This window comes from Perca fluviatilis, chromosome 13 (assembly GCF_010015445.1).
Source record: "Perca fluviatilis chromosome 13, GENO_Pfluv_1.0, whole genome shotgun sequence".
NCBI lineage: Eukaryota > Metazoa > Chordata > Actinopteri > Perciformes > Percidae > Perca > Perca fluviatilis.
In genome coordinates, this window is record NC_053124.1 from 2207862 (window position 1) to 2279950 (window position 72089).

The window sequence follows — 72089 nt, forward strand, 5'->3', positions numbered from 1 at the left end:
TAAGCTATGTACACGTCCCACAACTTCAATATTTACCAACATATCATGAATGGTACTTCAGATAGGTGTTATTTCAGATAGATTGCTGCAGGGCTACACGTCTTGGTGAATGTCTGTTAACAACTCATTGCCGCCACTTTTCCATGTCTCACATGCATAAAATATAGTAACAACATAGATATTTGTGCAATTACTTAGAATACATGGGGTTTACTGCCTGGTCGGGACGAATGAAACAGCTGTTTCATTCATCCCAACAGCAACAATTGACATTTAAACCTATTTTGCTCCTAAACTAAAAAACTCTGACACTCCACACTGTAGGACATTTTAAAACACTAATTCATCTGTTGTATGACCATGACAACGGTACATGAAACAATAAATACAACCTATCATTAAAAATAAATTACCGCATTAAACATTTTATTTACCGCACTCAAATTGGGTTTGTGGGTCTAACTTTGTAGCAGCATGACGTCATGACGCCAACTTTCCTGGGTCTGGTAGATCTTGTGTGCTGTACGTGCTGACAAAATTTGACATTTGCAATGTGTATGGTTTTCGGGATGACTGCAATGTTTCATTCGTCCCCCGTTTCAATCGTCCCGGTTGTACCCTATAGGCTATATTCATAAATAATAATTAAAACATTTTAAAAAATAACATCCAGAAAAAAGGGCACTTTCTCTCGTGGAGGAAAAAGGGCAGGTGCACGAGCCCCTTTTGCTGTGTATGTGTGTGTGTGTGTGTGTGGGTGTGTGTAATGCTATATAAATAAAATTGCCATTGCCATCATGTCATTCCTGAAGTTTTATAATTAACACCCCTAAATTTAGTCCCAGCACCCCTAAAATACTGATCCTAAGAGAGTATAAAAGTAGAACACCATTTCATTTGGAATGGACCTTTTTCACAGCAGACATGTTGACTTGTCATAGTAGGAAAAGCACAGCTGAAATTGATAACCTTAACGATGGCTCAGTTCCATCAAGTGTCCCAGTAAGATATTTCAGTGAGTCAGCATGCACAATACCAGGACCTCTCCTAAGTGGAATGCAGCCATCAGTAATGGTTTAATACCAGGACCTCCTAAGTGGAATGCAGCCATCAGTAATGGTTTGATACCGGACTCCCTAAGTGGAATACGCCACAGTAATGGTTTAATACCAGGACCTCTCTAAGTGGAATGCAGCCATCAGTAATGGTTTAATACCAGGACCTCTCCTAAGTGGAATGCAGCCATCAGTAATGGTTTAATACCAGGACCTCTCCTAAGTGGAATGCAGCCATCAGTAATGGTTTAATACCAGGACCTCTCCTAAGTGGAATGCAGCCATCAGTAATGGTTTAATACCAGGACCTCTCCTAGAATGCAGCCATCAGTAATGGTTTAATACCAGGACCTCTCCTAAGTGGAATGCAGCCATCAGTAATGGTTTAATACCAGGACCTCTCCTAAAGTGGAATGCAGCCATCAGTAATGGTTTAATACCAGGACCTCTCCTAAGTGAATGCAGCCATCAGTAATGGTTTAATACCAGGACCCTCTCCTAAGTGGAATGCAGCCATCAGTAATGGTTTGATACCAGGACCTCTCCTAAAGTGGAATGCAGCCATCAGTAATGGTTTAATACCAGGACCTCTCCTAAGGGGCAGCCATCAGTAATGGTTTAATACCAGGACCTCTCCTAAGTGGAATGCAGCCATCAGTAATGGTTTAATACCAGGGCCTCTCCTAAGTGGAATGCAGCCATCAGTAATGGTTTAATACCAGGGCCTCTCCTAAGTGGAATGCAGCCATCAGTAATGGTTTTGAATACAGCTGTGCTTTTCCTACTATGACATGTCAGCATGTCTGCTGTGAAAAAGGTCCATAGCCTACCACCTCCTTGGTAGGTGGTACTGTGGCTCAGCTTGCTGTTTCCTCACATTTCTTGGTGTCTTTGTCTATGTCTAGTTACATAATACCATAACGGTCCAAAATAATGTTAAAATGCAAAGTTAGCGCAGTAGAATGATGTTTGAGAAAAATGACGTTAAGAGGTCGGATCCTAGAATCGCACAGGGTGTCACAATGCATTTCTGAACAAGAACGATAAAAAATCAGATCACCTGTAGACTCGGTTTCCGGCGGGGAATGTCCGGTGACGCACGCCATCTGCGGGTCTGGATATCAAAGGGCTGAGAGTAACTAAAGTGAAGTATGAGTACAGGAGAGTAATCCTATTACTACCGGGCTGGCTGCTATAAAAGAGCGCGTGCCGGGCTCTCTGGACAGGAGAACGCACGAGACCGCAGAAGGAGGAGAAGTTGTTGCAGAGGCTGAGCGCGCGCAGAGCTTTGAAGACAGTTGGCTGGATCCCGCCACAGCGTTTTGACGCACGCACGCACGCACGCACGCACGCACTATGGACTACTGTTGAGCTCTGAGAAGAAGCAGTGCGCGCACAGAACAGCTGCTGCTCCTGGCTCCAACCTTCGGCTACTCGTTTTGTTTTTTGTTTTGTTTTCCGAAGTCGGTTGTCAGCGGTTATTTGAACAGAACAGTGAGTCTAACTTATTCGAACTGCGTCGAAGAACAGCGTCGGCATGATGAAGTTCCTGCTGTTAGCAGTTTTAGTGGCTCTTCTCGCCGTCGCCCAAGTTTTTGGTGAGGAAAACGACATAAAAGAAGATGCTGACTACTGGACGAGCAGTAATCAAATTCAGGTACTTAGATCCTCGACAGAATCATTCACACATGACACCTTCTGCGTATTCTTATTGTCCGGAGGCAAAAAAAAAAGTAGGAATTAATAATTGGTTCTGTAATTAAATGTTAGCCATAACAACTTTATAACGTGGAAATATGTCACTGGAAAAAAGGTGCATAAACGTGTAACGTTACTCGTGTAAGTTTGTACACAGATATGAAAAAGGGAAGACAGCTGATAGAACTGGATGTTTAGTTTTTATTTTAGTTAAGGATATCAATTTACCTCTGAGGTAAGGTTAATCCCAGCATCAACGTATGTAATATATCTAGTCTATTTGCTACACCTACTGACTGCTGTGTGTTTCTGTAGATAGAGTTAAGCAATAATGATGGAATAATATGGGGTAAAGTATTACACGTGCAGGTTATCAGCACCTCTTTTTAAGTTTTTTTTCTTTTTTTTAAATGTGGTCTGGTGTATTTTTGTCCTTTTTTACTCATTCTGTGCTCTCTCCATTTGCCATCATTTTGAATAAAATATATGATGCATTAGTACGGACTAATTGGACTAGACTACTAACATAGCACAGTGTGATGAACTGAAGACAGTTCTGTGTGTGTGTGTGTGTGTGTGTGTGTGTGTGTGTGTGTGTGTGTGTGTGTGTGTGTGTGTGTGTGTGTGTGTGTCTGTGTGTGTGTCTGTGTGTGTGTGTGTGTGTGTGTGTGTGTGTGTGTGTGTGCTTCAAGGCTGCTTTTCTACCTCCAAGTGTGTAATAGGGCTGCACAATATATTGTTTGTTATCGTGATATCAACTGGCGCAACAAACACGTCATGAAAGGCTGCGACATATCGGATAGACAGTCCAACAAATTCTGTATTAGTTGAAAGAAAATACCAATAGAAAACTGCACTTTAGAATGTAACTGGTGGTGCCTTTTATATTGAATTAATTGTTCAATTGGTTTGATAAAAGAATGTTGGAAATGATTTCCTTTTGTTTGTTTTAAACTCAACAAGCAATTAGTTGTATTTGAGCAGAAGACTGAAAGCATCAGAACTAAGTACACTGAAATATCTGTTTATCGCAAGTAATAGTTATCCCGATATTCAACAGTGTTATCGAATATTTTCCTCATAAGGTGCAGCCCTAGTGTGTAATCACTCCATCTGTTCTCCGTGCACATCCGTGCATTTGCCCAAACAAGTGTCCATCTAGACCCGTAGTAAACACAGGAAAAACAGCAAATGCAAATTCATCAGTCAGCTATCAATGAAATATCTTTTGATTCTAGAAAATTGTAGGAACAAGTTGTTTAATTGTTGACATGGAGCCCCATCAGTTGCTACTGTACCAGGGTAGGGCAACACATGGCAGATGATTGGTATCAGGTGAGACAATGCTAAAGAGCAGAAGATTCTAGGACTGGGTAACGGCCGTCGTGCAGATGGAGACAGACTGCGGCCGAGCTCAAAGCAGCCGGCCAACAGGAAATCAAATCAACCCTTAAGTGCACAGCGTAGAGGGAGCTGAAGCCCAAACTACCTCCGTTCATATGGAGCACACGCCCTGAGTTTGACATTGCGAGTTGGAAACGAGCCAAGCTGCTCCATCAGTTGCTGAAACTGAAGGCGGGGCCGTTCTGCAGATGAATGAGCCTACAATAAATCATTACAACTTCATGTGCGAGACATTATTAGTCTCACTAATGCATACTGTGGATATATGTATCATGTGATGGAGACAGAAACACTGAATCAAAGTTCAAAATTCTAACCTTTTATGGATTATTACTAGGGTTGGGTACTGAAACCCGGTTCCAGAAACATTACATTACATGACATTAAGATGCATTCAGGAACAGTTTGGTGACTTCCATTTCATGATTTCTAACTGACCAGTAGAGCTGGGCTATATGGAGAAAATCAGATATCACGATATTATTATAACCAAATACCTGAATATCGATATTGCGACGATATTGTAAGGTTGATAATTGGTGGATTTCTAAAAATATTTTTTTACAGTGAGACTTTAGATAAACAATCATCAATAATGTGGTAAACAGTTCCAAGTGAAATTATAGAGAAAAAATAACGTATCGTATCTTATAATAATAATATCGTTTGTTCCGAGCTATATACTGACTATGATTACATGCATGCACAAAAACAAACAGACTTTCTGAGAAAATGTAGTTAGTATGTGCATGCTATTATCAATTCAGACAGCGTAATTGTATATCACTATATCTCCATATATGATTTAATCACGATATGATTCCGTAGAAAGACGATAAATTATCATATTGAATTTTCACCTACATCAAAAATATCTTTTCACTCAGCAGTTATTGCTTCAGCATACACACATTGCGGCTTGGTGTCTCTGTGAACATTCATTGATATCCCCACCCTTAGGATGGCTGGCTTGCCAACGACCCTTTCAGAGAAGCCCTGCTGAGGATGACGAGAAAGCCGCGGCCGCGTCAGTTCATCGGTCTGATGGGGAAACGCTCCATGGGTAAGGGCTCCGTCTCCACACCGCCACACGCTTTTAGTTTCTCACCTGCGGATCGGTTGACTTGATTCTCTCTCTCTCTCTCATCCCACAGCAAATCCACAGATCACCCGCAAAAGTAAGTCAAATATCCCATTCGCTTGTTATTCCATTGTTCTTAAAAGTCAGTAAGTAGTTGATTGTCCTTAGCCTCTTTCATCAGTGTCCAGTAAAAACCTCCTGTCTCCATATTTGGTCATTAGTAGGTCCCTGTGCAGGACCATTGCCAGCGTTTTTAGAAGAAGTGAGGTCACACCAACCCCACCCCCCAGACCCCAAAAATATCATCTCTAAAGTCTATTATTTGGACTTTTCATATTTTATAAAATTATGTTTTCTGTAAATTGTATTCATCCAAATGAAATTCTTAGTTCCTATAGGCTTATTTTATTTACCTTTATTTTTACAGACAAGTCATTAAGAACAGGTTCTTATTTAAGATGGCATAGCCACTTCTACACCAGAAGAGCCATGTTTGAACTGTTGGGTTTTCTGTAGTTCACTGACATTAACAGGAGTAACGCAGAGGAAGCATGGAGCCAGCAGGTGTAAGTGAAATATGGGAATTTGTCCCCCAGACTAGCGCTGCAAAGATTATTCCATTAGTGGTCAACTTAATGAATCGCCAACTATTTTCATAATCAAATCATCTGTTTGAGTCATTTTTTTTTTATAATAAAAAATCAGCTTGTTAAATGTTAGAGTTTCTTCGGACTCTTTTTGACTTGTGGACAAAACAAGACATTTGAAGACCAAAATCATGACCAGATTAATCGATTATGAAGATATTTGTCAGTTGCAGCCCTATCCCAGACATAAATCCCAGTAAAAGTGGAATGGCATTTGGTTTTCAGATGCACTGTTCCAAAAAGTCTGAATAGTGGAAGCACGTTAGAAAAAATCAAAGCCTTTCATATTTCGCCCCACAATATTACAAATTGACTTGAATATGTATGTTTATGTCAGCGGTTAAGAACGAGTGGGCAAACAAGATTTCACAGGGTTTAATTAGTCGACAACGAGCACAGATTATCGTTTTCCTTTTCTTTTTGAATGCTGGAGCGCATTCATTTGTCAGTAAGGAAGGAGGTCTGTGTGTGACAAATTAAAAAAAACAGAGCGCACAGGAAAAAGGAATGAGGAGGAGGGGATTGTCTCTTTCTCTCTGTCAGTTTTTTTTTTTTTGCCTTAATGAGTCACCCACTCAGTGCAGCAACACAGTGCAACATAAGTAAATCTGCATGTAATTTATTCCTCTTATGCAGGCATGAGTACAAGTCACTCATCATTAGGGAGAGGGAGAGTGCTGCGATCAATGCCCCAAGGACATCTGGGAGTTAAATTGGATTGTTTACGCTTGTGATGGATAGAGGAGACTACGCATTTTACCTCTATCTAGGCCTCCAACAATTATTGCATAATTCTCTAATTGTCAATTATTTTACATAATCGAGGTTTCTTTGTTGAGCCGCAATTAACTGCTAACATTAGCTGAGGTCTTAAGGCGTATATGGCTGGTAATTGTTGATTTTTTTTTAGATATGCCAAACTGTCGTCATCATATAATTCATCATGATTATTGGTCAGACTATATATTTTTATGTAGCTTTATATTAGTTGTTGACCCTATACACGTTCATAACAACAAAAATGCGCATATTGTTTATATTGAACGTTAACGCTCATCAGTCTAATGCAAAAATTTATGCATGATGATTTGATGTATGCTATTCCCTCACGGCTCTTTATAGTTTTATAACACCCCAATCCAATACAACACCCCCCCCACACACACACACACACACCCCTCCCCCCTCCTCGTGATCATATTACAGTCCATTACTGTGATTGACAGTGGCCGCAGTCAGCCTGCGCTGCGACTGTCCGTCACATTTACACCCCTGCTAACCTGACAGGCCCCGGCGTCTACCAGGTCATCTGCAACAAGTTCAAGTTCAAAGTCGATTTCAAATGCTCCGAGTGCCCGTGGGTCGTAAACAGCTTCCACTGAACACAACACTGGTTCGACATGAGATAAGACGAGATGAAACTTTATTGTCTGTTCACACAGAACATGTTCTTGCATCGTCAACTCCAACGCTCAACACATAACATTAAAAACACCAACATAAAAAACTAAAATCTGTATGGTCACCCAACAAACATCTGACACACACTTCTGTCATGCATGTGCACACACACACACACACACACACACATGCACACAACATAATGAGTCACAAGCCATAAAGCTGACTTTAATATTTAAAAAAAATCTGGTTACGGCCCTGATTACAGTTCACAGTAAAAAGTGTATGCCGTTGTTACAAGACAAAATGGTTTAAGAGGACTGTATTGAATCCAAATCTCTTATTTTGAAGGGCATAAAGTCAACTCTTTTGTTGGACTGATGGGAAAAAGAAGCCAAGAGGAGCCAGGTAAGTTCAAGTAAATTCTGCTCGTGTCTCGAGACACATCTCATAGTTCTTACTTTATTTGTAAAAGTAATAAAAGGACTACAGATAGAGCAACATGTGTGCTAACGCTAACATGCTCTCTCCCTCTGCAGAGTCCTATGACTGGAGCACAATACAGACGTACGACAAGCGCCGCTAAACAGTCAGCCCCCCCCCACACCCGCCTGCACCTCTTCTAGCCATTCCTGATCCATGGGAGGGGCTCCCGACGCTGGTTTTGTTTTCTCCAAACTGTGTATAGCTGTTAGTCAAATAAAAATGATTTTGTTTCCACATTGTAGTGATGTAGCAGTGCTGTAACTGTGCCAGTTTTCTTTTTTTTCTTCTTTTTAGCAGAAGGTAGATGTGGCGGGAGGAGGGGGAAACAGTTTTATTATCAATGTTAGTGGTTTCTGTGAGCCTTTTTAAACCATCTGCCATGCTACAAAGACTACATGTTACTGTGGACCATCAAAGCAAGGCTGTACCTCCAGGGTACGCCGAAAACTGCACTGCCAAGGTCACTGCATAGTGCCTCATAACTGTTTAATCGCAACTGATTGTTCTATAAATACTACACACTGAGACAGTTTCTCATTTTGGCTTTCGAATGACTTTAGAAGAGCTGTCATGTTCTCCACCTGGACATGTGGTGGATTAACAATTGTAATAGTGATTTAACAAATATTAAAATTATTTTCTTTACTGGTTCAACTTCAGCTTGCAAGTTGTGAATTCATTGTGCTACTGTGATAAAATCAACCGGTGAGCATCTTTTTTTATTAAGATTAGTTTTGGGGCATTTTAGGCCTTTATTTGTATCAACAAAGGGCCGCAGGGCGAAGCCGAACATGCGGCCGCTGCGTCGAGGAGTGACCCTCTCTATATTGGCGCACGCTCTACCAGGTGAGCTACCCAGGTGCCCACTGGGGAGCATCTTCAAAGGTGAGGGAAGGGCGCACTCTGGTGGTAGACAGAGGCACTACATCAAGCACACTTTTAAGACGACATTTCTGTGCCAAGAGGTGCATTTATTTTAGCAGCAATTCATATGAAACAATAAGTACAGAAGAAAGCAAGTCAGACACAAAATGCTAACAGTAGGAAGTGGGCAAAATTACAAAAAACTAAAAATACAGTGAATGCAATCGGACACAACAACGCAATAAAACCCCTTTGAGAATAATGAAGCTTCAAATGTTCAATGTTTCCTCAGAGTGTCTGACTTTTATACTAAAGGGTCATGCTGTAATGCTAACTGAATTGCAGTATATTATCAGGCATTACTTTGTCCATTTCCTGTAGTCCTCTCTCACATCTCAACACTCCCAACTAGGGGCGGGCGATATGGATACAATCTTCTGATAAAATGGAACTTTATCATAAAGTACAGGAAATTCTCTGGAAATTTAATTTAACGTTTTGATAAATCAATGTACTTTTACTTCACATTGATGCTAAAGTCCAAATATATGCATCATATTGCCCTCGGTTTTATGTACAACACACACTTGCAACAAATACAGAGTTTGCATAGCCAGTCCTAACCCAAGAGCTTTCCTGCGGCTGCTCCGTTTAATCTGCTTCTATAATATATTGTATGGTACCCAAAGGATGACTGGGTTAGAGTACTTCAGTGAACAGAAACCATTGGCAGCGTCGGAGGTAGGAAACCATGAGAAATTGTTTGCTTTGGAAAATAGTTGACAATAAAACACAGACTTAATTTGCAGTGAATGGCCTAAAAACATAAAAAAAAAAAAACACAAGTATGGCCCCTTGATATAACTTGACACAAGCCCTATTCACACTGGACTAGTGTTAGTCACCCCACGGCACATTCGCACGGGATTAGCAAAGTGTATTTTATTTGATTATCTTGAATTTACTGACATTATCCCCCGCTTATGATGTTAAGGCTCTGTCAAAACTTATAATTGCCAACACAGCCAATTCATTATATTACAATATTATCACACGACCTCTGTTGGACAAGATATGGTCGGTAATTTGAGCTGGAATTTTTACTTGAAAAATGTCTTACTTACAACTTCCTAAAGGTCCCCAGGTCATACTAGTCCTGTGGGAATAGGGCTACAGTGAGTATTTACTGGTCTTGTCAGTGCATTGCACATACATAGTGCAGTCAGCTGCACAAAATAAACAGCATCTTGACAGTGTTTGGTACGCGCATGACTAGAAGGCCCAACGTACCTGCACAGAGTGCAGTTGGAATCTCAATAGGGTTAAGAGCAATATCAGTGGGGTGTTCGGAAATTGATTTTTTGGGCCACTACACAGACCTTCATCATCGTGAGCGTGTCAGCTGCGTGGCGTGTCAGTTTTTATTTCGGCTTCCATGTTAACAGGTTAGAGCGTGTACACTGCCTGCGTGCTAGAAATAGAACCGACGCCTATTTTCATGCGACACGCAAGCGTGTTGGAAGTGTTTTCAGGCAAAATAGAATAGGGAGAGATGTTTATATGTCATTTTGACACAAATACATATTCATAAATGACATTTTCATGTTTGAAAGTCTAGGTTTTGACATAAATGCAGATATAAATGTAAAAAAAAATAAAAATAAAATAATTATCGATTTTCTAATATTACACCTGTCAATACAGAACGAAATATTCTGTAGCCTATTTTGCCGTCAATACTGTCGATGTTGTCTTTGCTGTAATTAAATCAGTATATATTTATGTTTAACATGGCATTTCATTTTATCAATGGGAAAGATACATGTGTCCAGACAAGGCTAGCAGCAGCAGCACCGCGTCAGACACCTTTCTGGTGTGCAAAGACATAGAAAACGCCACGCAGCAGAAATGCCACGCTCATGCCACGCAGCCAGTGTGCAGCCGGCCTCATGCATGCAACTGGAGCTGCCTACATCACAGTGTGGGGTAGGACAAGCTCAGTGTAACTACTTCCAAATAGGTTCAATTGAATCTGAGTTTAACAAATAAAGCTAAGGCTACATTTACATTGCTACGTTTTGGGAATTTTGAGCCCAAAGTGATCGCTGTGCACCCCAGTGTTTTTATCTCCAGTAGAAGAACTAATCTCCATTTAAACTAACACGCCCAAACATCTCATCAACATTCGTATACTGGGCACGCATGTGCCGGGGTAAAAGGCCCGTTGCTGTTAACGTTAGTAGCTTAGTCTCAGAGAACGAGACGATCACAACCAGGCGGTGAAACGTTGGCGTCAGTGTCGCTGTTGCCAAAGGTCTCCGTTTGCGGCCGTTGAGACTGCAACACAACCCCGCAGATTCCAAACCAAAATGGGGTCAGTTTTTCCGGTTTAGGGGCTCGGTAACACCAGAGCAGGGGGAATGAGAGGGGGGAACACCAGAGCAGGGGGAATGAGATAAATGGTAAATGTAACCTATGTACAGTATGACACATGCAGAATGTTGTAAGAAGGCGGACATATTGCTGACTGACAGACACCGGCACACAGCGGATCACTGCTCCTTATCAGGTTGGTAGATGGCCAGGGTGCGGGCCGATGGGTCGGTGGCGTTGGTCCAGCGGGGCATCCAGTAATGGGAGAGCCACTCCGCTCGGCCAGGGTAGTGCTTCTCAAACACCTGTCTGAAGTAGTAAGCCTCTTTGGTGCGTGGGGGGTTGTGAGGGAACATCTTGTGAGCCTTCTCCATCTGGTCATCGTTCACCTGAGAGAAGACAGAGAGGTCAGACACTGGAATTTTTGGCGCCCCCCCTCCAAAGAGATTTTTAGCCAGCTCCAAAGGAAAATTACCAGCACCAAAATGTTAAGTACTGAGAAAAAAAATTAGCAATTCAAATGCTCTCTAAATGTGTTTAAGAGCAATTTATTAAACAACCGTTGAACAAGCAGAAGATCAACTTGAATAGGAGAATCAGGCGGTTTTATTAACTCAAGCATAATATACATTTATTCAATTGTCAGAAATAACAGGAAAATGCATAGATTTCTGTCAGATGAGGTAACCCAGACTCATTGCCTTTACTGTACGCGGACCAGTATTGCTGCAGCGTATTCAGAACGCTGCTGCCCGAGTCCTCACTAAAACCAAGACCATCCCCCCTGTTCTCAGAGCTTTGCACTGGCTTCCTATGTACCAAATAATTAATTTCAAAATATTGTCATTGACTTACAAAGCCCTGAATGGTTTGGGACCAAAATACATGTATGACATGCTGCTCTGTTACGAGCCATCCAGAACTCTAAGATCATCTGGGACAGGCCTGCTCAGCATCCCCAAGGTCAGAACCAAACAAGCAGAAGCAGCTTTTAGAATCTATGCACCGCAGATCTGGAATAAACTTCTGGAACAATAATGATCTTCCCCAACCCTGTGTTCTTTTAAATCAAGGCTTTAAACATTTCTGTTTGACTTTGCTTTCCCTGAGGTCATTTAGAGATGGTCATTTCTACACTTCTATGCCTCTAAAGTCTTTTAACTCCACTCTACTGTTCTTCCGTTTTTGTTTTATGATTGTTGAATTTGATGTTTTATTTGCCTTGTAGGTTTATGCGTATGTAAAGCAGGGATTCTCAACCTTTTTGATCTGAGGTCTACTCACAGCCATCACATATGAACTCACGTTCCCAATCTAACTTCCAAATTCTTTATATAGAAATGGATATTGTTTTACCCTGTTTAAAGGGGTGATAGAATGATTATATAGGGTATTTCACACTGTTCCTTATGGTCTCCTAATGGGGTATGTAACATTGGTTGGGCTGAAAATGGCCTGGTTGATATTTTATTGGCCCTTATGCATCCCTGTGTTTTGGCCCTGTTTGTAACAAGAGCTTTTCTTCCAAATATGGTATGCTCATGAATATTTAGATGAGCTGCGCGCTGATAAGTTGAGCGAATCCCCATACACACACATTAGAGATGCGCGCTGATTGGTTGAGCGAATCCGCATACACACACATTAGAGACGCATGCTGATTGGTTGAGCGAATCCCCATACACACACATTAAAGAAGCGACAGAATCTCATATTCCAAACACTGCAATGTTTCATTACCAAATTCACTTCTGAGAATTTTTTATGCGAGAAATCAAACTATATAATGCTCAAATATGGGCCGTTTTACGAAAATTGATGGCTAATTGCAAATTTGGTAAGACGTGTCGGACTTTAGGAGCTCCACACAGTCTGACGAGAAAGCGGCAGCCTGCTGGGCTCCATACCCAGGGCAAAGTTACCCTTTGTGGATTACTGCACTCCCGGGGCTCCGCGGCCGGCATAACTATAATATATTTAGGGCCCGAGCGCCGACGGCCCTATTGAAACTGAAGGAATTATTCTTTCTTTCTTTCTTTCTTTCTTTCTTTCTTTCTTTCTTTCTTTCTTTCTCTCTTTCTTTCTCCCGTCAAATTAATTGCCTTTTTGAGGGGCTTAACATATTCGAAAACTCACCAAATATGGCGGTCGCATCAAGTCTGGTGAAAATTTGAAAAAACTTGAGCCTCTGCAGTGTGTTTAAGGTAGACTCACGAAACTTGGTACACATATGTACCATGTCAAGATGTACAAAAAACTTCATTAGAGCCATACCCTAAACCCAACAGAAAGTCCGCCATTTTGAATTGAAAGTTTGAAATTAGTGCGATTTTGGCCATTTCCACATGTCGTACTTTAACGAACTCCTCCTAGAGATTTCATCCGATCAACTTCAAACTCGGTCTGTGCCATATTAAGACGTTAAAGATGAAAAGTTGTTAAAAGAAAAACTTTTCGTCATAGGGCGTGGCCGTGGCGGGGCGGCCATTTTGTGCGTTTCGCCACCGAAACAGGAAGTGGGTGTAACTCGAGTGTACATTTTCCAACTGGCTAGAAACTTTTCAGGATTCATAAGAGTCCAACCCTGAGGACAATAAAGGCCGATATTTACTTAAAGTCATAGCGCCCCCTAGTGGCAACAGGAAGTAGGCCTAAAAGTCAAGGTGCTATACTTTAACGAACTCCTCCTAGAGATTTCATCCAATGGACTTCAAACTTGGTCTGTACCCTCCCAACACCTTAACGATGAAAAGTTATTGAAAGACAAAAAAAATAAAAACTTTTCGTCAGACGGTGTGGGCGTGGCGGCCATTTGGAGTGTTTAGCGATGAACAAAGAAGTTGTTGTAATTTGAGTGTACGTTGTCGAATCTGCCCGGAATTTCTCACGATTGACAAGGGTCCAGGCCTGAGGACACCTACAGGCTAAAATTGACTTTTGGTAATAGCGCCCCCCGCTGGCAACAGGAAATGCGCCTTATATGACAAACATCATCCGATTTACATGAAACTCAGAATGTGTGCTCTACATGAGCCGCCCCCTATAATATGACCACGCCCACTTACTCAGGCCACGCCCCCTTTGATAACATTTGAACCGTTTAAGGTAGTCTTGTGTGAGGTGTCATTCAACTCAGCAGAGAGTTCCTTCTTCATTGGTGATGGTTTGGCCCGCCCCCTATGCTTAAGCCACGCCCCCTTTTATAACATTTTAACCGTTTAAGGTATACCCTTGTGTGAGGTATCATTGAACATAGCAGAGACTTCATTCTTCATTGGTGATGGTTTGGCCCGCCCCCTAAGCTTTAGCCACGCCCCTTTTTATAACTACTGACCCTTGTGATGTAGACCCTTGTGTGAGGTATTATTGAACTAAGCAGAGACTTCCTTCTTCATTGGTGATATTTTGGCCCGCCCCTATGTTTAAGCCACGCCCCCTTTCATAAATGCTGACCCATCTAAGGTAGAGGCTTGTGTGAGGTATCATTGAACTGAGCATAGACTTCCTTTTTATTTCCTGATGGTTTGACCCACCCCGTATGCTTTAGCCACGCCCATTTTCACAGCTAATGAACTGTATGACGTAGAGTCTTGTGTGAGGTATCGTTGAACTCGGCAGGGAGTTCCCTTTTCATTGTTGACGACTTGCGGTGTCTGAGTGCCGCACTAATGCGCGGTCGCAAGGAGCGGCGTCCGCCGGTAACCCGAACGCGCGCAGAGGCGTGAGGGCCCGTCCATCGCTGCTCGCAGCTTTAATTACAGTTTGAATTTCGTCACAGCACTTATATCACAGCTACCCCAAGGTTTTACAAAGCTAACAAAAGCTAACAGTCCGATTTGAATTTAAAGCATTTTTATAAGGGTAAGGGGTCTTGACATATAGCTAGCTAGCTAGCTAAATGTCCCATTCAATACAATGGGAAAATATCGCGGCTAACTAGCTACACTTTCGGCATAACTATAGTATATTTACAGTTCGAATTTTGTCACGCCACTTATATAACATCTACCCCATTGTCTTATAAAGCTAACTGTTGTATCCGATTTCAAATTAAGGCATTTTTGTGAACACCGGGGGTCTTGTTAGGAGGAGCAGCTAGCTATGTGTCCCATTGAATACAATGGGAAACGATTGCGGCTAGCTAGCTACACTTTCGGCATAACTATAGTATATTTACAGTTTGAATTTCGTCATGGCATGTATATTACAGGTTCCCCAAGGTCTTACAAAGCTTAGCTAACAATTGTCCGATTTCAATATAATGCATTTTTGCAGGTCTCGTTAGGAGGAGGCTAGCTAGCTCTCATTGATGGACTCCAGCTCACCGCGGGCTCTATCAATGAGACTCGCAGACAAGAGGCGTTTATTTCCCCAATCGTTTGTTTAAATAACTCAACACACATATCCATTATAAGATTAACTGGAGATTGCAGCGCTCTCAGTCAGGCCATTTAGCAGGAAGAGGGGAGGGAGAACAGCGAGCTGCAGGCCCTGGAGCTCTGTCAGGGCAGCGGTGTTTGGTAGTCCAGTCACCCAGAAAAGGGTGAGTTTGCGCGGGTATGGAGAACTGCGGGCTGCCGGCCGTGACGGAGCTCAATCAAGCTCACAGCAGGCCAAGGTCTGTGAAGGAGGACAGGCAGAGCGGCGATGCAGCAACCCAGGCAGCACCGGCCGCTGAACTCAATGTGTAGCCTATTTAAATGTTGGGGTGTGACTGTTCTCTTAATACACCCATGGGCGTGACAAAGGTACAGGTCTTGGGATGCTTACGTAAGCTTCTAGCTTTGTTGAGATTCGCCCGTTTTCAGCGGCAGTTTCAAAATATGAGATCTTCATAGTAAAGGGGTGTCAGTGGGATTTTGAGCTTCTATGTATGTCCTATTTACCCACCAAACTGTTGTTATTCAACTATGACAGGGTAAAATCGGTTTTGCATTCTATCACCCCTTTAAACTTCTGTGCTCGCTTGCTAACTTGTCTTCATGCACTCTTGATTGACTGTAACATGTACTGTTTAGGTGTTACAGCTGATGTTCTTTTGATCAAATCATAGTTTCAGTTCCTTCAAATTAGTTGAGCTGCTCCACAATCTTTCCACGTATCCCCTGGCAATCCTACATTTTCCTAAAATTTTCTACTATGAACAAATGCAATTTCAAAGAGGACGTATCATTGAAATGTATATTTTATAAATGTATATGGGATGAACCGCTACAGTGACATACCATAGACTCGAGGTGCTCCTGCAGGCTGATGTACCAGGACTTCTTCACAGACGTCATACCGTCACTGAAGGCCTCTTTGCGCCGCCACAGGATCTCATCGGGGATCAGGTTGAGGTCTTTGAAGGAGTCGCGCAAGAGATGCTTCTCCACTCCATGCTGCTTAGACAGGGCAACGCTGTTATTACAAAGCAACGCTGGAACACTACGCGTGCATTCACACTAGTGATCGACCCATACTGGTGTTTCAGGGCTGATGCCGGTACAGATTATTAGTGGTTAATGAAACCGATAACAGATATTTGGAACAGATATGCATACACAGTGACAATTTATATTTTTACGTCAAAATAAGGATTTTGGAATGTTACAAAATCAAACACAAAACTTTGTTTTAATGCTTTAATCAATTAATTAATTAATTAATGAGAAACTTTGAACATGATACCCAGTAACAGAGAGTCAGATAGTGTTGTGGGGGGGTGGGGGGGGAGACATTAAGTCAGACTCAGTGGGGCGTGAAACTGAAGCAGAGGGACAGACACAGAGTTGTAGCCGAGCCAAAGTAGAACACTTTTAATTCATTAACTTTATTAGTTACCAGGCTAATAAAACGCAGATACAACAAAAATACTGCCAAAAAACAGATAATCAGCCAGGGCTGATAATCGGGCTATCCCTAATTCACACCATCAAATGAGGCGGCAAAAATGCAGGTCTTTATTCATTTTAACTGGTGGTAGTGCATTTAGGCTGCGGCGGTGGGGGCAGCATGTGGGGAGGCGAGAAAAACTTTTTCACATCTCTGAAAAAAATGTTTTTTTCCCCCTGTTCTGAACCAAAGATGGCTTCATGTTTTGGGCGGTGAAATCAACACTGGTCTGTGTGCTCAGACAGCACAACAGCTGGAAGATGAACTGACCTTAGGGGTCCTCATGTCCTCAGGCAGAGACAGGTAGTAAGCTGTGAATCTGTGGTCCAGGAAAGGCACTCGGAGTTCCAGACTGAAAAATAAAAAGGAACATCAGATGAGTTGAGACAAAAAAATGACAGTCCAAGTTTAACAACTGTTGGGCATCCTGGGTTGAATCGATATCCACACTTAGATCATATTTTTCTTCATTTATGATGATCTAATTTATACATCTCCTCCCTCTAGTTTTTTGTTTCTGTGTTCCCAGAAAAAAAATTTAAATTTTGGGGTGGCAGTAGCTCAGTCTGTAGGGAGTTGGGTTGGGAACTGGAAGGTTGCTGGTTCAAGTCCCAATACGGACCAAAGTAAGGCGGTAGACTGGTAGCTGGAGAGGTGCCAGTTCACCACCTGGACACTGCCAAGGTGCTCTTGAGCAAAGCACCGAACCCCCAATTGCACTGGGGCACTCTGACATCTCTCCATTAGTGCATGTAGAGGTACTGAGCGTGTGTGTGTAATCCAGGCCTGTGTGTAATGTGTATAATAACAACAGAGTGAAAACATTTTAATTTCCCTAGTGGGATTAATAAAGTATTAATTATTTATTATTATTAATTTCAAGTCAAGTTTATTTCAACCATAAAAATGGAAATTACAGTGCTCATACCACCTTAATGTCCATAAAAAGATAGAGCATAAATACAATACAATAAATACAAATACATACAGTACAGAAATTATAAAAATCTACATTTAAAGTGCTTGTTGTGCTGTCTGATAGTCTGAGGTATAAAAGAGTTAGTTGGTGTCACAGGAGGCCTTAGCCTATCACTACGTTCCATAACCCTACCAGTCAAATGACCATGAAGCGGGTGACCAGGGTCCCTCGTTATTTTCTGTGTAATTTTTGCCAGATGGTCATCATATACTTGATCCACTGTATTTAAGTCTACCACCATTTTTCCAGCCCTTTTAGTCACTATCAATCCTGGCCCTCTCAGTTATCCCAGCATTCCCACCCCAACCCACCACACAGTAACTCCAAACACTACCTATCACTGACATAAAAAAACATTCTCACCACATCCGTATTCACCTCAAAAAGGACTGCAACTTCCTCATACAGTATACCCGTGGACTTAATTTTTTCATCAATAAGTCAACATGATCAGACCATGTTGGCCTATCAATAAAAACAATGCCCAAATACTTGTATGTGTTCACCCTTTCTACTACTGTTGTCAGTCGTCATCTCCTGTAATCATTTACTAATTCTTTAGTTTTCTTAACGTTGAGGTCTAGGAAATGAGTGTCGCAATAATCAACAAAAGCTTTTATCTCATTTTGATAGTGACTATAGTCATCATTTTCAATTAACCCAATGAGCGCTGTGTCGTCATTTAACAACCTGACAGCTTGCCTGCTGTGGACGGTAGTCTGCAGTGTAAATGGTAAAAATAAAAGGGTGATAAAACCGTTCCCTGAGGTGAACCTGTGTTTGTCATGATCTTATCGGACTTAACTTTTTAGTTCAGCTTAACAAATTGAGACCTGTTCTCTAAGTAAAATTAAATTAGAATGAAAGAGATAAATACAATTAGAACCTTCATCATGAAAAGCTTATTTACTATGATGTGTGGTCATACCGTATTGAACGCTGAGCTAAAATCATAGTACAGAATTCTCACACACCGTCCCACTGCAGGGATCAAGATAATGCTCTACATGAGGCTTCAGACTATTTAACACAATTTTCTCACATACCTTCATAGCTATGGAGGATAAAATCATCTCTCAATGCAAATCAAACTAGCTATTAGGCTAACTGACATAAAACCATGCCAATCTCTAGGTATGGTGAAGGGTATGTGATGATGTGGGGGGCTATTTTAATTCCAAAGGCCAATGGAACTTTATCAGGATGCATAGTATCCTGGATCCATGAAATAACTGGCCTTTAAAAATAAAAATCTGCCTGCCTCTATGGGAATTTAACATATAGAGGTGTACTGACTTTTGTTGCCAGCGGTTTAGACATTAATGGCTGTATGTTGAGTTATTTTGAGGGGACAGCACATTTACACTGTTATACAAGCTGTACACTTAATACTTTACATTGGAGCAAAGTGTCATTTCTTCAGTGTTGTCCCATTAAAATATATAATTAAATATTTACTAAAATGTAAGGGGTGTACTCACTTTTGTGAGATACTGTACCTTAACCCTCTTTTCCTGTACAACCACATCATTGCAAAATGTATATCACAGATAAAAAGTCTAAAAATATAAAAAGTCTAAAAATAGACAGGGGTAGCGTGGTCTGCCACAGGAGCAGCGACCGGAAGACTTTAATTATTAAGCTTTTAATTATGGACTGTACATAAAAAAAAAAAATGTACAGTCCATAATTAATCAAATGAAGAGGCGGAATGATTGTAGGACATGTTGGTACCAAACTGTATTGTGGTACTGCATTAAATGGTCAATATCACCATTACTACCACTATCACTGTTCATCATTGGGGTACTTTCCTTTTTCATTCAGTATCACCTTACTGGCGTTGATGGCTTTCATTAATGCAGACATGTAGGGCCATTATTAAGGTTTAATTAATCACATTATGCTCTTAATTATAATGCATTATTCATTTTGCCGTTGCCGTTGCTTTTAAAAACTTGTGACGTTTCCCTCTCATGAAGGATTTACCTTTACGTGGGTACATTAAAAATGAGATCTTAAAACTGTTCAGGCGTTTCATCAAGGCTACTGAAAATTAACACTCTTATAAGCTGTTGCACGATATTAATTAGCAGTGTTGTAGTACTCGAGGTACTCTCTAGTACTTTTTGAAGGACTCTGTCTCCTCTCGGTCTCGGATGAAGGGAATCAGGATTTTTTTTAAAGACCGGCCAAGTCCCAGCAATGTTGTTTTTTTGCATGTCCACCAAAATGTACTGTATATCTATGCTATTGTGCCATGCTTGTTATCTGGTCTGTCAGTTCAGCTGTGTGTGTATTTCTGTTGATCTTACCCAACTGTTCTTGTTTTTATGTTGTTGTTTTTTAGCATTAGTATAATCAACTTGTATTGTTTAGGGCCAAATCTGTATGTATTATTGATAGTTTAATTGTTTTATCTCTTTTTAGGGTGACATCTCCCCGCCAATGCAGGGACAGCGGATTTAAAATAGCCTCCAGGCTAATTCTGGCACATTTTACTTTTATGAATTATTAGTGTGCATTGTCCCTGATAAATAAACCTGAAATAAAATAAATGAAAAATAGACCACAACTTTAGGATTATTGCCTGTGTGTTGTCTGATTTATGTGTTAACATCATTACTGTGATTGGATGTAAAACATCCGGCTTCAAATGCAACCAATAACCAGTAACTGTTAACCCCCTCTCTCTGCCCCGCCCCCCCCCTTAGCGAAAGTGAAAGTGAATGTGAGAGACAGGAGAAGAAGTTCTGACTGTCAGGTAGATGACAGCCAAATCCTCAGTTATAAAATGTGGCTATCTTAACCATAAGGTGTTTATTTCCAAAACAACATCTAAAAAGAAAACAAATATAAGCTATTCATATTAGTGAGTTGTGTATATTCTGTATGTTATGGCAATAAAAGAGGTGAATGAAGAACAATCCTAATTTGTTTACTGTGGGTGTTTTTTGTATGGGAACGTTGCTCTTTCAGAGTGCCTATGGTTAGCATTTTCCACATTGTATCGTGTCATGCAGTGTGGGACCCGCACTGGTCCGGTCTTGGTCTCGACTCGGTCTCAGCCCCTCAGTCTTAGGGCTCTATTTTGCACCAGGCACGGCGCAGCGCAAAGCCTGACACAAGTGTCTTTGCTAGTTTAAGACCGATGCAGTTGTCAATTTCCCACACAGCGCCCGCGTTGTTTAAACAGCAAATGCACCTGCGCCCAATTTTGTGCCCATGGGCATGCTGGTCTTACAGGGAGGTGTGTTCAGGTGCATTCTGGGCGTATTGCTATCATGAGGCAGCGGAAAGTGATCGCGCCATTGACCAACAAAAACTTGGTCTAAAGTAGGGCTGCACAATTAATTGCAATTTTATCAAAATAGCAATATGAACTAGCGCAATATCCAAATCGCAGGGGGGGCGCAATATTTGTTAAAGACAAAATATGTGTCAAACCATTCTAAAATAAAGTATTATGGTGGTGCAAAGACATCCCGGCCTACAAATTGTATCCTACAGACTAAAGAAAAAAAATTCTGTTTGGTACAGATCCTCGCAAAAAAAAAAAAAAAAACGATCATTCCCGGACTTCCGGCGTGGCGCAGCCGCAGCCAACAGCTTAAGTTAGAGGCTCCCAGACGGTCTTAGTCCCCCGAAATAAATACTGGTTAGCCAGGTAGGAAAAGTTGTCATTTATAGCGGGAGAAAGGAACAGGAGGGCCGGGAACAGAACGAAGCGACCGAAAGATGGAGCAATAAAATGCAAAACGACTGAAAGTGGAGATACTGACAACGGTGCTAGCAAGCAAGCTGACCACGAGGCTATGGAAGCTATCCAAGCTAACATTATTGCCGAGTTAAAGGCGGTCCGTTCGGACTTGAAAAATTAATTTACCGAAACAATGGGGCCACTAAAGAAGGAACTGGTGGACTTCAGGGTAGACGTTAGCCAGAAGCTAAGTGCTAACGTTACTGATTTAAAAGAAATAACCGACAGAGTCGAGGAGACGGAGCAGAGAGTGGCTGACATGGAGGAGCTGGGTACAGAAAACAGTGAGGTGCTTTCCCACACTTTGGCGCTCCAAGAGAAATTACAAGCCCGGCTGACGGACTTGGAGTCGCGCTCACGCAGAAACAACATCCGCATCCTCGGGATCCCAGAGGGGGCCGAGGGAGATATCACCTCGGCCCCCTTAGAGACATTTATTAAAGCAGAGCTGTCCCTCCCCGATGTCACCCTCGCTATACAACGCTGTCACCGGTCCCTTGGAGCCAAACCACCGCAAGGTGCTAACCCGAGCTCTATGGTTGTCTATTTCCTGGAGTATAAAACCAAAGAGCTGGTGCTCTGCACCGCCTGGAAAAATAATAACATCCAATACGACGGGAGAAGAGGGTTTTTTTTCGAACAAGAAATGGTTATGAAAAGAAAGGCTTACTCCACCATCAGAATGGCACTTAAAGAACTCTTCACCCAGCAAAACTCAGAGTGTTTCTCCACACCAGTGCAGTTATCTACAACAGGGCATCAGAGGCGATGGATGACCTGAACAAAAGGGGATTGATGCCGAACGGCGGAGCCGGGACTCCGGACAACCTCCCTGGGAAACGGCAGGTGCTACATCACGTCGTCATCAGGATGCACGCATGAAACACATCCAGGAGTAACTAAAGGGATTTCGACGCAACGACAGCTTTTGAAAAGGCCGGTAAGAGTGTAGCCTACCATATTTCTACGTCGGACTGTATTTCTAGGAGGTAATATGAGACCAGGCAAATTTTCCTATTGTAAGCTTGAGTAATTGAAACTGACCACATCTGGGAATTTATGTCTGTTCTTTCTATGTGGACTGTTCCGATTTCATGTAGTCAGAGATTTTGGTCCACACTTAGAGGGGCCCCTTCCAGATGTAGGGCTTCCCCTCCTGTTTTGGAAGGAGAATTCATACTTCAGAGATGGAAGTCACTAATGTTAAGCGTTCATGTGTTAAGTTTAATTTTGATTCACAGACAGAAGTTCATTTGTTCAGGCCTTCCAGGGATGCTTAAACGTCTTTGTAAACATTTTTTCTTTTCTATTGACTGAAATGCCTCATCAAAAATACAGAATAATCACCCTTAATGTAAACAGATTACATAATCCTATAAAAAGAAGCAAAGTAATCGCCAAAATGAAAAGGGAAAAACAAGACATAATCTTCTGGCACATCTTTCAAATATTGAACATGAAAAGTTGCAGAAAATGGGTTTCAAAAACTCATATTACTCCTCCTTCAAAAGAGGAAGTGTGAGGGGGGTTAGATATACTAAATTTCAAATAATGTAAATTTCCAGTTCTCCTCACAAATTACTGACAAAGACTGACTTGCTGGTCAAAGGTTTTATCGACCACAAAGAAGTTACATTAATGAATGTCTATAGACCACCAGGACATGATAAACAGCTGATCAAGAAAGTTTTAATATGATCTCTATGGAAACATCAGGTGTGTTGATATGTGGGGGGGACTGGAACATCCAGCTACAGCCATCCTTGGACTCCCCAAATAGAACAAAAAATATAAGACCTGAAGCGCTATATGTTAAAAAACTGCTTAAAGAAATAGGAATGATAGACATATGGAGGGAATTCCACCCATATGATAAACATTTTACTTTTTTTCCCCACCCTCACTCCGTGTATTCAAGAATTGACTATTTGTTTATGCTAAATTTAGATAGACACAGGATTATAAATTGTGATACAGGGGTAAGAGACTTTTCCGACCATGCAGGGGTGTACTTAACATTGCATTTAGACAATAAGCCCAAAGAGACTTTGTGGAGACGTAACACTAGCCTTCTGAATGACCCTCAGTGTCAAAAGTATATAAAGACAGAATTTAAAGATTATATGACCCATAACGATAATGGAGCAGTGTCTCCTAGTACACTATGGGATGCTGCAAAAGCGGTTATTAGAGGTAAACTCATGATGTGGTCGGCCCAGAAGAAAAAGGAAAAAGAGAGACAAATTAAGGACCTGATTTGAAAGTTAAAATCACTGGAGAGTAAACATATAATGACACCAGTATCCTGAATGACATACTGGAGACTAAACGAACCTTAAACAACCTATATGAAAACCAAGTAGAGAAGACAGCTAAACTAATTAAACAAAATTTCTATGAGAATTGCCCTAAGTCTAAGAAACTACTTGCATGGAGAATACGGTAACAACAGGCTGAGAGATTTATACATAAAGTGAAGGACCCCAGGACCAATGAGATGTATCATAATTTGGAAGACATACAAAATGCCTTTGAAACGTACTACACAAAATTATATGCTCAACCTCGAACAACTGAGTCAGCGGTCATATTATCCTTTCTAACGTCTTTGGATTTACCATCTGTAGGGACAGAGCACAACAAAATAATAACCCAGGAGATAATGGACGATGAAATAAACAAGGCAATATCAAGATTGAAAGCGAATAAAATGCCAGGTGCCGATGGGTACCCACCAGAATGGTATAAAACCCTCAGGGAAACAATAACACCAATGCTCAAGGATCGTTTTAACTATGTTCTGGCAGGTGGCAAGACCCCGTTGTCCTGGAGACAAGCAGTAATTTCATTAATTCCTAAAATGGCTTTGTAAAAAAACAGAAAAAATCAGGACAATGTGAGACGGGCTCTCCACCTCATTGACCATACGAGAAACAGTGACATGGAATCTGTAGTTATAAGTCTTGATGCCGAAAATGCTTTTGACTCTGTCAGATGGGAATATTTATATTTGGTCCTTAGGCGCTTTGGTTTTGATGACCAGGTGATTAGATGTTTGAACTCCCTATACTCCTCTCCTACGGCTAGAATTAAAATAAATGGGAACCTATCCAAAACAATATTTCTTGAAAGGGGATGTCGACAGGGATGCCCCCTCAGTCCCACTCTTTTCGCCCTCTTCATAGAGCCTCTGGCGCAGGCAATTAGAGAAGACAAGGATATAACGGGGGTATTAATAGGAGACACACAATATAAGATATGTGCATATGCGGACAATATACTTGTGACACTCACCAGTCCTAATGCAAGTTTGCCCAAATTATTATCTCTTCTTAAAGAATTTGGTTGATATTCCGGATATGAATTAAATCTGCATAAAACTTACCTTCAACTACGAACCACAAGAAAACATTTATAAAATCTGTCAATTTAAATGGAAAGGTAATACAATTAAATATTTAGGGGTACACATACCTAAAGAGGTCTCTGCCTTATGACCACAATTACATTTCTATAACCGCTGATATTAAAGCAGACCTAAATCGTTGGTCATTATTACCAATAAACATGTACAACCGAATAGATGCTATAAAGATGAATATACTACCCAGGCTGCTTTTTCTTTTTCAATCAAAGCCTGTTGATGTGCCTCCCAAACAATTCAGAATAGAATCATCTCATCTCTTTTTTGGGGAAAACAAAAACCAAGGATTAGATTTCAAACATTACAACTCCCCAGGGACAAAGGTGGTATGGCTCTACGGTGTTTGAAAAAAAACAAAGAAAAACATTTTTTCTTTTTTTTTTTTTTGTGCCCCCCCCTAAGTGGAAAAACGTTTTTTGGAAGGTCCTAGCTGCAAAGTAATAGAAGCTAGAGCAAATCTTCTCCATTCTATACTGGGAGAAAAAAAATCCTCCAGCAGGAACATCTGAACAAATTAACTAATTGGATTGCAATCCCTCTTAACATCTGGCACAAACTACTTCAAAATAAGGAATTTGAAAGAAATATTACGAATATTACGCTGAGTGAAATATGATATGGAATTTGCATCAGCTGGACTGGACAGTAGATTCAAACACTGGACGAATTCAGGTATCACTTCATACTGTATAATATCCTCCACTGACGGTTTGGATACCTTTCAAAAACTCATAGATACATACAATTTAGGGAAGGAAGATTTCTTCAGATACCTTCAACTAAGATACTACTTTGATAAACATATTAAAACTACTGGAGAGACGGGAACGGACCTGATTAGAATATTCATCGACGCATAGAAGGGTAATACTAACAGAAAACTGATTTCCAGGTTATATTCATGTTTACAGTTGGACAGGGGACTTTCAACAACGTATGTAAAAATGAGGTGGGAGAAAGAAGCCAACATAAAGATAAGCGAAGATGACTGGTTGAATATTTGCAGGACACAATCTACCACCTCTAGCTCAGGTCTGTGGAGGGAATTCACCCGGAAGAACACTGTAAGATTCTTTATAACCCCCAATATAAAAAAGTCAGAGCAACAATGAACAACAATGATGGTCAGTGTTGGAGAATGTGTGGTAATATGTCTTCTGGTCATTTTCTTATCTTTTGGGAGTGTCCTATTATTTCTTTGTATTGGGTAGAGGTGGTGATGGCAATTAGGCCAATAATCGGCTCAGAGCTTGAGTTTAATTTCAGCGTTATGTATTTAGGAAATCTACCAACAGGGCTGAGAAAGACAGATAGATATTTGTTACAAATACTATTAGCAGGTAGCAAGAAAGCAATAACTAGGAAATGGCTAAAAGAGTCCCCGACAATTGCTGAATGGATAGAAATAGTTGGGGAAATTTAGGTTATGGAACATTTGACTTTCTCTCTGAGACATGCCAGGAGGAAATGTGAAGTATATTGGAAAAACTGGACATCTTAGCTGAATACAAAGATGTATATGTCTTTTTTTCTCCTTTTCTTTTCCTGTTTTACATGATGAACATTTCTGTTAATCTATGACAATTTTGCCTGCTGTCCCTTGGTCTGTCGGTCTGTTTTTTTCTTTTCTTCTTGTCGCTGCGGCCGCTGGTTCGACTCTGACCTATGGCCCTTTGCTGCATGTCATTCCCCCTCTCTCTCCCCTTTTATGTCATCAGCTGTCCTATAAATAAAGGCCTAAAATGCCCCAAAAATTATCTTAAAAATAAATAAAGTAAAAATGTGTCGTGCATCATATTATCAGTCAAAATAATTGCAATTAGATATTTTCCTAATATCGTGCTGCCCTAGTCCAAAGGCAGTAACGCAGCATTTCATTGTTATTTTAACACCTGCTTCACCTCGTGGAGTTTTGGTGGCATAGTGCTCGTGCCGCTCAACTAGCAAAAATGAATTTGGACACGCCCTAAACGCACCTGCACCAGGCGCTTCACGCCGTGCGCTTAGATCGTTAAAATAGGGCCCTTGGTCTTGTCTCAGTCTCAATACACTCTGTTCTTGGTAATGTCTTGGTCGCGGTTTAGGTGGTCCTGACTATAACACAGTTAATTTGTGATATTTCTAATGTCAGTCCATTATTTCTGTATTTTTCAGCCCAATTGATTAAGTGACTTATGAAGCATAAATGAAGCAGACTCTATTTTTGAGTACAGGGGTTCAGCGGGACAGATAATATTTTACTGAACCAACCAAAAATGTTATGTTTGAAGTGAGATATTGCCAGATCGATCCTACAATGTAATAGAGCTCAACCAATACATGGATCAATTAGTTAATCAACGGAAAATAAATGGGCGACATAGTATAATCGGGCAAAAGTACTGAATAATTGCCGGTTTCAGCTTTTAAAATTTGCCCAGAAGGAAGAACAAGAGACTACACATCTTTTGGTGGTTTGTGATTCATGGACACATTGCAGTGAATGGGAATCCTTTAGTGATGGCGGTGGTGGGTGACGAAGAGAAAAGGTGTTACCCGTGTGCAGCAGTGGTGCGATCAGCACGGAGGACATCAAACAGGTAGAGTTCCTTCATCAGGCGAACGCTGTCCTCTGAAGCTGCTTTGGGAGTTGGAGCCTGGAAGATGAACACAACACTGTCAGAACCCATACTACAACTACAATAAAGCCCCTTTCAAACATGCACACACCATACAGTAATCTCTGCCACTTTACTATGTCGGTCTCATGTCTGAATAAGGATCCGAGTCACTTTAACTATATTCCCTTCCCAGTGGGACCAGAGCAGAAGAGGTTTAAAAGGGAATATCGTTTTATTTGTACTAATTATTTGTATATACACTACCGGTCAAAATTTTGGGGAAATTTCCATTCCACTCCATTATAGACAGAATACCAGCTGAGATCAGTTGCATTGTTTTTTTAACCAGGGCAGCAGTTTTCCAATTACATTATGTGCTTACATAATTGCAAAAAGGTTCTCCACTGTTTTTTTTCAGTTAGCCTTTTTAAATGATATCAGATTAGTAAACAGAATGTGCCTTTGGAACATTGGATGAATGGTTGCGGATAATGGGCATTAAAGATCAGCCACTTCTTTCTACAACAGTCGACAACTCTTTTGCAATTATGTAAGCACATAATGTAATCTGAAAACTGCTGCCCTGATTAAAAAACAATGCCAGTGATCTCAGCTGGTATTCTGTCTGTAATAGAGTGGACATTTCTAAGTGACCCCACATTTTTGACCGGTAGTGTATGTTGTCATCTAGTAAATATTAACAAAGTATTCCCATGCAAAATGCTTCCCTTGCAAAAGAAAATTAAAAATAAAACATTTCTTAATCTTTTCATTCAGATTCAGAAGTAGTGTGGTTTGTGGAGGACTCGCCTTGTGGAAGTAAATGTATCCCTGAGTGAGCTCATCAGCACCCTCTCCAGAAAAGATCACCACACTGTCCGACTTCTCCCTGATGTACTTTGAAACCAAGTACATCCCTACAGTGGAAGAAAAAGAAAAGAAGTGTTTAAAGTGATGGTTCGGAGTAATTTCACCCTAGGGTCCTTTGCACAATGACCTCGAGCCAAACACCCCCCCAGAAGCTTTTTTCACCTGGGTCGAACATTGGGAGAGTTAGCGTAGAGTAGCGTTACCAGCTGAATAGCTTAGCGCAGGGGCTAATGGACCCACGTTTGTATCTCGTAAGTTACCCCACTAATAATGCCCGAAATGATACCAAACGTCTACATTAGTAAATAGGTTATGTACTCATAAAACGATGGATTGGAAAGTTTGTAAGTACGAACAGCATGTGCGACTCCCAAAAAAGATTGAACATAAGTTAGATGTCTCACTCTGTAGCTAAAATAGAGAGCTCAACACACAGGGTGAAAAGAGGAGCTGCAGCAATGTGAAGTACAACAAATATATGGTGTTTTCTGGAAATTAAACCACATAAACCTATTCTGGTACAACCTCTAAATACAATTATGAACCTGAAAATGAGCATAATATGAGCACTTTAATATGATGATGTAGTGCTGGGTTACGGGCACAGTAAAACGTCCCATATGTTGCCTCCGTTGACCTCTTTCACCATCTGACTAATCTCACTGGATTCCACTGGGATTCAAAACAAGCCAATCAGAAAGAAAATGCAGCAGTCACAGTTTTCTCACAGCGATCGGCAGAAATGTGAGGCGACCTTTCAGAGATGTGAAAATGTCCAGACAGAGAAAAGCTGTAAACTCCTGACTACTGAATTGTCATCGCATATTTAAACCCACTGTGAATAATGTAGATTTTGTTCTTAACCCTTGTGCTGACTTCAGGTCAAATTGACCCGTTTTAAATTTTTGTTTTATATCAGAAAATATGGGACATAGAAATAAGCGCTGAAAATGTGTAGAAGAAATATTTTACAATTTAAAACGTTGGAAAAAGCAAAAACAAACTGAAAAAAAGCCATCAAAAACGTCGAAAAAAAAAAGGTTGACGGGAAGACAGCACAAAGTTAAACATAAGTGACAAAAAAGGTACCTTATACAGAATTAATGCAGAATGGCACCAATATGAGAGAACAAACTGGACCTTCGACCAATGGTATTTTGTTTTATTTCAACATAAAATGTAAGAAAAATATCACTCAATTAATCATATTATGCCACTTTGTATAAGCAAGTGACACAGCCTAAGTGGGAATTCACACCAAGAAAAGTGATCCTGGGATTTGCCGCAGGGGAAGTGCGACACGGGGAAGTGTTAATGAAACAGCCCATTTGTGTGACATCCTGTTGTGTTCTTTTTAAAGACTTTTCTCAGATCTAATGATTAGAGGTCGACCGATTCATCGGTTTTGCCGATTAATCGGCACCGATAGTTGATTGGTGGAACTATCGTTATCGGCAAAAATCCATACAGATAGTTTTTTCTGGTTGCGTCCATTGCTGGAGCGGCTGAGAAGCGCGCGCTGTCATTCATTACACAGTACACGAGAGCTGAGAAGGGTCAGCTGGCATCATGCCTCTAGAGGCGAAATAAAAACCATCACTGATGCCTCGTGTTGTTTATTTTCGACACGTGTTACTGCGCGCTGCACGGAGAGCACATGCTGTGCGGAGAAGGCTGACATCAGATGCACGTTTAAAGCATCAACAGCAAAAAGGTATGTATACAGTGCATTTTGTCATATCATAAAGTTATTAATTTGTTGAATAGATGCTGCATTAGTAGAGAAAGAACAGCACAGTATGTTTGTTTGCTTTCGAGGCTGAGATGACCCTAAACATTAGTAGTAGGCTAACTTACCTCAAGCAGTTAAACACTTACAAAAATAAACGCAAGTCCGACCCAAATGGATCATCCACGATCCCAAACGGCACCTCTGATTCATATTTAAATAATTTAATAACAGTTAAACGTAGAGACTACTGATTGCTGCAGCTAAAAGCTAACGAATTAGCCGTCACGGGGGTGTCTTTGGTGTCTTTCTAGCCTTTACAGGTGATTTTCTATCCAGCCTGGAACTTTTTTCGGGGTTGTTGAGCATTAAATCCAAACTGTTAAATCCAAGATTTATCCACCTGATGTCCATAATTCAACACATTTTCGGTCATTTCTGCCGCTAACTCCGTGCCACCGACGAGGGAATCTCCCGTGATACCTTTGTTTATGTTTTCAACCAATGGGAAGGCAGGTCCGTCACACATTACGCCTTATATGGGCATCCAAGCGAGAACAGAGAGTATATAGTGGGAAAGATAGATCCCTCCAGGTCAGAGATCGTCTGTTACCGTTCTACAGAGAAGAATGGCATTTTGGCATACATTTGAAGAAATGTCAATAGTTTGTCCTTTATATGAATTATAATGCTCATTATGTTTATTTTTGCACTGGATGACTCCATCTACATACGTAGGAGAACTGTTTTAGAAAGTTTTGTCTTTAAACTTTTTGAGTGTGTTTTATTTATGATCTGTTCTAGCTTTTCCAATGTTTTAAGATGCAGATATGGTAATAAAACGGTCCAAAATTATGTGAAAAAGAGACACAAACTACCACAAAGAGACACAAACGGGACTACAAAGAGACGCTAAATGACCAGACACCCAAAACAACCCCAAAGAAAACAAAAATGACCAAAAAGAGACCCAAAGAGACACAAAAACCCACAAAGAAACAAAATGTATGGGGACATTTTTTTTTTACATTGAAAATGTATAATTTTCTTGAGCCTAAACCATCCACCAAATAAGTGCACCACAAACTGAGGGAAAACACTGCATACTTACTTACTAAAAGTATAAAGAAACGTTTGCGATTTCAAACTCACCCACAGAGGCCCGTATGGTGGTGATGTCATAGGTCTCCAGGTGAAAGATGACTTCCTCTACAGCTTGGATGCCTTCTTCTGCACTGAAGTTCACCTCGTGGTGTTCGCTGCCAATGTGAGCTGCCACCTGACAAACGAACCGCAAACCATAAAAAAAAAACATACCAAAATCCATGTTTAATTTTTTTAACAAGAATTAACCGCAAACACGTTATATCACAGACTGTAGAAAGAAAATGTGTAGTCTGGGTTTGAAAAAATGTCTCTCACACACACACACACACACACACACACACACACACACAAACACACACACACACACACACACACACACACACACACACACACACACACACACACAGTATATATTGATTTTAAGATTCTGCTCCTAGCTCTTAATGGCCTTGCACCTCAGTATATTAAAGACATGCTCGTTAGATATGAACCAGCAAGATCCCTCAGATCCACAGGCAGCGGTCTCTTAAACCTACATTAACGAAACTACTTTCGAACTACTTAACGAAAACCCCTTTGTTCTTTCACAAATATGTACTCATTCATGTGTAATTACTTCTACCAGCTAATCAAAGTATTCTCGTAAGTGTAGAATCTGATATTCAGAACCATTCAGAATACATAGGAGCAACTCGCTCCTCATGATGGCTGCCATGTAGCGCCTCCATCTTTAAATACATTAGCCAAAGAGGGACGTACCTCCGTATTTCGCCCTCTTACACCTACTGGCACTGTGACAAAAGCAAAGGGGGAGATTACTGGCCAGGGATTAATTCAAAGTTAATATTGGAGTGGCTAGAACAGCTGCATGTAAACGATGGAGAGAGCTAATTTCAGGTTCGGCCACCGTAGGAGGAAGGGCTAGAAAGTAATATTTAGTTGGTGGTCATATACAATTTCACCGCTAGATGGGAGAAATTCTTATCACAATGTAGCTTTAACCATCCCTCGCTGGAACTCGAGAGCAGGGGAGGCTGCTTTCTGTGTCTATGCCCCAATGATATGGAACACCCTGCCAGTGGAACTGAGAGAGGCTTCCACACTCAACACAAAATATATAAAAACATAAAAATAAAGGCTAAAAACCTTGCTTTTTACAAAAGTCTATGAATAACTGAGTTTGTCGCTGTTCAATGTTAATCTTTGTTTTTGTGTGTGTGTGTGTGTGTGTGTGTGTGTGTGTGTGTGTGTGTGTGTGTTCTATACATGTTTTGGATCTATTTTAAACTGTTTAATTGAACGAAGTTTTACTTTATGTCGCTTTTGTACGAAGCACATTGTGTTACATTAATATGAAATGTGCTATAGAAATAAAGTTTGATTGATTGATTGATTGATTGATATAAACAGTTTGTCAGATTGGATGTCTATACTAGAAAATGGGGAAAGTACCTGAGCTTTCTGAGGCTTCTAGGAAACTTTGTACTGGGGGAGAGACGTGTATGATGGGCTTATGGTGTAGTCATTTATATATTTGTTTATTTGGTTTATTTTCTATTTTGTTACTATTTTGTTGAATGATCTGGAATATTGTAGTTACTGTGTCATCTTTTAAGTGAGAGGGAGGGGAACATGTTTTTAGTGGTGGGGGAAACCGGAGCACCCGGAGAAAACGCCATTCAGACACAGGGAGAACATGCAAACTCCATACAGAAAGGCCCGGGACGACCAGGGTTTCGAACCCTGTACCTTCTTGCTGTGAGCCCACCATAGGGCTGGGAAAAAAATCGATTTGATTTAAAAATCGAGTTGGTAGGTCAAATCGATTCATATTTTCAAAAAAATCGACTTTTTTGATTTTTTTTCTCCCCCTCTTCAGTAGTAGTCAATTACCCTCTACATAGTTACGGATATGCTGCCAGTTTACTTTGCTTAGTTTAACAACATGCTGAAAGTTTTGGACGCTCGATATACAGTACCTAGCCGCAAGTATTTCTCTGACGTTGCTCTTCCTCAGCTGTATAACAACACTCGGCAAAAGATAATAAGCTAGTTGAAGGGAATTGACTTTTATGCTGCCACTACTGACCTGTGGTCGAGCCGAACCATGCAGCCTTACATGTGTCTTACGGTTCATTATACAGTATAAATAATTTGGATGTTTAACAATCTTTGTTGCACACTGCACAGTGACTTTTCAGTTAGAGAAAGGGTTTGCCTTTGCAATTTTGTTAATGTTGATGAACTTTAATTAAATACAATAAATATATATTTTTAAAATATATTTACAGTTCGCAGTTATTTTGTTTTAAATGGAAGGGGGGGGGGGGAAATCGAATCGAATCGTGAATCGAGTTTTTTATAAAAAAAAAAAATTTCAAAAAAATCGCCCAGCTCTAGCCCACCGTGCTGCCTATTGGGCCACCGTGCTGCTGTCAAGTTATGGCCAATTATGTGAAGTATTAAAGATGCTGCCAGGGAACACATTATGTGAAAGCCTTCTAACGAAAAGGGACTGACCTTGCGAGCAGCTATGATGTCTGGACTGTCCTCTGACCCGATGGAAAATGTCTGGATGGGATACTGCAGCTTTTCCTCCTTGGCCAGCTTCACCAGTGTAGCAGCAACCAAACTCGAGTCCAGACCACCTGAAGCATAGACAACATGACTGAGGATCATCAACACAAACCACATTAATAACTAAATATCTAAATTCAGGCTAAGGTGATATAACGATAATGATGATATAAATGTGCTGTATGAGGGAAAACTGTGTGGTAAACCCCTAAATAAGAGCAATTGACATGTTTGGAAAGTGTGTTGCGTATTAAAAATACACCCTGTATTTTATATATTCTTACCATTATTTATTTACCATACCATATATACCATATTTACATTATTAGCAGTCCCACGTGCCAGACTTTACGTCAGTATAGTGTGACTCTGAGAGCCACTGACCAAGCGGGAGTGAGAGAGAGTTTGTTTCCGATATGAAGACAAGACTCGAACATCTCACATTTACCAACCAAAGCGAAAGACCGTGCAAAACATTTCAGACCGTCCTGCCAATCTGTATACATTTATTATACTCGTTATTGTAAGTGCAATGATAAGTTAAAGTCCAATAAGTCCTTTATCAAACCGTATGAATGTGTGTCCCAGCCCAGGCCAGGTTAGGAAATTAACTAACAATGTAAAGATCAACAAGTCACTGACACATATGTTCAAATTTGATTCATTCAATAAATTATTATTTTGTGTCTTAAATCCACCAGCCATTTTCATATTATACCAATATTTGCAGCATCCTGAGCCTTTTTGGTAAGGTTACTAGGACAACTCAGCCCAGAGTAGTTTTATTCTCCCCGAAACAAGTTTCCTTTTATTTTTAAAGAACTATACAAAAAAAAAAGCAACTTTTTTTGCAACTTTCACTGTCTCCTGCAACTTCATTGCAACAAACGCATAAAAAATAGCAACTTCTATCGCAATTTTTTACAAAAGCTATCAGGCATTTTGGACCGTAACAATCTTAAAAAAAGGCCGCGAAATCCTGGAGGGACTGATTATTGTTCATGTGTTTTCTGTTTCTGGGTCTCACATTAGCATTAAAGGAGAAATCCGGCGCAAAAGTTTTAGCGCAAACCGCTAATTAGCTTATAACACTAATCGTCGAGGCAGAGGGTAAAGTCAAAATAAATCTATGGAGTGAGGACTATGGTTAACTGCTCCTCAGATCTCTGCAGGGTAAATCCAGAAAGCTAGCTAGACTATCTGTCCAATGGGAGTTTTCTGTTACACGACTAAAACTACTTTTGAACATACACATGTTCCACCAAAACAAGTTCCTTCCTGAGACTATTTTGTTGAGGCACCGTGGCTCCGCTTGGTGCTTAGCACCGCCCATCACGATTGTGATTGGTTTAAAGAAATGCCAATAAACCAGAGCACGTTTTTCTCCCATCCAGGAATGCTGTGAGGACTATCCAGACCCTCCTCCGCAGTGCTGTGGAGGAGGGTCTGGCCATGGGAGACTACTGTTTATGTAACAATCTGCTACCGGAGCTGTTTGAGTACAAAGATGGCATCAATTTAAATTACCTGACAGAAGACAGCCAATTCTCCTGCTGGCCATGAGACGTTTCCGTACAGCATTCTCAAACAGGGCTCTGATGTTGCTTTTTACTGTTTCATCGTCAAAACCTGTGGAGACATCAGTTTTATAAAAATTCATTCTAAAGAAAATGTTTGACTAAATTAACACCTTTTAACACATACATACACACATACATATATATACACATATATACACACACACACATACATACATACACACATATACACACACATATATACATATATGATAATGAGACTGAGACATATTCTAACAGTCTGATTTGCTTTATGTTTTATCATATATATATGGGAGATACTTATAGTTTTATATATATATATATATAATAATATATATATACTCAATATATACACATATATATATATATATATATATATATACATATATATACACATATATATATACACACACATACATACATACACACATATACACATACATATATACACACATATACATATACATACATATACATATATATATATAACATACACATACATATACATATACACATATATATATTTTATATATATATATATATATATATATATATATATATATATATATATATATATATATATATATATATATATATATATATATATATACATACATATACATACATATATATATACACACACACACATACATACATATACATATACACAATAATAGAAGCATATTATCTCCATGACGATATTACTTGCGATAAATAAACAGATATTAAAGTGTACTCAGTTCTGCATTTCTGCTGCTCTCAGTATCCCGCTAAAATACAACAAATTGCTTGTTGAATTTAAACAATGAAAAGGAAAATATTTCTATATTCTTTTATTGAACAGATTGAACACTGCATTGAAGATAAAGGCACCACTAAAAAAAAGGATAACAGTAACATTTTAAAGTGTAGTTTTCTAATGATATTTTCTTTCAATTAAACACAAAAAATCTCTGAGCATCTTTGGCAACATGTCGCAGCGTTTCGAGAAATGCTTATGGCGCCAGCTGATATCGCGATGACAATAAAAAAAAACTATATATTGTGCAGCCCTAGTTAGCAATGGACAGTTTCATACTTGTAGGCAGTCTCTCCACATGGTCGTAGATGGCATGAGCAGGCTCAGTGGTACAGCAGTGAAACCGCTCCTTTTGAATGGACTGAACTTTGCCATTCGGCTTCAAATCAAAGACCTCAAAGTACCCAGGGAGAAAGGGAACAATGTTGGCAGGGGTAGCCATGGCATGGGTAATGTCTGTAAGTCCTGTGGTCAGAATAACAACAAAGTTAAGCAATGCTAAAAAGCTTTAAAACACTTCTCAAGGGAGTATAAAAGACCCAGATTCAAGGAGGGGTATTAAACTTTCCCATTACCTTTGGCTTCTGAGCAGACCGCAAGAAATCCATCGTCTGTGAGGAGTCGGAATAAAGGCCGGACACCGTACGTATCTCTTCCCAGGAAGACTTTGTTATTGGCAGTGTCCAGCAGAATAAAAGCAAAGACACCATCCAGGAGAGAAGCCATCTTCTGGATGCCAAAGCGGTCATACAGATGGAGCAAAATCTCACCGTCCACTTTGGTCTGATGATCAAAGCCAAACTGCTTCTGCAGCTGAAGGACAATTGCAGAAATACCACAAACATGGTTATTTAACGTGTTCCGGTTTCTTCACGTAAACGTTCATACCTCTCTTATGACTGACAAGACACTGGATCTAACTAAATTCACATTATTTTGGCATGGGCAGAGTTTGGTTCTCTCCATACCGAAGTGTCAGAGATAACTAAAGCTGATTTTATCAAACTGAGAGGATTCATTGAAACAATCCCACCAATTGAAACGTTAATGTATTTATACTACAGAATAATGTGAATCAATTACAGCTGAATGAAGGAAGGAACAGAAGGAATGGGAAAAAAAGAACAACAACGTGCTGATGTTATTACTAAGATATACTGTAGTTTTTGTTAAATAATACCCTCCACTTTCAGTATCAACTTTAACTCATCAATGGCACTGTCTGTGATGTGTTTGAACACTCTCAGTAAAGCTCAAATGTAACAATTTACCTGAGTCTGTAACAATATTTGATAAGCACTAATAAAAAAATACTATTTGTATTAGGGCTGAACGATTAATTGCATTTGCAATAATATCGCGATATGTTAAAACGCGATTTCCTAATCGCAAAGGCTGCGATTTGGTCACATGACTCCCAAGAGCAAATCAGTCCGCAGAGATAGCATCAACTTAGCACGCTAATGCTACGCCGTACCTTGACCCGATTTCTGTCATTCAAACAACTCTGAGTTGTAGTTTAAAACTTGTAAGGATTTTATTCAGGCTCAGTCCATACATGCAGTTAATGAATACAGGAACGTAGAACTGAAGGCTCGGTTAGCAATGATTAGCGCTGATTAGCTGTTAGCTCCAGTTAGCAGTTAGCTCCGTTATAAAGATATGGAGTGGAGGAGACTGCCGCGGAGAGGGGTAACAACCAGACTCTGATAAATGACATTCGGGGAGCTTTCACAGCAGCGTGGCCACGTTGTTTCAACTGTTTTATTAGTACAGTTAATCCCACGGCAACACCTGCATGCTACTGCTAACGCAACGATAGCCTCTCTGAGCAAGTGCAGCGTCGTTGACGCTGTCAGGCACACGGCACGCAACTTCATGAGGGAGGGAGGGGCTGGAGGGAGCTCCTCTCTGTGCGCTGTTAAAGAAAATACACCGATGTATATATTTTTACTTAACTGTTCTAGTGTTTAAAAAGAGCACTCCACACAATTAAATAATCTAAATACTACTAAGTGTGGTAAAGCCACATTTGTTTTTATATTTCTGCAATCTGCACTTTAGTGTGATTTGTTTCTGACTTTCATATGAATGTTTCCACCAGGCTGCATCAGTGCTCAGTATACTACTGTGATTGAAGTAGTTCAATAAAAGATGTAATTCATATAAATTCATGCATCACCTAATTTCATCATCACATCCAGGCCTGGCCTCCAGGAAAGAACAGTTTGTTTAATCTATCTTATCTTGTGTTGTTCACACTATACAATGATTTATTGCTAGTTTTTGTTGAATAATACAGAAGACAAAGAGCTTAAAAAATAATCGCATATTGAATCGCAATCGCAATATTTTTGAAAAAAATCCCAATTAGATTATTGCCCTAATTTTAAAATTATAGCCCTAATTTGCAGGAAAAATTGACTTTGGGCAAGTAGAAAAAAAAAGACAGCTTTTTCATTTAAAAAATATGTACAACATTATGTTGTACATATTGTTTAAAGTGCCCATATTATGCTCATTTTCAGGTTGCTCTCAATTGTATTAAGAGGTTGTACCAGAATAGGTTTACATGGTTTAATTTTCAAAAAACACCATATTTTTGTCATTTTGTCACATTGCTGCAGCTCCTCTTTTCACCCTGTGTGTTGAGCTCTCTGTTTTAGCTACAGAGTGAGACATCTCACTTCTGTTCCAGCTTTGTTGGGAGTCGCACATGCTCAGTACCTAGGTAAGGACTACTAGCCAGTCAGAAGCAGAGTATGAGGGCGTGCCCTGACAGTACCTAGGTAAGGACTACTAGCCAGTCAGAAGCAGAGTATGAGGGCATGCCCTGACAGTACCTAGGTAAGGACTACTAGCCAGTCAGAAGCAGAGTATGAGGGCGTGCCCTGACAGTACCTAGGTAAGGACTACTAGCCAGTCAGAAGCAGAGTATGAGGGCGTGCCCTGACAGTATCTAGGTAAGGACTACTAGCCAGTCAGAAGCAGAGTATGAGGGCGTGCCATGCTAGCAGCTAGGCGAGCATTATAACGTGTGTTACAAAGTGACCACGTTTGTCTCTGAAGTAAAGGCTGGACTACAATAGAGCTGTTTGGAGCAGTTGGTGAACAGTGTTTATCTGTTGGAGATGGTAAGTCCCTTTGGGGGAGACTTTGGACTTTTTCACTTTGTAAACCTATAACGTGCACAAAAAAAAGATAAATAACAATAAAGGAAAGGGAAAAAGCCAAATAGCATAATATGAGCACTTTAAGTATTTTTGAAATAATTTTATAGTGATTTTTTCCTATTTTACATTTATGTTTTTTTTACTTTTGCAGTACTTGCTTTTACTGTATTTTTGATTTCCTCTTACTGTGTTTATTGTACGCACCAAACACCAATTATTTACGTCCATGTAAACGCACAAAGTGTGGGAGTGTGTGTATTGATAGTTTTCCCGTGACGTCACAGCACTATGGGAACGCCCACCTGGAGGGCAAAAAGAAGCTGCCCTCCACTGTCCGTGAATGAGTCTACTCAGCTTTTACCACACCGTAGCCTAAAATATCAGATATCAGAGTTGTTGTTCAACTGGATGCACAAACCAAAGAGAGACAAGCCTATACTCTGCTCCCTGACACTTCCCTATGCCCTGCTGGTCCTGTATTCTACACAAGATATATTGCTAACGTTAGGCAGCTAAACATCGCTAAATCAGTTCACAGCTCCCGCAGGGAAGTATAGTTATAAAGTGGAAGTAGACAAATTACCAACTAGGTAGCTTTGCTGTCTGCTTATCAACTCCTTGAACGGATTATAGTATATTTTACCACGGCTTATTTTAGAAAAGGCCATGGCAAGAAAACGTGTAGATTATCAAAAAAGACATTGGATCATAGATGTTTGTTTCTGACTGCCGGCGTTAGCTAGCATAGCTAACGTTAGCTCGCTATCCTTTTCCCAGAATTCGTGTCCGATCGCAGACAAAATCAAATGCAATCCAACAGCACATTATACAACATAAACAAAGACACGTTTTGTTGCCGGGGCCCTTTATGAAATGAGCAGTGGTGAAAGTTACGACATCATGTTATGGTTGAGTGTAGCTAGCTAGCTAGCTAGCTAGCTAGCGCGTTAGCTAACATTAATGGGAGAAATGAATGGGAAATTTACTTCTGGAACCTAATGGCGCTTTTCCATTACATGGTACATACTCGCCTCGCCTCGACTCTACTCGCCTTTTTTGGTTTTCCATTACGAAAAAAGTACCTAGTACCTGCTAACAGGTAAATTTTTTTAGTACCTCCTCAGTCGAGGTTCCAAGCGAGCTGAGGCGAGCCGAGAAGGTGACGTGAAACCCTGCAGGCTACAGATTGGTCGGAAAGAATCGTCACTGCATTGCTAGCGACAGACGGCATTTTTAAATAGTTTAGCCAGCAGTGTTTTTTTGCTGCCGGAGGCTCCACGTAGAGCTTTCTCCGTAGCATACAAGTGGCCTGATGTTTATACTTGTGCGCTGGTGTGTGTCGAGTCGCCGTGTGTGTGTGTGTGTAGCTGGTGAGCGAGGGAGAAGTGAGAGAGTGCCAGCGATTAGCTCCGCAGCAAGTAGTGACTCTAGAGTCATATATATGTGAGAGAAACAAAGTGTCTCCCCTGTTCTTTCTGACCACGGTGGGAAATCTGGAGCAGTAAAAGTTAACTATCTTGTTGATTTCATGTTGTTTACGGAGAAGGAGAACCAGGAAATGAGTCGGGGGGGAGGGGGGGAATGCAACGCTACCAAGCCACGCCCACGGCAGTCGCTATGACGACCAGCCACGCTGAGGCGGTACTGAAATCTGCAATGGAAAAGGGACGCACAGTGCGCCGAGTCGAGGTGAGTAGAGTCGTGGCGAGTCGAGTAGAGTCGAGGCGAGTCGAGCAGGTACCATGTAATGGAAAAACGCCATAAAAGGTCTCTCGGAGGAGGGACGGGACTGTTGAGCTCTATAGTTTTCAGAGAAGCAGCAAGCATGTCTTACCGTGTGATGGTTGTAGATCTCTCCATTGTAGCATAACCACAAGAAAGGAAACTTCTTGATGCGTAAGGGTTGCATACCATACAGCTGGTCCACAATGGCCAACCGGTGGAAGCCAAAACAGCAGTTGGTGAAGCCATTAACGTTCTCAAAGCGGAAGGCATCAGGGCCCCTGTGAGCGATCTTCATGGCACTGGTGCACTGAACTGACAGGCACTCATCACTGCCAAACAAAGCCCAGATACCACACATTTCACAGCTGTGGGAGAGGGATAGAAAAAACGCCAGACAGACAGTGTCGATTAGTGTGCAGTTTAGAACTATATAATTAAATACTAACAACCAGAAATGTAAAATAACTGTAACATAGAAACCAGAACTAAGAACTTGTTTTTATAATTTGTGAAAAAACTAATACAATGTTTTCTAATCTGTTTCAAAGTTTTAGATTCCTGAGAAATGCTTGTATAAAAGATTTCCTAAAAGTGCTGTAAACGTAATTAGAATATTAGGAGGTATACGATAAAGACACTAGCACCAAAGAGCCACACAAAACAAGAGCCACATAAGCAGGGCCACACGGAATCTGTGGACACAGAATTCCCACGGATTTTTAACTAATTCAAATAAAACTTAAGACTTCTTAGACTAGAGGCTTCCTCTCGGTGAACTGAATAAATCCAGGTATAAAAAAAAAAAAAAGAGGACGGTCCCTAACTAGCTAGCTACACCTATAATGATACAGCGGGTATAAGTTAGCAGCAGGTTTGATATTCGCAGGATATTCGTTTTCGACCTACCCCCATTCAGTGTCTTCAATAAAATTCCACTACATTACTAGTGTAGTATGTTGAGGACAGCTTAGGACACTTTGTCAAAAAAAAAAATCACAATGGTAATTGTTGTCGCTACCGATTTACAAGCGAAAACAGCACTTCAATCTACGTTCCGGCTGTTGGCTGAGTTAGGGACCGTCTACAAATTACATTACTCAGGCTGGTGACATAGACTACTGGGATTCTTTCAGGAAAGAAATCACCAAAAATCAACAAAAGTACATTTTCTCATTCTGATTGCTGTAGTACTTGCCAATGGCAGGCTACTACTTACTACAGGTCATATTTGTGTCATATGTCACATTATAGTGAAACGGGATGGAATTAAAAGTTTAAATAATCACTAAAAATCAACAAAAGTACATTTTCTCATTCTGATTGCTGTAGTACTTGCCAATGGTAAGCCTTTACTTACTACAGGTCATATTCTTCTCATATGTCACATTATAGTGAAACGGGATGGAATTAAAAGTTTAAAATATTCACCAAAAATCAACAAAAGTACATTTTCTCATTCTGATTGCTGTAGTAGCTGCCAATGGTGGACTGCTAGTTACTACAGGTCACGTTGTTGTCATAGGTCACATTATAGTGAAACAGGAAGGAATTAAAAGTTTAAAATATTCACCAAAAATCAACCAAAATACATTTTCTCATTCTGATTGCTGTAGTAGCTGCCAATAGTGGGCTGCTAGTTACTACAGGTCATATTTTTTTCATATGTCACATTATAGTGAAACAGGAAGGAATTAAAAGTTTAAAATATTCACCAAAAATCAACAAAAGTACATTTTCTCATTCTGATTGCTGTAGTACTTGCCAATGGCAGGCTACTACTTACTACAGGTAATATTTATTAAAAACATATGACCTGTAGTAACTAGCAGCCCACTATTGGCAGCTACTACAGCAATCAGAATGAGAAAATGTCTTTTGGTTGATTTTTGGTGAATATTTTAAACTTTTAATTCCTTCCCGTTTCACTATAATGTGACATATGAGAAAAATATGACCTGTAGTAAGTAAAGGCTTACCATTGGCAAGTACTACAGCAATCAGAAGAAAAATGTACCTTTTTGATTTTAGTGAATATTTCAAACTTTAATTCCATCCCGCTTCACTATAATGTGACGTATGAAAGATATGACCTGTAACTAGCAGCCCACCACTGGCAGCTACAACAGCAACAATGAGAAAATGTATTTTGGTTGATTTTTAGTGAATATTTTAAACTTTTAATTCCATCCCGTTCACTATAATGTGACACATAAAAACGTGTAGTAAGTAAAGGCTTACAGCAAGTAACTACAGCAATCAGAATGAAAAATACTGACTTTTGTTGATTTTAGTGAATATTTTAAACTTTTAATTCCATCCTGTTTCACTATAATGTGACATATGAGAAGAATATGACCTGTAGTAAGTAAAGGCTTACCATTGGCAAAGTACTACAGCAATCAGAAAAAAATGTACTTTTGTTGATTTTTAGTGAATATTTTAAACTTTTAATTCCATCCCGTTTCACTATAATGTGACATATGAGAAGAATATGACCTGTAGTAAGTAAAGGCTTACCATTGGCAAGTACTACAGCAATCAGAATGAGAAAATGTACTTTTGTTGATTTTTAGTGAATATTTTAAACTTTTAATTCCATCCTGTTTCACTATAATGTGACATATGAGAAGAATATGACCTGTAGTAAGTAAAGGCTTACCATTGGCAAGTACTACAGCAATCAGAATGAGAAAATGTATTTTGGTTGATTTTTAGTGAATATTTTAAACTTTTAATTCCATCCCGTTTCACTATAATGTGACATATGAGAAGAATATGACCTGTAGTAAGTAAAGGCTTACCATTGGCAAGTACTACAGCAATCAGAATGAGAAAATGTACTTTGGTTGATTTTTGGTGATAATTTTAAACTTTTAATTCCTTCCTGTTTCACTATAATGTGACATATGACAAAAATATTACCTGTAGTAAGTAGTAGCCTGCCATTGGCAAGTACTACAGCAATCAGAATGAGAAAATGTCTTTTGGTTGATTTTTGGTGATAATTTTAATCTTTTAATTCCATCCTGTTTCACTATAATGTGACATATGACAAAATATGATGTGTAGTAACTAGCAGTCCACCATTGGCAGCTACTACAGCAATCAGAATGAGAAAATGTCTTTTGGTTGATTTTTGGTGAATATTTTAAACTTTTAATTCCTTCCTGTTTCACTATAATGTGACATATGACAAAAAATATTACCTGTAGTAAGTAGTAGCCTGCCATTGGCAAGTACTACAGCAATCAGAATGAGAAAATGTCTTTTGGTTGATTTTTGGTGATAATTTTAATCTTTTAATTCCATCCTGTTTCACTATAATGTGACATATGACAAAAATATGATGTGTAGTAACTAGCAGTCCACCATTGGCAGCTACTACAGCAATCAGAATGAGAAAATGTCTTTTGGTTGATTTTTGGTGAATATTTTAAACTTTTAATTCCTTCCTGTTTCACTATAATGTGACATATGACAAAAAATATTACCTGTAGTAAGTAGTAGCCTGCCATTGGCAAGTACTACAGCAATCAGAATGAGAAAATGTCTTTTGGTTGATTTTTTGGTGATAATTTTAATCTTTTAATTCCATCCTGTTTCACTATAATGTGACATATGACAAAAATATGATGTGTAGTAACTAGCAGTCCACCATTGGCAGCTACTACAGCAATCAGAATGAGAAAATGTCTTTTGGTTGATTTTTGGTGAATATTTTAAACTTTTAATTCCTTCCTGTTTCACTATAATGTGACATATGACAAAAAATATTACCTGTAGTAAGTAGTAGCCTGCCATTGGCAAGTACTACAGCAATCAGAATGAGAAAATGTCTTTTGGTTGATTTTTGGTGATAATTTTAATCTTTTAATTCCATCCTGTTTCACTATAATGTGACATATGACAAAAATATGATGTGTAGTAACTAGCAGTCCACTATTGGCAGCTACTACAGCAATCAGAATGAGAAAATGTCTTTTGGTTGATTTTTGGTGAATATTTTAAACTTTTAATTCCTTCCTGTTTCACTATAATGTGACATATGACAAAAATGTGACCTGTAGTAACTAGTAGTCCACCATTGGCAGCTACTACAGCAATCAGAATGAGAAAATGTCTTTTGGTTGATTTTTGGTGAATATTTTAAACTTTTAATTCCTTCCTGTTTCACTATAATGTGACATATGACAAAAATATGACCTGTAGTAAGTAGTAGCCTGCCATTGGCAAGTACTACAGCAATCAGAATGAGAAAATGTACTTTTGTTGATTTTTGGTGATTTCTTTCCTGATAGAATCCCAGTAGTCTATGTCACCAGCCTGAGTAATGTAATTTGTAGACGGTCCCCAACTCAGCCAACAGCCGGAACATAGATTGAAGTGCTGTTTTCGCTTGTAAATCGGTAGCGACAACAATTACCATTGTGATTTTTTTTTGACAAAGTGTCCTAAGCTGTCCTCAACATACTACACTAGTAATGTAGTGGAATTTTATTGAAGACACTGAATGGGGGTAGGTCGAAAACGAATATCCTGCGAATATCAAACCTGCTGCTAACTTATACTCGCTTAATGATACTGTCTATTAGTGACAGGCGCGTTGGACAGACATGTCTTTGCGCTCTCAACTAAATCGTCATTTAGGTGATTTTGAGTTGACCAAAACGGTGAAACGTCTCCCTAAATTTGCTCTCCAACATACTGCGGAAATCGAGGCTTTGACACGGATATTCAACCGACGAATGTCAAATATTAAACTAACTTAGCAATGATATTTTAAGGTAATTACACCCTATAAACGTTACTTCGGAATTGGTCGATTTTCATGCTCTAACGTTATATGTAACGTTAACTATACTTTGTTACTGATAAGCTATTCAAGGAAATGTAAAAGTCAGTGAGGTTTTAAGCCGAATTCTTTTAAAACGCAATTTAATGTGAAAGTCACTATTTCTGTCTAACGTTACCCCGCGAGAATGTAAACAGATGAACAACACAAACACTGCTAGCTGTGTTACCTTACCTTGGTCTTTAAATGATTTTCGTAGAGATGAAGGATGTACTAGCTACTGAACGGCTGCACCATGCACGTACTGCAATGACTTCCGAGCATCGGCTTCGGCAAGACCCGTAGAATATTACGTTCTACCCGGAATTATAATCGTGTCTTCAAAATAAGAGCGTACTACATTGTTCGAGGGAAAAGCAATACCAATGTAGTTTAAAATTACATTATGTTGTAAAATCGAGATATATGAAAACTGCAGCTAGTAAACATAGATTTGCAGTAGTAGTAGTAGTAGTAGTAGTAGTAGTGCTCAAACACATTTTATTTGTATTCCAAAAAGCTTGAAATTATTCGGTGAAATGTTTTATTTTGAAGGTTCTATCCACAGATTACGGGGATGTTATTTTAATATTGACAGTGCAGTCCAGCCTCATGGCCATGTCCGCTTGCAACAGTTAATACTGTTGCATCACTTACAGACAGTGGCGGATTGCACTATATTTATATTGAAATCTTGAATCTCAGACTATACTGATATTGCACTATTCCTTCCCTCTCTTCAATTGTTATTGTATATTTTTTGTAAATTTGTAAATTCTATTGTGTTGTTATACTGCATACTTAACAGTATTTTTTTATAGGCTCTTTCTTACTGTCCTTTCTGTTTTTATTATTTCTATGTTAAGTGAGTGTTGTACTTTGAGAGCAAAGATTAACCAGAATCAAATTCCTTGTTTGTTTACGCAAACCTGGCCAATAAAACCGATTCTGATTTTGATTTTGCATTTTGGGGGCCCAATGTAAACAGAGGCATGGGGCCCTCCCCAGCTGTTGTTCTCCACCCTTTTTAATCTTTATTTAAAACATTTCAAAACCAACATGAAAAGGGTAGTAATGTTCCCTCAGCATTTTGTCTTTTTTCTAAACTGTATGTTAAATGAGCGGTGACGTTAAATCAGCTGTTTCACATAATGTTGTTCTAAGGTACCGTCTATGTGTTGGAGCGGTGTTTAGCTAGCAAATAAGCCCACTGATGGCAACGTTATTATTCATATTTTGGCACAATGTTAAGTAATTACAGAAATGGTGAATATAGTGAGATAAATGTGGTCTGAGCTGCACATTGCAAAATGTGTTATGTATCTGACTTGTTCATTAGCTCTGTGTGATATCTGTAACGTAAAAGCTGAACAGACTCACAGTAGTAAAACTGTCCCGGGACAGTCAGACAATGTCCTGTGTCACCGAGACACTGTCTCAGGACAGTCAGATATTGTGTGTGCATTTTTTGCATGTTAACGAGAGAGAATATTTCTCAATGTTTAACTATGTTTATTTAGAATAATGTATATCTTTGAATCATTGTACATCTTTGAAATGAAGATGTAGATTGTTTTACATAAATTTGTAGATGTAAAAAAACTTGCAAATTTGCAAAGTTGATAACTTGTGTTTTTAATTAATAGTTCCGGATTTGTTTTCAAGTACAGCTGACATACAGCCAACGCTCAGTCAGACCAGTTATATAGTGTCTGAACATCCTTGAAACTGCATGAAATTAATTAATTATTAATTAAAGAATTGCAAATAAATGTTTTTGTGGACATGTCTTTCTACCTAGGAAGAGTGTGGAGGAGAGAACACATCAGTGTATGGCGAAGGACATTAATGTGTGTGTGTTCCAGAAGCTGGAGAGTGGAGGGTCAGTATGTCATTAATTTTAATCTTAAAATGTAAGTATGGTATAAAAGTTACATTTGTTTTGTAGATCTTGGATTATCCCTGTGTTCTTCACATCTAGCTAAATGTATCCAGAAGTGGAAAATCTGCTGTGGATACAGTGTGAGTCCTGTAAAGGATGGCTGCACATAGAGTGTGCGGCTGCAGGAGTAAACTGCCACTGAATGTGGATACGTATGTGGATACATTGTTTTGTTTTTTTTATTAAGAAAAACTTCCCAAGCACAGTACAAGTATCAGAATGTTGCATAATGAAATGAAGGGGGAAACAAAAAGCAAAAAAAATTATACAAGCATAATAAATACATACAAATAAACATAATCACAGTAACATATGCATATACATATAAACAACTAAATAAATCAGAGAGGGAAAAGAAAAAAGGGTTTTATCCAGAGTTTGTCTCCTTGAAATAATCAAAAAAAAGGGCTCCAAGATTTCAAGAAAAGTTCGGGTTTCATTCTAACTCTAAATTTAATCTTTTCAAGTTTGAGGGCAAAAAGTAGGTAAAAAATCCACTGACGGTAGGTTGGAGGAGATGGCAGCTTCCAGTTAATTAGTATAAGTCTTCTAGCCAACAGTGTGCAAAGTGCAATATTATCCCTCTCTAAAGCTGTAAGTTTAACATTTTCCGGAAGGACCCCAAATAAAGCTGTCAATGGGTTGGGATCTATTACTGTGATAAGGAATTCTGAGATACAACTAAAAATTCCCCCCCAAAACCTTAATAACTTAGAACAGGACCAGAAAGAATGAAAGAGAGAGGCTGGCTCTGCAACACAGCGTGGGCAGGTGGGGTCTAAGTCAGGAAATATCTTGACAAGTTTCACCCTAGACCAATGAATACGATGCACTACCTTAAATTGAATAAGCCTATGCCTTGAGCTAACTGAAGAAGAATGTATCATTTTTAAGATAGTGTGCCAGGTTTCATCTCCTAACAAAATACCTAAGTCCTGCTCCCAGAGAGTTTTCAATGACCTGCTAGATGGGGTTTGATTGTCATTTATTGTACTGTAAATCTTTGAAATGGCACCCCTTATACATTTATGCTGGTCTAAAATACACTCCATAACACCTCTAGGAGGGGGAGAGGGGAACTCAGGAAAATGTTTACGGGCAAAGCTCCGAACTTGAAAATACCGAAATAAATGTGAATTGGACAAAGAAAATGTATTTTTAAGTTGGTCAAATGAAGCAAAGTTATTATCAATAAATAACTGATCAATTGTAACTAGACCCTGTGATTTCCAAATATTGAAAGCCCCATCAAAAAGAGAGGGTAGAAAGGAAGCGTTACTGGCAATGGGTGCAGCAGAAGAAAGACCCTTAAGCTCTAGAGCTCGACGGAACTGAGTCCAAATCCTCAGAGAGTGTTTAACAATTGGATTATTAATTGAGGTACTTTGAGTAGGGGGGATAGATGAACAGAGCAAAGATGTCAGTGTGACTGGGGAACAACAAGCAGCCTCTATTTGCACCCAGAGAGGTTTACACAGTTGCAAATCATGCCGGCACCAATACAGTAAGTTTCTAAAGTTGGCTGCCCAGTAATACGTTTGAAAGTTAGGCAAGGCCAAACCTGATACATTGTTTTTTTCCCCTACATGTGCTCTAGTACTTTTGTACTCTTCTCGATGTATAGTTAACAACATGTCTTGGTAGGACTCTGAGGGTTCTCCATCAGAATGGGACGGAGGGTCTATGGAAACATCCTGCCACATCTTTGGAACTTCGACAGCTTTTGCATCAAGCATATAGCCATTTCAGCGTTGAAAATGTTAGTGATTTTGGAAAAAGTTGCATGTTATTTATGTAGATTTGTTTATACCTACCCTCTATAAACAGTCAAATAAGGAATCTGAAGATGGCATCAGATAGGCATGGATGCCAGAAAACTGAACTTGATATGAATACACGCTGTACAGTTGATTTAGTGATAATGCCCTGTTTATGAATAACAACTCTTTTAAGTAAACATACAATTAGTAATGCAAAAAGTTATTGTTCTAAGATTCATTTCTCTTTTGCCGCCCCAATTAGCATATTGATACAGGCTGCCATAATCTACGATGAAGACGTCATAGATGTTGACCTTGTGCGCGACGTAATGATGCCTGAGGTAAGGAAATATGAATATAAAGGCCATGCTATAGTATGATCAGTGTTACTATGGTTTCTCCAGAATAAATAAAACAAACCATACCAGACATGCATGTGGTCACTACATTATTTCATGCTATTTCCAAGTTCAAATTTGTTTGCATTTTAAGGTTTCCTGTTGAAGGTAGATGCGGAGAGTAGCCTTGAGCAGGTATTAACACTCAAGGTGAGGCAAAGGTGATGTGAAAAAAATGATGGGCTTTATTATCAATGACCCAAGTAAGGTCCATAAGAAAAAATGACAATAGAAAGAATTAACAAAATTAAGGAAAGTAACTAAAAAGCACTTTCAAAAAAAGATAAAATTCAAATTGACTTAAGTCAAAACAATCAAAAGTATAAATACACCACTATTCGCTAGTAGACCTTAAATCAGGTTTAACGTGGAGATCCTCCAGCAGACTTACGTCCTACTACCTTCACGTATACTCCAGCTCTGTTCCCCTGAGCAAACACATGGCCACCCTATATAGCCTGACGCCACCCCTCAAATTGGAACATACCAACTTGTAAAACTCAGGGGTGGCTCAGGTGATTAGGCCGTAATGGCTTCATACAGCACACATAAATATACAACAATTAAATAATCAAATTTTTACACACAAGGTATCTTGTTGGTTGTATGTAAATATAATACAGCACAAGTCATGTTTGTGACAATCTATAGCTTTTAAACAATAAACTATGATAAATACATTTAGCTAGGCCTATCAAATAGTAAATCACCGCAGCAATAGATGTTAAAAATGTGTACACAAAACTACGGGATTAATACAGGGAATTCGATAAATGACAGACAATATAAAACCAGTATAAATAACCGGACATAGACCGTCAAACAAACATGTACAAGCAACATTCTTCACTCAGTCTTTGAGATTAAAACAGGTAGCGCATCGCTACCGTGACGGCAGCCATGCGCCCCGTCACATTTCCATTAACATTGTCACGAACCACGAGGGTTTCTGTAGGTTTCTGGCTGACAGGTTCGTGTCCATGCATTCGGTATTGGAATAACAAGCATTGCTGGTTTTTTTTCTGTATTATTTATTCATTATTTTTTAATAATTAATTATTTATGAATTAATTTCATTATGTCCTAATGGATTTTAATGCATTCATTTCATCTTCATTTCATGATTTACTATATGTGTGTACTGTGGAAATTCTATTTTATTTTATTATTTTAAGTTTATGATGTATTTTGCTCTGTTATCTGCATTTGCTAACATGGCCTACTACTAGTTGGCTTCAAAACAGTAGTATTATGGCTCAGTTAGTTGTCAAACAATTATAAGCCCTGGAGTTCACCATCATTAGACTGATAGAAGTTGGCACAGATACTGTGATTGGGCATCGTCAGGAATGTTGTTCAGTAGATTTCAATCTACAGAGACAAAAAGCAAATGGTTGAAACATTGAAGATATTGGCAGGATCAGAATGTATGCTGTCTGAAGATATCTGAGATTACACATATCTGGACCTGCATTCCATCTCAAATTGTTTCTATTACAACATACCAGTTGAGGTAAAACAGAAAGACTATGGTCTAATCCAAGCAGAAGAGGGGTTTTGTCGTTTCATTTGTAAATATTGACCTGGAGTGGAGTTGGACGGTTTATTTCTGCATTGCACTAAAACCCCTCCAATGTCCAGAAGGTGCTTAAAGAGTGCATGCACAAGGTGAAAGAGTAGGTGTGTGTGTGTGTGTGTGTGTGTGGGTGTGTGTGTGTGTGAGAGAGAGTGAGAGAGAGAGTGAACATGTGCTTATGTACCATGCAAAGTTTTCTAGTTTCAGTTTCCAAAGTTTCATGTTCATGTTTCTAAGGATTAAAATTTGTTCTCCAAAACTGTCCAGTTGTCTGTTTTATTTTTTATTATAGTCTACATATGTCATGGATGGATAGGCCCACAGATAGGCTAGCCTAAACGAATGTTGTAGCCTATGACTTAAACAGACTTGGTAAGATGCCTAATTATGCCTATAATAATCATCTAAAAAAAATGCAAATATTATTTATTCTTTAAAGTTGAGCTGGCACAAGGAATTTCATTATGTATAATTCCCTTTATGAGTACATGGAAATAAACTACTCGAACTTGAACTAATGTTGCCGTCTAGCTCCATAGACTTCCATTCATTTAGCACTCGCCCGCGATCACCCCCAGTGGAACTCTGGTGGAACTGCAATTAAATCCGGTACAATGGGGCAGAATAGGGAGTGAACAGGCTCTCTGTAGACTGGCTCTGACCAGGTCAAAGTGGCCGATCAGCAGAGAGAGAAGGCGGGCGTGATTGTCTCAAGCAGCACTGTCATCTAGCCAGTTATTGGCCAGCACGGCTGTCAGTAAACCTGATGGGATGAAAGCAAAAAGCCAGCCTTCATCTGGTCAGTCTCAGGCCACATCTACACTGCTACGTTTTGGTTTAAAAACTAATATCTTCTGCTACGTTAACGCCTCACATTCACACTACTGCAGCGTTTCCGAGCTCCTGAAACGGAGACATTTGGAAACACTGCTGCCCCCGTTTTGGTTTGAAAACTCCGGGGTTGCTTTGTATCGGTTAGATGGCTTACAGACCTTTCAGTAACAGTTCCACCTTGTCGTCGCTCCAAGATAATAAATCCCTGCTCCTACTTTTCACCAATTGTTCTTTCTCCAAAGTATTTTCTGTATCTTCAACTTCTACATCCATGATTTAGTAACATCAGACAATCTGCTTTCTGTTTACATCTTTTAACACTAATAAACGTGCTGGACTGCTGGAGATCTGTGTCGACATTTCTGTCTACACTTTGCATCATAGAAACTAGACGGGAAGGTGGCTACAGTTAGGCTACATTTTGGCGAGGAAAAAAACTAGCATAGGGATTATATTTTATATATAATATTTTATATAACGTATGGCTTTAGGTATATATATTTTATTTATTTTACTATTCTTTGTTTTTTAACACTTTGTTCTGTTCATTTAAATCTCATTGACTTTAGAGTCTGTAGAGTAGCACTTTATTGTGTTGACTGCCATAGTGTGTTCTTGTGAAATAAAAAGTACATCCATAAATCATTAACAATTTACAGCATTATATCTGAGAATCTCGGGATTAAAGGAATGAAAAAGGTGTCTGATAGTTTTGTGATCAATATGAGAAAGAAGTGGAGGGTGGGAGGGATCAGGGGAGATGGACAGTGATATCATTTGTGATTAGTTTGATCTTTGTTGGTCAAAAAAGCCTCTGTTGAAAAGCTGGAAACTGGTGTGGGCGGGGTTGTTTTACTGATCTTATCCACCGTATTGAATAGAAATGGGATTGTGTCTGTTGTTATAAATCGGATAAGTGTAATGATTAGATTCATCTTATTGCTGGACAGCATATTTGTACTTAAGCAGAAATTGCTTAATCTGCTTTTCTGGGAACACATTTTTAGACACCGGGGTGAATGTTTGACATTTGTCGGTTTTCATGGATGTTACCTTCAATAGGTCTGTGTCAAAGCCTAGATTTCACTCAGTTTCAGGGTATGTTGGAGAGCTAATTTAGACTTATCACAGTTATTTTAACTCAAAATCACCAAAAATGACGATGCACTTAAGAGCGCAAATCGCTACTAAAGATACCACAGAACTGAATGTCTGTCCAACACGCCCGTCACTATAGAGGTAGTTAGAGACCGTCGTAAAATTGCAACGCCACTCATTTTAATCTTTATTAACTTTTTCGTTTTACAACATAGAAATCTCAAACCACTTCCATTATAGAGAGGGAGAGCCATTAAACAGTTCACACTTGTGAATTAGTAAAAATAAAGATAAATAAAGATGTAGGCTATAGTTACCAATAACGATAGTAGTTTCAACCATTTTCTGATTAATGAATATATTGGCATCAAACCACTAGTAATATGTCTCAGACATCCCCTCACAAATTTCACAGCTGTTTGTGAAAAAAAAAATCCTTTGAAAACACCTTATCAATATCAGTGATCTGTTGGTGATTTAATGCAAATTTAAAGATTATTATTTCAACACATTTCTCATTAATGAATATATTGACATCCAACCTGTAATATTTTCTAAACATCGTCTCCAAACTTTCACAGCTTTTAGTCTTTAGCAAATCCCTTAGCATCTTCATCAGTGACCAATTGTCTATAAAATGCATGTTTAAAGGTCATGTATTTAATAGGTTTCTTAGGACATTTTATCACAACTTTTACAGCTATTAGCTGTTAGATGCTAAGGGATTTGCTAAAGACTTTTTCACAAACTAACAGCTGTGAAATTTGTAAGAGGATGTCTGAGACATATTACAGGTGATTTGATGCCAATATATTAATAAATGAGAAACTTATTAAATTGATAACCTTCAAATATGCATTTTATATACAATATGTCACTGATGAGCATGCTAAGGGATTGCTAAAGACTTTTTCACAAACTAACAGCTGTGAAAGTTGGCAAAGATATCTGAGAAATATTACAGGGGGTTTGATGTCAACATATACAGAGATGAGAAACCTATTAAATACATAAGCTTTAAATATGCATTTTATAGACAATTGGTCACTGATGAGGATGCTAAGGGATTTGCAAAAGACTTAAACACAAAGTAAAAAAGTTTTGAGACGATGTTTGGAAAATATTTCAGGTGTTTGTTTTTTTTTATTTGTTTTTTTTTTTATTTAAATTGTATCAAGAATGCCATAAACATGAAAAGAAATTTAATACAATTGAGGATAAAAACACAATAAAGTCCAGGACTTATTTCCATTGTGGTCCTCAACACATCAGGACAAGACAAGACACGTACAGAGTGTGTGATAAAAATCGACATGACATAAAAACATTTTCCTTAAATAAATAAAAATATAAACGGTAATTTGCCTTTTGTTCTATTCCGCAACCCTATGTAGTAACCAGGCCTTGATTGTCTTTTTAAAAGAATTCAGTGTGGAAATTACTTTAATTTGCCGATCTAACTTGTTCCACTGAACTGCCCCTATGTAGGCAATGCTTCCTTTCCCTAACACTGTCTTAAATCTGTAAGGACACAGGTCAGATATGCTGCCACACATGTAAATATTGTGTATGTCATTTACCTTAGTTATAAGAAACGACAAAAAAATTGGGACACTACCAAACAATATTTTATAGATCATGGTCAGTCTTGACAGTAACACGAAACTCAACAGGGAGCCAATTGAGCTCAACAAATTGTGGCCTACCTACAGTGGGTACGGAAAGTATTCAGACCCCTTTACATTTTTCACTCTTTGTTTTATTGCAGCCATTTGCTAAAATAAAAAAAGTTCATTTTATTTCTCATTAATGTACACTCAGCACCCCATCTTGACAGAAAAAAACAGAAATGTAGAAAGTTTTGCAAATTAAAAAAGAAAAACTGAAATATCACATGGTGTATACAAGTATTCAGACCCTTTGCTGTGACACTCATATTTAACTCACATGCTGTCCATTTCTTCTGATCCTCCTTGAGATGGTTCTACTCCTTCATTGGAGTCCTGCTGTGTTTAATTAAACTGATTGGACTTGATTAGGAAAGGCACACACCTGTCTATATAAGACCTTACAGCTCACAGTGCATGTCAGAGCAAATGAGAATCATGAGGTCGAAGGAACTGTCCAAGGAGCTCAGAGACAGAATTGTGGCAAAGCACAGATCTGGCCAAGGTTACAAAAGAATTTCTGCAGCACTCAAGGTTCCTAAGAGCACAGTGGCCTCCATAATCCTTAAATGGAAGAAGTTTGGGACGACCAGAACTCTTCCTAGACCTGGCCGTCCAGCCAAACTGAGCAATCGTGGGAGAAGAGCCTTGGTGAGAGAGTTAAAGAAGAACCCAAAGATCACTGTGGCTGAGCTCCAGAGATGCATTAGGGAGATGGGAGAAAGTTCCACAAAGTCAACTATCACTGCAGCCCTCCACCAGTCGGGGCTTTATGGCAGAGTGGCCCGACAGAAGCCTCTCCTCAGTGCAAGACATATGAAAGCCTGCATAGAGTTTGCCAAAAAACACATGAAGGACTCCCAGACTATGAGAAATAAGATTCTCTGGTCTGATGAGACCAAGATTGAACTTTTTGGCGTTAATTCTAAGCAGTATGTGTGGAAAAAACCAGGCACTGCTCATCACCTGCCCAATACAATCCCAACAGTGAAACATGGTGGTGGCAGCATCATGCTATGGGGGTGTTTTTCAGCTGCAGGGATAGGACGACTGGTTGCAATTGAAAGAAAGATGAATGCAGCCAAGTACAGAGATATCCTGGAAGAAAACCTCATCCAGAGTGCTCAGGACCTCAGACTGGGCCAAAGGTTCACCTTCCAACAAGACAATGACCCTAAGCACACAGCTAAAATAACAAAGGAGTGGCTTCGGAACAACTCTGTGACCATTCTTGACTGGCCCAGCCAGAGCCCTGAGCTAAACCCAATTGAGCATCTCTGGAGAGACCTGAAAATGGCTGTCCACCAACGTTCACCATCCAACCTGACGGAACTGGAGTGGATCTGCAAGGAAGAATGGCAGAGGATCCCCAAATCCAGGTGTGAGAAACTTGTTGCATCATTCCCAAGAAGACTCATGGCTGTACTAGCTCAAAAGGGTGCTTCTACTCAATACTGAGCAAAGGGTCTGAATACTTATGACCATGTGATATTTCAGTTTTTCTTTTTTAATAAATTTGTAAAAATGTCTACATTTGGTTTTTTTCTGTCAAGATGGGGTGCTGAGTGTGCATTGAGAAGTAAAATGAACTTTTTTGATTTTAGCAAATGGCTGCAATGAAACAAACAGTGAAAAATGTAAAGGGGTCTGAATACTTTCCGTACCCACTGTATATGAGACCTATGGCCCAAGTTCAGGCTTACTCGTATTAATTTATTCTATGCTGTTTGCAGCCTCCCTTTAAGTTGGTTTGTTAGGCCTTCAAACCAGGAAGTACATGCAAATTCAAAATTATTTAAAATTAAGGCGTTGGCTAAAATGATCATTGTTGACCCATCTAAAAAATTTGAATTTCTGGCTTAAAACTTTGTGAGCCCAGTGACTTTACTGAGAACCTTATTGGCCATATTCCTGCCATCCACGTTGTTTTCTAGGATGCAACCCAAGTATTTTACTGAAGCTTTTTCACTGACCACTTTTTGAGCTGAACAAGATGGCCTCTGTCTTACCAAAATGTAGGGACAACAGCCAGTTGTTTACAGAAGATGGCTCTGAGCTCAGGGTACTCTCTATAGTGGATTGATGTTTATGAGACATTAAAAGAGCCGAATTATCAGCGTACAGAAATAGTTCACATAAACAGGAGTCTGCCATATCGTTAATGTATGTTAAAAATAAAGCCGGACCAAGAATGCTTCCTTGAGGAACGCCGCATTCAACTACACAAGGGTCAGACAGCACTCCCCCCAAGACCACCAGTTGTTCCCTCCCTGATAGGTAAGACCTAAACCACCTACAGGTGGAGTTGTCTGCCCCCAAGGCCTCAAGTTTGGCAATCAGTCTGTCATGATTCACTGTATCAAATGCCTTTTGCAGATCCAATAACACCAGTCCGCAGAGATTTCCATTATCTAATTCCCTGCAAATGAAGTCTGATAAATAGAGTAGGCATGATTCGGTAGAATGTGACTTCCTGAATCCGGATTGGAATTTAAACAAGAAGTTGTTTTTATTCATGTATGCATTAAATTGCTCATTGACCAACTTTTCAAAAAATGTTGAGACTGTGCACAAAATAGAGACTGGTCTGTAGTTACCAGAATCTTTGTTGTTTCCCTTTTTTAAAAGAGGTACTACCTTGGCCCTCTTGAGGTCATTGGGGAAAACACCAGATTCAACAGACAGGTTAAGCCTTTTTTCCATCTCCCCTACCTCAACCTTCCGTAAGGTAAATGAGTTAGGCAGTGCACCAAGTTTATTATAGTATGATTTCACCCTATCAATGCTAAATAACCCGGAGGACGGCCAAAGATTTGAGACCAGCTGTTCTGCTATAGAAGTGAAGTAGGTATTAAAATGATTAGCAACCTCTTTATTATTGAAATTTAGGGCACCATTCATTTTTAATCCTGTGCTTCTTGGTTTCTTGGCATTTGTCTTAGTGGCCCCCAAATCCTTTAAGGTCTTCCACAACTTTTTGGGGTTATCTTTATTATTTGATATATCATTCTTATAGTGGGTTGATTTTGCATCTCTAATAAGTTCCTGAGTCTTATTTCTTGCTTGCTTATATAAAATAAGATCATGATGATTTTTAGTTCTATGAAAAGTTTTAAGAGCTTTTTCCCTGGTTTTAATAGCATCACGTATAGCTTCATTAAACCACGTACTAGAACGCTGTTTAACTCTGATCTGTCTAAGAGGGGTCACCTTATTGATAATTTTTAAAAATCTATCTTTAAACTCTGACCATACTATATTAACACATGAACAATTTACCACAGGGGACCGATCCACCTCATCAACCAGCCTCTTGAATAGAAAGTTTCCTGGGAGTATTGTTTAAATGATCTTGATAGTACAGTCTTGTGAGAGTAAAAGGTTTTTTTACCAGTTTTTCTTGTGCAAAAAATTATATTATGATCACTTATGCCGTAAGTAATAGTACCACTTTGAGATATTTCAGTTTTGTCTGAAACTAAGATCAATAAATAAAATGGGATTGGTTTTTGGTAGACTTATGTCCATCCAAACAATCTCTAAATCACTAGCTATATCATATCTACAGTTAAAAGCCACATCTGAGTGCACATATACACAAACCCCGCCCCCTTTTCTATTTCGGTCCTTCCTAACTATACAGTAATTATTAATGGCAATTTCCTCATCGCTTATGGTTTGATCTAACCAACTTTCCATTAAACAGATAACCCCGATCTCTGATTGTTTCACTAGTTGTCTAATTTCCTCAATTTTAGGTGGCAGACTTCTGACATTTAGATGTAGGAAATGTAAACCTTTCTTACTAAAAGTTGATTTAAAGTCTGATTTAAAGTCTCTGACCTTCTCCTCCAGCATCTGGCCATCCTCTGCCTTGTTGTTAGAAGATGCTGTCATGCGCCTGCCGCCACGGTCGTCACCAATCCGGGGCACATTCTCAGTCACATTGCGGCGATGGGCTCCGGAGAGAGGAGACGGAAAGACAGTGATGCTGTGCGACCCCGAACTGCGAGCTGCTGGACTCCCAGGAGCCGCTGTCACGTCCCCGATGTCGCCGTGTCTCCGGCATGACGCATCATCCAATGAACCGTCTCTGCCATTGTCAAGTTGTGTGCGATTTCTGGCTGACCACAGCTCTGCCCAACTTAAAAACTGCTTTATCCTTGATGAACGCAAAGGACAACTCAAAACTGTTCACTTTGATTGTTTATTGTCATAAAGATGGAACAGAATAGGTTGATAACCTTCAAAACACACAAACAAAAACCATGAATTAGTTACGAATGACTCAATTTCACTTTCTCAAAAATAAGCATAAACTAATGTTACTGAATCCTCAAACCTAACCAAACAATCATTTCATCATTTAGATTAACCTAGGATCATTGCAAGTTAATAATTATCAATATCATAATTAAACTCATTTAATAATTCAACAATACACATGATTAGAGTAACGTTACTGTCAAGTTCTACGTTCACATAATGAAGTCTTCACTATTTAAATTTGAAATGTATGTTACAACCAAACAAAAGGGCATATAGAAGCATGAATTCAACACATTTCAACACATTCTGTCCTACCAGTTGCGTCTTTGGATGATCAGGAGCTGTGGTCATTGGTATCTCTTCTCAGGGATGAGTGAGAGCCAAGTAAGCTTTTACCAAACATTTCGATGCCATGCACATGCACTGCTTGTGGGTGCGCAGGTTAATATGGTCCCCAGAGCACTTCCTGGTGGTTGGTTTCAACAGCTCCGGTTGCATGGTTGCCCCCTGCAGGTTGGGAGTGCTTTGAGCGCCTTGGGTGGATTTAGGCTTGAGTGCTCGGTATAGCTTGTAGTCAGGAATTGACACAACACCTCCCACTTGACCTCCTGGTTCTTCAACCCAAGGAGGTCACACAGAACTGTGACGTGTTGGATTCAGTTACTCTATTTTTGATCCTGTTGCTGCTGCTCTTCAACTGGAAGCAAGACAACTATCCGTCTGACATCCCTGTGAAGAACTGTTGCTGGTATCTTGATCGAATGTTTTTCCATCCTTTTAGTGGGCTTCACAGTTGCGACTGGGTAGCTGGGGAAGGATCGGAGATATACATCCCTCACAATTCCCTTCTTGTCAGTGTTAACGTCAATAACTCTGGCAAGCCTGTACTGACCTCTCAAGGCGTTCTGGTCGGCCAGCCAGACGACATCTCCAATTGCCACATTCCTGTGAGCGGTGTGCCACTTGGTCCGGACAAACAGGTTTGGTCCGGCTAACTGACTCAATTTTCTCCAGAATCGGTCAACTTCTGTTTGGATGGTTCTTAATCTCTTGTAGGAGTAACCTTCAAAGTCAAAGGTCCCTGGATCTCCTCTGGGTCCGGTTCGTCCGAGTAGAAGTGAATTTGGGCTAATGTATTCTACACAGTCCTCTCTGCTCTGAGTCCTGGCATCAATAGGCCGCTCATTGGCGAGGTTGGAAGCCATATAAAGGAAAGTCTGAAATTCACCCCATGTGAGGACTCCATTACCTCCCAGATTGTGTAAAGCCCGCTTCACAGTTCGGACAGCAGCTTCAGCAGCTCCATTTCTGTGAGGTGAGTCTGCTGGATGGATCCTCCAGCTCCATTCTGTGCCATGCTTGGAAACGTCGTTTTCAAGCTTCGATTTCTCCAGCCGGTCCAGAAACATGCAGAGTTCTTTGAGGGCAGGTCTGGCTCCGACAAAGTTTTTACCAGGATCCGACCACAATTTCCTTGGATGCCCTCTCAGTGCCGTAAATCTTTGGTAGGCTAACAGGAAGCCTTCAGCTGACTGGTCGCTGACAAGGTCTGTGTGCATAGCTCTTGACACCATGCAGCAAAAGACAATTCCCCACACCTTAAGTTTCACCTTCTTTCTCACCTCATCCTTCACTTCCTAAGGTCCAAATAAGTCCACTGTGGTGTACTCAAAGGAATTGGCTGGTGTTATTCTCTCCGATGGAAGGTCACTCATGATCTGTTGGCATCTCCGGGCCTTAAGTTTCCTGCATGTCACACAGTTAACGATCTTTTGAGCTAGTTTCCGGCCTCTTACCACCCACGCTTTCCTTCTCATCCGGAGGAGTGTGCCTGCGATGCCTTCATGGTTTGTCTTGTGGGCTTCTTGAGCTAGAAGGGAGGATACCCATGACGTGCAGGGCAAGATTGGTACTGCAGTTTTTTCTTCATTAAAGATTTGGAATCTTCCTCCACAGAGCAAAAGTCCAGTGTTTTCCTCTTTGACCACAGCAAGCCTGCTGAGTGTGGTGTCTGGCCAGGTTACATCCTTTTGGGCTGCAAGGAAGAGATCTCTGAGTGCATCTTCACACTCCATGATGGTAAGTGTAGCTTTCTTGATTCTGGACTTGATCTCAAGAGCTGAAGGAATTTCCTTCTTCTTTGGCTTGCTTGTGGTGGTGGTCTTGGCCAGCATTTCTTTCCACCTTGTGGCAGCTCTCCACACCCAGGCAATGACTCTTGTCAACCTGGTTAAACTGCTGAACTTGCTGATGTTAAGGATATTCCCCACTGAATAACCAGAAGGTGGTCTTTGGACTTGGATTTGGTGCCCTCTTCCACTAAGGCTGCTTTGCAGGTCTTTACCTTTGTCAGAGGTTGGAGATATGTGGGGCATGTTGGGTTTTTTTCCCCACCTGCGCTTGGGTCAGTGCTGCTGTAAAACATTTCCTTTGGAGCTTGTTTATGCCTTCTTTGGCATCTGCAGCGACTTCTTTGGCTGACTTTGTCGGCCAATCCTCTACAGGTTGTTTCAGAAACTCTGGGCCGTTCTGCTACACAGAGTTCTCTTTGAGGTCCTCTGGGGTTGCTCCTCTTGTCATGAGGTCAGCAATGTTTTGCTCACCTGGAATCCATCTCCAGTCCTCAACTGATGTGGACTTCTGGATCTTTCCCACTCTGTTTGCAAAAAAGGTCTGGTACCCATAACTGTCCCTTTTGATGAGGAATTCTGTTCTTTTGGCCTCGAGGTTACTGCCGAATAATTTCAGATCTTTTACTCTGCCTTTCAGGTCTGCAGTCTCATCGTGTGGGACCCATTTTTCCCCAGTCTTTCAGGCTTTCACTTGCATCATGGATTAGCTTCCTCGCTCTTTCCAGCTGTAGTTCATAGCCGTCTCTGTTAATAGCAGTGACGGGGATTTCTTTGGCTCTGTCACAGGCTTTCTCTGCTTCTTGGATTGCAAAGTCTACCTCCTCTTTACCGTATCTTGGCCAGAGGTTGAATTGGACTGCCTCTCGGATTTCCTCCAGTTTCATGTCGCACTCTTCAATCGTCCTTTCAAGATCAGCCTGCTGGTCCTAATCGAGCTTGACCTCTTCATCTCCCTTAGTTCCCGCTTCAGCCAGTAGGCCAGCCGCGTAGTCATCATTTGAATCACCGACACTTCTAGCCAGGGAACTGAGCTTGCTGAACTCCTCTTGTAGTTCATGCTTAATCATACCAGCTGCAGCTTTGCTCAGGTAGTTCGCTTGCCTGGTGAAAGCAGATTTGGCTAAGGTCCGCTCTTGCTTCAGTTGCTTGACTGTTTTCCCAAAAGTTTCCTTTGCCATGGTGTAGAGTTTTACAGTCAATTCTTCCTTTGCGTCGACAGCTTGACTTCAGGCCTTTAATCCTCGTCCTCACTGCCGCGCTGGTTATCAACTGTCAAGTTGTGTGTGATTTCTGGCTGACCACAGCTCTGCCCAACTTGAAAACTGCTTTTTCCTTGATGAACGCAAAGGACAACTCAAAACTGTTCACTTTATGATTGTTTATTGTCATAAAGATGGAACAGAATAGGTTGATAACCTTCAAAACACACAAACAAAAACCATGGATTAGTTACGAATGACTCAATTTCACTTTCTCAAAAATAAGCATAAACTAATGTTACTGAATCCTCAAACCTAACCAAACAATCATTTCATCATTTAGATTAACCTAGGATCATTGCAAGTTAATAATTATCAATATCATAATTAAACTCATGTAATAATTCAACAATACACATGATTAGAGTAACGTTATTGTCAAGTTCTACATTCACATAATGAAGTCTTCACTATTTAAATTTGAAATGTATGTTACAACCAAACAAAAGGGCATATAGAAGCATGAATTCAACACATTTCAACACATTCTGTCCTACCAGTTGCGTCTTTGGATGATCAGGAGCTGTGGTCATTGGTATCTCTTCTCAGGGATGAGTGAGAGCCAAGTAAGCTTTTACCAAACATTTCGATGCCATGCACATGCACTGCTTGTGGGTGCGCAGGTTAATATGGTCCCCAGAGCACTTCCTGGTGGTTGATTTCAACAGCTCCGGTTGCATGGTTGCCCCCTGCAGGTTGGGAGTGCTTTGAGCGCCTTGGGTGGATTTAGGCTTGAGTGCTCGGTATAGCTTGTAGTCAGGAATTGACACAACAGCCATAATGAAGGGCTCCGGGAAATGTGGACATCGAGGCCTCAAACCCAAACCCCATTTGTTAGACCACTGGTAGTCCCACTGACAAGTGAAGCTAGCCGAAGATGTTGTGCTGCGTGGCTAACAATAGGATCCATGCTAGTGTCCTCAACTGATGTGGACTTCTGGATCTCTCCCACTCTGTTTGCAAAAAAGGTCTGGTACCCATAACTGTCCCTTTGGATTGCACCCAGCACAGTTTGACTATCTAACAGATGGAGCCAACGTCCTACTTGCATCCGACTGTGCTTTTCAATGTATTTCCTGAGTCTTGCAGCGTTCACAGCACCACAGACTTCAGCCTTCACTGGTTCTCCCTTTTGGTCAAGTGGTGTAAGCTTGGCTTTGGACTCAACAAGTCGGACCAGGATGCCTTGCTCGGTCTCCCACTGCTCCATAACTCTGGTCCCTCCCATCTGAGAATGTTATTCCCCAGGGTTCTCCAATCCTTTTGACTGGAGTCAGGCTTCTATGGAAGGTAATTTGGTTGAGGCGTGTGTATTCCTCAAACAGGTGGATTGCTTCTCCTCTAAGTTTCTCAGACAGAGGTGTGTCCCATGTGTCTCTTGTTAGAGCTTTGCCTCCAGTTTCTTGGAATGCTTTTCTGAGTAAAATGGCTCCTTTCTGTTTGGCAGGTGTTGCAAGGCCTATTGGGTCATACAAACTAGCTACTTGGCTAAGCAGTTGCCTTCTGGTCAGTGGATTTGGAGTTTTCCTTCTCACTTCCTCTCCAACGAGATCTTGACTGATCCTCATTTTTTTTTCCTCATCTTTTTGTCTTGGTCTTTTAAAAAGGACAGTTTATTCTACGATACTCTCACTTGGTTGGGGAGGATGAAGACTTCATCTGACGATGCTGGATGTTCTGATGTAGATGTTTGCCTCCCACTTTGGCCTGATCGGACCCACGGCTTTAGGAAGAATCCACCTGCCTTTAGGATTTCTTCGACTTTTTTGGTGGTTCCGTCTAGCTTTTCCAGGTCATTATGGGATGTCAGGATGTCATCTACGTAGGAATCCTCTTCAAGGACTCTCCGTTCCTCTTTCAGATGAGTGAACATGGGCAACTTCGCTGTCTCTCTCATGGCTAGTTGTGCGATACACCCTGCTGGTCGATCGCCCATGTTGACCCTGGTGATGGCATATTCCACAATTTCCTCATGTTCACCGTCTCTCCAGAGAAATCTATGGAGGTGCATCTCCAGGTCTTCAAGCCACACAGAATTGTACATCTTTTTGATGTCGCCGAGAGCAGCATGGATTCCTCTCCTGAACCTTAGCAGTACCGCTCGAATAGGATTAAGTACGTCAGGCCCTTTCAGAAGAAGGTCATTCATGCTGCTTCCTCTAAACCTCTGGCTGCTGTTCCATACCAGTCGGACAGGTGTTGTTACAGAGTGTGGGTTCGGTGCTATCAAGTGACTGACGTACCATACTGGACCTTTCCAGTCGGCAATGGTCTTTCTAGTGAGTTTCTTTGCTGCCTTCCTTTCCACCATCTCATGAACTTGAGTTGTGTATGCTGCACGCCAATCTGGTTTTCTCTTGAGTTGTTTCTCCGTCCTCAGAAACGTGGCTTCCACTGCGCTTCTGTTGTTGGGCAGGGTACTTGGATCTTCAACCCAAGGGTATTTTGTGTCCCAGTGAGGCTCCTGACTATGCACATCTGACTCCACGTAACTGAGACCTTGCCTGATTATCTCAAGCTCTCTTTCTTCACTAAGAGTCATGTCTTTGCCTCCTGGTTGACAGTTACCACAACGACATCCTCCACACATGGGTTCACAGGCCGCACCAATGCTGTCCCACTTCCACCAGTCCAAGAACTCTTTGCCAATAACAGTGGTTTTAGTTTCAGCTCTAGATTCTTGCATCTCAGCAATTTCTTGATACTTTACTGCTGTGATTCTCATAGATCGTGCAAAATGAGTTTCAGAATTGTGCAGGGCCATGTCCACTACTTCACAGAGGTCTGGATGTGCTCCTCCAACGGTCTTTCCTAAAGGGCTTTCCCACAGGACAAGATCTCCTACTACCTTTACTCTCTGTGGAGCAAGTCTTCCTTCACGGTGGCTTATGAGAAGCTCAACATGTTCTGGTCTGTGAAGGTCTTCCAGGTTGGTATCGGGGAAGAACTTCTTGAGGTGTTGTGCTTTGATTACTCTGTGAACTTCTGCAATTTCATCCAACCCATAACAGATCAGCTCATGAGCTTTCTCCGTGCCTCTTGGTGTCTTGACTCTCACCTTGAGTAAATATCTTTTGGTCTTCACCTTCATGGCCATGCCTCCAACTCCATGGACGACTAGTGTGATCCTTTCACTTCGAAGTTTCAGTCTCCTGGCGGCTGTGTGAGTGATGTAGTTGGTGTCTGATGCTAAGTCAATGAGAGTTCCAATTTTCTGCCCTGTGTTAGTGGTTACTTCGAGAAGCATAAGAATAACTGGTAATTCATGTGTGCTTGAGTCCATTACCCCAGGAAGGCTTCCTCCAGTGCAGTGTGATTTTGCAGCCATGTTGGTGAAAGCATTCCTGAATTTTTCTGCCATGTCCGGGGTGAGCTCACGTATTAATCTCTCTTGCTCCTCTGTGAGTGTCTGCCTCCTGGTGCTGGGTTTTTCCACTTTCACATATTCTTTCCTCTTAACCCCTCCTTTAAGGCAGAGAAAGAAATGGTGATCAGAGGAGCTTCCCCCTTTGCAGTCTCTGTTTCTGCACAGGTAAGTGTCCGTACATTCATCATCCTCTCCATGGCATCTGAGGCATCTTCTGCATGCTCCCAGTCTTTCGACAGCATTCAGCTTCTCACCAGGCTTTAGTTCTTTGAACTGCTTACAAAAGAAAATCTTCTCATGGTGCTTTTCATCTCCACACACACACAACGCATCCTCCCTTTCTCGTGGACCTTGTGGAAGCATACCGCTTCTCCGGGTACGTAGGTTTCTTCTCAGGTTTTTCACTTACACCCAACTGGTCTAGTTTCTCCAGTATGTCCTCTTGTGTCTTTAAAAATCTTAGAAGGCTGTCGAAGTGGTTGTCAGGTGTGACTCCATTTCTTGGGTTGACCATGAATGTCAGCCAGTCCCTCTTCATGTTATCCGGCAGCTTGCTCTCTATGGATCTGATGACAAGGGGATTCTTTATGGCTCCACTGCTTTCGAGCTCCGTGAGGTCATTCAGGGCCTTTTCCACAGCTTGAATCAGGTCAATTACCTTCCTTGGTTGGTGTGACTTTAAAGGAGGGATCCTCTCCAGGTCCTCAATTATCTCCAAAGCAATTGTTGGCTTGTTTCCATACCGATTTTGGAGTACTCTAAACATGTCTTCAGCACTGTTATATGTTGACAGGCGCAGGTCTCTACATATTCTCTCGTCCACACTGTCAAGGAGTTGAAACTTCTTCACCTCCACTGAACCAGTCGGCTCTCCCTGCTTTTGCAGGCTCTCCCAGTCTTTCCTCAATCTGTGGAAATTCCTCCTAAGCCCAGTGAATTTAGGTAGACTGGTTGGTTTTATTCTCACCACTGGGTGTGGGACTGCTATTGGTTGAGGCTCTGTAAGTCTTCTTTCCTCTTCTGCAATTCTCTGTGTGATGAGGAATTCTGTTCTTTTGGCCTCGAGGTTACTGCCGAATATTCTCAGATCTTTTACTCTGCCTTTCAGGTCTGCAGTCTCATCGTGTGGGACCCATTTTTCCCAGTCTTTCAGGCTTTCACTTGCATCATGGATTAGCTTCCTCGCTCTTTCCAGCTGTAGTTCATAGCCGTCTCTGTTAATAGCAGTGACGGGGATTTCTTTGGCTCTGTCACAGGCTTTCTCTGCTTCTTGGATTGCAAAGTCTACCTCCTCTTTACCGTATCTTGGCCAGAGGTTGAATTGGACTGCCTCTCGGATTTCCTCCAGTTTCATGTCGCACTCTTCAATCGTCCTTTCAAGATCAGCCTGCTGGTCCTTATCGAGCTTGACCTCTTCATCTCCCTTAGTTCCCGCTCCAGCCAGTAGGCCAGCCGCGTAGTCATCATTTGAATCACCGACACTTCTAGCCAGGGAACTGAGCTTGCTGAACTCCTCTTGTAGTTCATGCTTAATTATACCAGCTGCAGCTTTGCTCAGGTAGTTCGCTTGCCTGGTGAAAGCAGATTTGGCTACGGTCCGCTCTTGCTTCAGTTGCTTGACTGTTTTCCCAAAAGTTTCCTTTGCCATGGTGTAGAGTTTTACAGTCAATTCTTCCTTTGCGTCGACAGCTTGACTTCAGGCCTTTGATCCTCGTCCTCACTGCCGCGCTGGTTATCAACTGTCAAGTTGTGTGTGATTTCTGGCTGACCACAGCTCTGCCCAACTTGAAAACTGCTTTTTCCTTGATGAACGCAAAGGACAACTCAAAACTGTTCACTTTATGATTGTTTATTGTCAAAAAGATGGAACAGAATAGGTTGATAACCTTCAAAACACACAAACAAAAACCATGGATTAGTTACGAATGACTCAATTTCACTTTCTCAAAAATAAGCATAAACTAATGTTACTGAATCCTCAAACCTAACCAAACAATCATTTCATCATTTAGATTAACCTAGGATCATTGCAAGTTAATAATTATCAATATCATAATTAAACTCATTTAATAATTCAACAATACACATGATTAGAGTAACGTTATTGTCAAGTTCTACATTCACATAATGAAGTCTTCACTATTTAAATTTGAAATGTATGTTACAACCAAACAAAAGGGCATATAGAAGCATGAATTCAACACATTTCAACACATTCTGTCCTACCAGTTGCATCTTTGGATGATCAGGAGCTGTGGTCATTGGTATCTCTTCTCAGGGATGAGTGAGAGCCAAGTAAGCTTTTACCAAACATTTCGATGCCATGCACATGCACTGCTTGTGGGTGCGCAGGTTGATATGGTCCCCAGAGCACTTCCTGGTGGTTGATTTCAACAGCTCCGGTTGCATGGTTGCCCCCTGCAGGTTGGGAGTGCTTTGAGCGCCTTGGGTGGATTTAGGCTTGAGTGCTCGGTATAGCTTGTAGTCAGGAATTGACACAACAGCCATAATGAAGGGCTCCGGGAAATGTGGACATCGAGGCCTCAAACCCAAACCCCATTTGTTTTCCACTGGTAGTCCCACTGACAAGTGAAGGTAGCCGAAGATGTTGTGCTGCGTGGCTAACAATAGGATCCATGCTAGTGGACAGCCAAGGCTGTGGGCCTGGATTCGGTGTTGTTGCTGTTGGTTGTGGTCCAGGATTGCGTTCTACATCACCAGCATGAGGGTGTATAAAGTACTAGAGACCCAGACTTGAGTAGGAGTACAAGTGCTCTATCAAAAAAGTGACTTGAGTAGAAGTAGAAGTGCTCTTTAAGCACAACACTTAAGTAGAAGTACTAAAGTATTAAAAAAATGTTGTACTTAAGTATTGCAAGTAGTTTAAATGTACTACTCAAGTACTGAAAGTAAAAGTACAAGTATTGTTATTTAGTTATTAAAGAAAGCAGTCAAAAGTTTGAATACCATATTGTTTATATTATGTCAAATATTTAGCCAAGGCTGTAGCCAAAGGAATTAACAACTATTAAATATATTATATTAAAAATAACAAATATTAACAAATACTGAAATATAATGTACAATTATCACACTGTGAAAGTAAAATGAACATCCTCTCCAGCACAGGAATGATTAAAGCCCCAAAAAACACATCACACACTAGCTAGTAACATGTGTGATGAACAGGAAAGTTAGCAAGCTAGCAACACACAGATAAACTACCAGCTTCACATCACAGGGTCAAACAGTTAACATTCAGTACTCACTGCAGACTGAAACAACTCAGGAATAGCTTCATCTGCTGCAACAATAGCTAAATAGAAAGAGTACAAACTTACACTGTCTCTGACTTCTGAATGGGCAACCGTAAAAAAAAGAAACACGACGTGATCTCGGGGATTTTAATTAGCGTACGTAACATACACACACTGTAACCTATACAGTCTCCGTAGCGTGAGGAATTCACAACAGTAACGAGTAACGATGCAGCACATAAAAAATCTATCGGAGTAAAAGTATTTAATTCATCGAAAATATGTACTCAAGTAAAAGTGGAAGTAGGAGGAAAAAATAATACTCCAGTAGAGTACAGTTACAGGCTTTTAGTACTTAAGTAGAGTAGTGAAGTAGTTCTACTTCGTTACTATACAGCTTTGACCAGCAAGAAGTAATAATATGGTGAGTTGAACAAGCCCATGGCGTGAGTTAGATGGCATTTGCGTATCCATTGATATTTAGTTTGGAGTACAGCAGGTGTTGGCTACTGCCTACACAGGTGTTTTCTTTGTTAAATCCATGTTGCACAGACAGCAATAACAGCGCAACCACGTATGGAACTATAATCCAGTGATGTAGTGAAAGTTTGGGTTTAGATGGTTTAGGCAAACAGCACAAACAACACGCAGCCCCTGCCAGGCTACATGCGTGCACGTCTGTATCTGCCATCTTTCGAATGAAGTGCATGCCACTGGATGTCAGTATATTCATTAATGACAAATGTATTGAAATAATAATCTTTAAATTTGCATTAAATAGCCAACAGATCACTGATATTGATAAGGTATTTTCAAAGAATTTTTTTTCACAAACTAACTGCTGTGAAATTTGTGAGGGGATGTCTGAGACATATTACAGGTGGTTTGATGTCAATATATTCATTAATCAGAAAATGGTTGTAACTACCATCGTTATTGGTAACTATAGCCTACATCTTTATTTATTTTTACTAATTCACAAGTGTGAAATGTTTAATGGCTCTGCCTTTCTTTAATGGCAGTGATTTGAAATGTCTATCTTGTAAAACAAAAAAGTTAATAAAGATTTAAATGAGTGGAGTTGCAATTTTACGACGGTCCCTAAGTACGTCTATTGTGATGGGCGCGTTTTAATGTGGCATGCATGATGTTTGTTATAGAAATAATACCTTTAATTCGATCTGGACTGGTCATTTTTTCACAGTGCAAAAATAACACTCTGGTCCTTACCCTGGCAGGTTGTGTAACTACTCCAGTTTATGGAAAACTGCACGAGGTCTGGAAGGGAAAGCAACTCCCCAGAAGTTAAACAAAACGTCTTTCTTCTTCATCTCAGCCGTGTCCTCTGAGTCTTAGGGAAATGATCTTGGATTGTTCTGCCTGCTCTGTTTCCCAACAAAATTTTTACTTCTCAACTTGTCCAAATCATAGTTGAGTCAGAAAAAGTAAGAAGAACCCTCCTCTGTGTGGACTGCAGATATCTGTAGCCTACGTTTCATGATGGAAGATATTTAAAACAGGAATTTATTTTACCAAAAATAATAGCATGCTTAGTTCAAAACATCCCCTTTTAATGTTTGCAATCTATTTTTGAAAATGTGATTTTTCACCAACTTTAATACCTTCTTCCTAATCTAAAATGAATTGTTGCTGTAGACATAAACCTTTAAAATTAAGCATAGATTAACTTAATTCATCAATTGATTCACTGCAGAACTACTCATGCTTACTTTACAAAACTACAAATATCTCCTCTCCATTTTTAGTGGAAAACTACAGGCAGTTCAGGTTCGGTCATGGTTCAGATGAGCAGTGAAGATGATGGGCTGATGATCCAAAAAGACAGGAAGAGCACATTTATAGTTAACTTAAAGAACAATCTGGTTATATTTTTTTCTTACAGCAATATGTCAGCTGGTGATCAGGAAATGGTTGATTTCTTGCAGGAAACCTCTGACTCTTGACAGTATTTACTGAACTGTAAATTCATGCAGAAAAGGAAAAAAAAACAGATGATGAAAATGACCAAATGAGTTGAGCCCTGAAAGCTCAAAAAGCTGCTGTGACAGGATTCCAACATTAGCATGAAGAAATTATATGTGGAGGCTATTCTGTTGACGGAAGACGATGTTAGGGGGAGAACTACATATACGTGTGAGGCAGCAGCAGAGTGTTCGGCTGTGGATGCTGAGGCTCGGCCAGACCCCATATTACTGGAGCTGAAGGAGGCTATGAGGAGACAGGATGAGAAAATGGAGGCTCTATAAAAGAGCTCTCCAAAGAGGTAGCACAGCTTCAGGTACATGCCATATGCCATGAGACAGGAGCCCAGGTATGACGGCGCAGGAAGACCCATTTGTCTTCGATGCCAGGGTGTGGGGCATCTAGCAAGGATGTGTAGGGGGATGCCAGCACAAACAGTTAGCACTGATGGTAGGGGGGCTGCTGGTGCAAGAACAGTAGGAGGAGAGATTAACCAGGGGCAGCAGGAAAACTTTCTCCCTCTGTAGTGGA

The 72089-nt window shown here is 40.2% G+C and overlaps 2 protein-coding genes and 1 long non-coding RNA gene across 3 annotated transcripts; 1 reads left to right on the forward strand and 2 right to left on the reverse strand.

Annotated features, from left to right (window-relative positions):
* The first annotated feature begins 2234 nt into the window (after positions 1-2234).
* tac1 (tachykinin precursor 1) lies at positions 2235-8431 on the forward strand. The gene is made up of 5 exons (XM_039820391.1): positions 2235-2712; positions 5118-5220; positions 5312-5335; positions 7638-7694; positions 7826-8431. Exons 1-5 carry the CDS (start codon positions 2593-2595, stop codon positions 7870-7872), a joined length of 351 nt encoding a protein of 116 aa, XP_039676325.1. The 5' UTR covers positions 2235-2592; the 3' UTR covers positions 7873-8431.
* A 2756-nt stretch (positions 8432-11187) lies between these two features.
* Positions 11188-46306, reverse strand: asns (asparagine synthetase). Its single transcript, XM_039820392.1, has 12 exons — positions 46212-46306; positions 41295-41550; positions 36863-37100; positions 36567-36752; positions 35457-35558; positions 33873-34000; positions 31398-31524; positions 28457-28563; positions 27582-27682; positions 17154-17235; positions 16235-16390; positions 11188-11398 (listed from the first exon to the last, which is right to left on the reverse strand). The coding sequence occupies exons 2-12, from the start codon at positions 41541-41543 to the stop codon at positions 11189-11191; spliced, it is 1686 nt and encodes a 561-aa protein (XP_039676326.1). The 5' UTR covers positions 41544-41550; positions 46212-46306; the 3' UTR covers position 11188.
* Positions 46307-50773: 4467 nt separating this feature from the next.
* On the reverse strand, positions 50774-60487 carry LOC120571454. The gene is made up of 3 exons (XR_005641231.1): positions 59876-60487; positions 59135-59535; positions 50774-51487 (listed from the first exon to the last, which is right to left on the reverse strand). It is a non-coding gene; the product is annotated as an uncharacterized LOC120571454 (long non-coding RNA).
* Positions 60488-72089: the final 11602 nt, after the last annotated feature.

Excerpts from the sequence above, each read along its gene's own strand:
- tac1 (XM_039820391.1), top strand. The coding sequence starts at position 2,593 with ATGATGAAGTTCCTGCTGTTAGCAGTTTTAGTGGCTCTTCTCGCCGTC. Across the intron at positions 5,221-5,311 it reads GATGGGGAAACGCTCCATGG|CAAATCCACAGATCACCCGC; the intron begins GTAAGGGCTCCG and ends CTCATCCCACAG. Across the intron at positions 5,336-7,637 it reads TCCACAGATCACCCGCAAAA|GGCATAAAGTCAACTCTTTT; the intron begins GTAAGTCAAATA and ends CTTATTTTGAAG.
- asns (XM_039820392.1), bottom strand. The coding sequence starts at position 41,543 with ATGTGTGGTATCTGGGCTTTGTTTGGCAGTGATGAGTGCCTGTCAGTT. Across the intron at positions 31,525-33,872 it reads ACATCATAGCTGCTCGCAAG|GTGGCAGCTCACATTGGCAG; the intron begins GTCAGTCCCTTT and ends TTCGTTTGTCAG. Across the intron at positions 28,564-31,397 it reads CACCATACGGGCCTCTGTGG|GGATGTACTTGGTTTCAAAG; the intron begins GTGAGTTTGAAA and ends CTTCCACTGTAG.